The sequence below is a fragment of the Cyprinus carpio genome, chromosome B3 (assembly GCF_018340385.1).
Source record: "Cyprinus carpio isolate SPL01 chromosome B3, ASM1834038v1, whole genome shotgun sequence".
NCBI lineage: Eukaryota > Metazoa > Chordata > Actinopteri > Cypriniformes > Cyprinidae > Cyprinus > Cyprinus carpio.
This window is the reverse complement of record NC_056599.1, coordinates 18,847,772-18,919,860: the sequence shown is the minus strand read 5'-3', so window position 1 is coordinate 18,919,860 and position 72,089 is coordinate 18,847,772. Positions and strand designations below refer to the sequence as shown.

Here is a 72,089-nt window from a genome sequence, read left to right as displayed (position 1 = left end):
GCATGATAACTAAAGATATTGTCTCTCAAAAGAGAGAATCGGTTCTGAATCGCCCTTACCGAGTCATTATATTTTCGAATCTTTTGCCTGTTACGGGTATACGTCACTGGGTAACACATTTGCATAATCACCGCCTGCCTGCGAAATACGAACAGAGTCTGACCTGCCCACAAACACTTCCACTTGTTAGTGTGTCTACATCATGTTTAAGAAGACGCTGTGTTCAAGGATACCACAGAAATACAATTCTAACCTTTTGTTGTGTGCATGTCATTTTACCAAGGACTGCTTCTCTAATCTTGACTTTTATCTTCGTTGGCTTCTAATCTTCTTAATTTGGACTAACGAGCACTCTGAACCACAACCTGTAAGTACGATTGATACGTTGTGTACATTTACAATTGAGCGCTCAAAAAAAAAAGTTTTTGTGCTAATATGTGATGCATACCTAGTGTAGCTTAAGATTTCCAGGTAAAGCAAAATATAATTGTCTTACTGAAGTATTTCTGATATTTCGCTGTGAACCCACTATTTCCTAAGAATGTGTCGATTATTGTATAGTGATGTTGTTCTAATAACTTTATTTAGTAATTAAAGAATCTAGTGTAGCACACATATATTAAAATCATTGTGAAACTGCTTGGTTTGCTTTGCTTGCTTGGAACAAATCATTTCAAAATCATTGGCAAATGACTCTAAGGCCCCATATACACTAGTGTTATTTCGTTTTAAAATGGAGTTTAGAATGAAAATGATCCTTGTCTACACTGGTGTTTCCGCTGCGTTTCAGAAAAGATCTCTGTCTACACTACACAACCTAAAATGTATGTCATGTGAACATTCATGCAGGTACAGCCATAGATATGAATAGGTAGATTCCCTAACAATGTGCATGATGTTATTGTTTACACGGTCATCAAGGATAGGCAGAGAGAATGTGGGTAGCCACGCCATCATTTTAAAAAGTCTTCGTTTTGGTCCGTTTACACTGAAACGCAACCCCGGAGTTTTCAAACTAAAACGGGGTCTGCAGCGTTTTCAAAAGTCTCCATTTTCGAGGGTTGAAAACGCCGGAGTATTGTAAACAATAGGCATAACCGTAGCAAAAGTTATGTGTTTTAAAATGAAAACACACTAGTGTAAACAGGGCCTAATATTAAATGTATATTTTGAGAAAATTACAGTGTTTAGATGCATTTAAACCTGTTGTACGGGATTCCAACACAATCTTAGGACACTTTAAAATACTATATGACCTGCTCTTTAAAAAAAAATTATAATAAAAAAATAAAATAGACACAATAAAAATCAATTTGTTTGAAATGGAAAAGTTGAACCTTTCGACTAATATTATTTAAAAACAAAAATCTAATTTAATTAAATGAAATTAATCTAATATAATATTAACAAAATCTAAATAAAGAAACAATCCATATATGCCATGAGGGTCAATACTGCTGTGCATTTTATCACGTTACAGCCGGTTTAGATGGCCTACTCATCATATTATAAAGTACTAGGTGTTAGCACAATGAAGCTATGTCACCAACATTTTTAAAACCATCAGAGCGGGGCAAAAATGAACACAGTGAACAGATCTCCTCAAGCTCACATAATAAATGGACACCAATAGAAAAGATAATGGCAGTTATTTTGTGTCTTATCACTTCATGCTACACACAGGTGAAGCACTGATTTTCTGCTCATTTTAATAACACGTTGCTTCAGCTTTTCACGAAGTGAACGGTGATGTTGACAACTTAATGTGCTTCCCATAATTCTCCTAAATTGTTCTTTTGGATTACAGCCCAAGAAACCCGCCGAGGCTCATTAATGTACGTATTACATTAAAACTGGGCTTTAACCCTTTGGCACTGTTAAAGGTTACGCAGCAGCTAATCATTCTAAGTGCTGTGGGGTGGAGGTTATGTTGGGTGTTTTCTCTCCTGAAATAACCAAAGAACAAAGAACTGTCCACTAAGGGTCATGAGGCAATGTAGAGGTCTAAGATGTTTCTTCTGGTGCTTTTAAAGGAAAAGGTCAGCCAAATATGAACATTTGCTGAAAGTAGTCACCCTCAGGCCTTCTATTATGAATTTGTTTCTTCATAGGAATGGGTGCCATCAGAATGAGAGTCCAAACAGACGATAGAAACATCACAATAGTGAACAGCTGTGTGTTTGTAAGAAACCAACCCCTCATTAAGATGTTTTTAACTTCAAACTGTTGCTTCTGGCTAAAATACAAGTCCTCTAACCATTATATTGCTTTCTCCAGTGAAAAAAAAAAATAAATAAAATCATCTCATCTGAATCCGGTGAGTAATATGCACAGAACTAGCATTGTTTACAACGAAAACAGTCCAAAATAGTTCAAAACAAATATATCTGTGGATTTTGATGAGAGAGGACAACAGGGGATGGACTTTTTTTCACTGGAGGAAGTGTTATTTTGGAATATAGACAGTTATTTTGTCAGCTGTTTGGACTCTCATTCTGACGGCACCCATTCACTGAGGATCTATTAGTGTGCACACGATGTAATGATAAATTTCTTCAAATCTGTTATGATGAACAAACAAACTCCTCTACATCTTGGATGGCCTGAGGGTGAGTACATTTTCAGCAAATTTACACTTTAGGCAAACTGTTCCTTAATTAGACTCACCATGTGTGAACATATGTCACTCATCGACGGCCCATGGTTACTCTTGTTATCTGAAATACAAATGTCACTGAGCAAGACTGCAAAAGCATCTTAACAACATCCACAGACAATAACAATCCCATTCAATCTGTCAAACCCGGCACCCAGAAACTGACACCTCCTGTCAAAACGCACATTGATTAATGTTGCATTCAGATTATAGCCTTGAATAATGCATGTTGTCTTTAGATATGTTACAAGTGCCATAGAGAGTGTTAAACAGCAGGCCTCCATTTGTGTGGGCTGATAAATCTCTGTACATATCAGAAAACTCCCTCTCCCTGTGTCGCATAATCTTCTGTTTTCGACACCATCCACATGGTTTGTGAATAAATATGCGGTTATTATAAAAATAATAATAATAAAGCACAGAATAAATCATAAAGAGATGCTTTAACAGATGTCTGAAACAACAAAAACCCACCCTGCATGAGTCAGCTGTTGAGCAAAACTCTATATAACATGCTTTTCCAACACTGTATGAAATTTATTCATGAAATGGTATCTGGCAAACGCTTCCATGGTCATAATTATCGTCTTTTTGACATACAAATGAATCAAATGATTAATAAAGCATCCTAATGCATGATTCCAATAAAGAATTGTAAATAATGCAATAAATATTTCAGACGTTTGATATCAGTTTTGGTTGAGCTGCATGACTGAAGTCTTTTTAAATAGAGCTTCAGATGATTATTGCATAACCAAAGCTTATCAGGGGAATAATTCATTCAGAAATATTCTAGTTGAAGGTGAAACGTCTGGTTTAATCCTGACTCTAAGACAGGTACCATGTTCATTTGTGCAGAGAAACCATCTTTGTTTGATTAGTAAATGGAGCTTGAGGTGCTTCCATACAGCACAATGATCATATCATGAGAGGAATTGCAATCCCTGAAAGATGTTCACATGCTTAGGCTTTTAGTGCTGTAGCACTAAGCAATTGGCTAATGGAAATGTGTTAAGTCAATCTTGACAAGTTATAAATGCAACTATTAATTTGCCTTGCTTGGCATTACATTTTGCATCTCATCTGATTTTGATTTACAGGATTTTGACTGTAACATGAAATCATCTCCACAAACGAATGAAAACATTGATTTATATGATGCTTTCGGATTTGTACCCCCATGTCGCAGCATTTGGAAATCTGGCATTCAGAATACAAACAGAAAAACTGAAAGATTATGGCATGCCATGATTTCTAAAAAGGAAGGGAGGGAGAGAGATGCTTCAATGCACAGGCTCCAACTTGTCTCCCTTATTTGTAGTGACAAGTTACCTCATGCTAACACATCAGTCTCCTGAGCCCTCAGAAAGAAAGAAGGAAAAAAATATCCATTACCAGTGGGCTGGTTTTATTAGAAGCTGGAGAGCAGTAGGTGATGTGCAGACGTTGCGAAATATAATAAACATTACTGATGGTTTCCTCTCGGCTATGTTGTCTTTTCAGTTACAGATGAGGACTGCAGCTGAAGAATTATTCATGACGATAGCATGCTTGCTCACTAGCATTAAAAGTTACTATAGAAAAAGTTCACATAGTGATCACAATATCATTTTTTTATTTTTTTTATTTTTTTATTTTGCAGAATGTTTACAGACCATTTCACTCATGTCTCATAACCGGTCATGATGCTCCTAGTTATGGGTTTGGAAAAACATAATGACAGAATTTTCTATGTGGAGTTAATGATCCCTTTAATTACCCACTCAAAAAAAAATTAATAAATAAACAAAATTGTTATTTAAAATAAATTAACTTGGGAATTACAAAAAAAACAGACAACTACGAGCTAGAAATAGCAGATAGCATGCAATAATAATAAATTTATTATATTTATTTATTTATTATTAGTATTATTATATCACTATTATACAACTGTTCGAATATCACGGCTGTTACCATATTAACGTTTTGGATTTTACAAACTGTCATGATATTTGAATGCATTAAAAAATGGATAAATACTGTAAATGAAATCTGAAAGCATTTGCTCTGAGCAGTGGCGGATCCTGGCATAGGCTGTATGTGTGCTGCCTCCGCACACATCAGAAACAAGCTCCATAATCGGGACAGTTTCATTGGATTGCGCCCGCTCTCTGTTTCACTCGGCCCTCTCATAGAAAATGAATTGTGACCTATCAAGCAACTTTCTCTGAGCAGCTCCCTGTGCTTTACTTTTCCGCCCCCTCTCACTTCGGCTGCTATCTGTCTGCACCATAGAAATAGGATAAACGGTCTGCTCATGAAAAACAGTCTCTTTACCTGCTAGAAGCCAAAAATGTGGGAGGGATGATATTAGTGCTGTACAGATCAGATCAAATTTTTCAAATCCCAAAATAAAATGTGCCTCCACTTCTAATATACATCCACTAACATGCAGTGTTATGGTATTTTGCAAGACTTCAAGTTTCTTTGAGAACTTCAAGATGCTCACATCACTTTGACATCCACACTGATGTTATTAACCTTTTGTTTTATTTTATTATAGGACATTATAAAAATATATGAAATAACCAAGTTAGTATAAGTAAGTGTCTTACAATGTAGGATTTTCAGGTTTCATAATGAGAATTTTTTTCCTAGATATTTCAATAAGAACAAACACACATTTCCTATCTATTATATATGTCTGTACATAAAATCTTGCATGAATAGTCAGGTTGTTTATGGGCACAGTGATGATAATGGCAGAACTTGGAGATGTTACATCTGTGGGTCAAATGCAATTGACTATGTATTCTTGCCATATGAGTGAAATGGAATTCCATAATTATGACAAAACAGTTACTGGCTCTGAGCTTGAGGATTCATAAGAACAATGATGAACAAAACATGAGAGATGCAGGTCTGCACTATGTCATCCTATAATTTACCACACACACATACATCACACACACACAAAATGAACATCAGGGATTTGCAGTTGAGGTTTACTAGATAAATGCAGAGTTAGTCATACAACAGTATGTGGGGGTTTCTTCAACTGCAGGCACTTTAATGTCCCAGGGGTTGATTTTTATTCAAACTAACAGATTTCTCTCTCTCTCTCTCTCTCTCTCTCTCTCTCTCTCTCTCTCTCTCTCTCTCTTCTCTCTCTCTCTCTCTCTCTCTCTCTCTCTCTCTCTCTCTCTCTCTCTCTCTCTCTGTTATATGAATGTCACATTAAAATAATCTTGGAAAGTTTAAAACCTAACTTTATTAACTTTTTTTTTCTTAATTTTTTTTAGTTGAATAGATGTGATAAATGTGCCACAAACTTAGACTGTAGTAGTTACTGTATATACATGCATATATATATATATATATATATATATATATATATATATATATATATATATATATATATATATATATATATATATATATATATATATAATTATTTTTTAATTAATAAAAAAGAAAGAAATAAACATCAATAAATATTTATAATATAATATATTATAAATATAATATATTATATATAATATAAATATAATATAATATATTATATATTATATAACATCAATAAATATTTATAAAAATTTATTTATATATGTTTATATGTTTTAACACAAATTCTGACTACCCTGTAGTGCAACAACATCACTAATGGTCAACAATTTTTTCAAACTTCTACCAAAAGTTTATGTGCTTCCATATAAGATGCGTGAATAAAGTAACAAGTTTTTTTATTTATTTATTTAATCAACATGAATATGAACAGACTATTTGTGTATTTTCCAGTTAAGCTTTAATTTTGTCAAATTATGCAAAAAGCATGTAAAATGTGTTTACAACACAAAATACTAGCAGTGAATTTATCACAAAATGCTATTAAACACAATGTGGTGAAAATGTAACTTGAGTAATTCTTGACTTCTAGGACAAAAAAAAAAAAACAGTTCTTAAGTCATGCATATACCTCCACTTTGGGACATTATTTATTTTTTAAAAATCCACAAAAGTGCCGCTTAGTTAGAGAATCATCCATGTACATCTGCACACTGCGGGAATTATAAAGCATATTATTCTTCTCTGAAAAGAAAAAGATAAATGCTGCTAATTATTGATAAAGATAAGGACATACTTGTCCACAGGCAAAAAAAAAAAAAGAGAGAGAGATTGAGACAGCAAGTCATACAACAGCAACGCACTGACAGAATTTCAAGCCTTGCCTTCAGTGGGTGTTGTCTGGAGCCAAACTAGAATCTTTAGCCAGAGGCCACAAGGGTTCCCAGCAGGGAGAGAATCCAGTAAACAGAAATAATGGAAGACTGATAGTGGAGGTGGAACATTTATAGTGAAACCTCTGTGGCCCACTGAAAGGATTTATTGCATTTTAAAAAATGGCACAAAGGACGCACTCGAAATTCATTCACTTTGTACATGTCTGTCTAAAGTGGCACATAACGATAAACTGCCGTTTGTGGTTTTCTTCGTTCGAGCAACAAGCAACATTCGACCCACCTTTGAGAGGAAGTAAATTAGAGCCTGAAAAATCGTGATGGCTCTGTGGGGCAGATAAGAACAGGTGAAGTCAAACATAATGTTCCTGCTCAGTGGGCACATTAAATTGACAGATTTATCCTCCTTCTGTCAGACATGCCTTGGACACTAAGTACACTTGAGAAAACCACAGTTCGCTGTGTTCAGCTTAGCAGAGAATCTTTCCAAAACAGACCCCTGACTAAAGCAAACACGGCACCGGTCTGCCACACGGACCTCGGCGGCCCATCAAACACGCTCAACGTACAGATGTCCTGATCCTTTTGAGCTCCACGACAAGCCTTTTCACTCCCGCTCTGAACTGATGTTGTGTTGTTAATTTACTCCAGCTGCCGGATGGAGAGAGGTTGATTTGCTGAGTAACACAAATTTACACCGTCCCAATGGAAAGATTGTGCTCTTTCAATGAGTTCATATATGGAAATGATGCACGGCTACATCTGGAATATGGGATTTCAGGGCACTCGGCTGTAAATAATTTACCGTTAGATAAACATGGGCCAAGCAAATCCAAAACACTGTTCAACATCCAAAAACCCGTCTCTTACATCTTCATAGATGTCGTCTGAACATGTGTGATTAGACTGTGGCGTTCAACCAGGCTTTTGGTAGAGCATGACATCTGTGAAACGTCTTTATGGAGGATGATAAATAGCGAGCCTTTATTTCGACACTCGCTCTTAAGATTTCACGGATATATGGAAGTTACTGAATCAGCAGTTGACTGAGTCAATTTGGATGAAGGAATAAATGAGAATGGAGTTGAGGCGTTCCATTAGCAGGTTCATCAATGGAGTGCGGCGTGGTTGGTGAAATTAATTTCTGTCAAATCATTAAGGCTCACACAGAGTCGGATTAAAAGTTAGTCACAGTCTTTGTGGCAGACAGTGCCCGAGGTGAAATCCCACAGTTTCCGACATCTCCAGTGTTTCTGAATATTTCTCTGTAAGGGTCACTAAGAACTTAGATGCACTATGGATCTTGATCTCAGGGAGCAAATGAGGACGGGACATTCATCTCTGAAATTACATGTCCTGGGAAAACATTCCCTGCACTTTATTTCAATCAGGACCCAAGGATTGTAAACAATGGACATAAAAGCCAGCGGTGATAAATCACTCTGTTCGGTTACATATGACTCCAGGCCCTTTTAGGGACTTACTCTATCAAATTTTCAATTGATTCTGTCATCTCTCTCCATTCTGTTGTGTGAGAGTATTTCAGGTTATGTAATTTGGGAATGTATCCAGATGGCTTTTAATTAGGGCTGTTAATTGATACAAAATGATAATCAAATGATATGCAGATTCATTACCAGAATTAATTACGTATATCAATCTTTACTAAAAAAGCCACAAAATTAATATGACATAAATTTGATAAAAGACATTATATTGTTTTATATTAAATACAACAATAAAATGAATACAAATATATTTAATAAATAAAATAATCAACATAATTCACTTTAGGTGTTCCCTTAATGAACATTAAGAGAATTGCATTTATTTATATTAAAAAAAGAACCTAATTAACATGACATCACATTATTTTATAAACCAAACTATAAAAATCAATAAAAAATATTTTATGAACAAATTGCATAAATAGTAATATACTGAATTTCAAAGAGAGTCTTTAATTTGAATGAATCAATAGACTTCTATATTAATATTTGCTTAGAGAACAAAATTAAGGATAAAGGACATGATAAATAAAATAATATAGACTTTAAAGACATTCTTTAATGTTTATCAATGAATAGAATTGCACATATCAATATCTGTGAAGCAAAGCCATGCCAAAAAAAAAGATAATTTAAGACGTTACATTATTGTAATAGATGAGCATTAAAAAGACTAGACATTAGATTAATGACTAGACATTTATATATAGACATTGTCTATAAAAAGGCAAATATTGATAGATGAGATTAATTCATTTAAGATTAATTCAAATTAAAAGGTGGATTTAGAAGACTTTATTCATTTCATAATGAACAACACAAGCCCTAGTTTTAAAGAAAGAAACACAGCAACTAGAGAAATACTAGAGCAAATAATCTCAGATAAATCGGCTTCCATGAAGTCTCATCTCTTGCTATAAGGCTTTTGGATTTCACGTATCAGACATTCAGGCTAATGTTACTAGTGTACAGAATAACCAGTCAGGTCAGGGCCCTTCGTGTGCCAGCATGACTGACTTGGCAATATGAAAGCCCAATAATGTGATGGAGAGGCAATTTACCGCGGCTCTCCATCTTTCTCTATGACCTTTCCTCAGATGTCTGTAATGTATGTGTGTGTGTCTCCCACCACGGTAAATAATGCCGTGCTGGAATCTGGGACCTTTCAGCTAACCTGTGCTCAGCATCCGCCTCGCACCTCCCATCATCAGCAGGGAGAGGGAAAGATTGATGCCCAAATTCAGCTCAGCCTGCCCACAAAAACATCACTGTTGCTGCAAAATGCAGAACCCATTATTTTTTCCCAAAATAAACAGATATTGCAACAAATTCATCAGGTGGTATGATGAATGAGAGGAACGTTAATGCAAAATGCGTTACACCACAAGCATATGGATCCACAGCCACAGGATGGTTTAGGAAAGAAACTTTACAAGCAAATGAGCCACATTTCAAGATATGCATAAATCAATTATCATTTTAAAGGGTTTGACCCATGTCTCACTCTGAGACTTGATCTTTTTTCTGAGCGCCATGAATTCTCCAAGAAGATGAATTTGCTTATAGAACAAATCCATCTTTTGACTCATCCCTTGGTGAAGACCAAAGAAATCTGATGAATATTTGATGCGACCTCTGCGTGGGAACTCAAAACTCAGGAATCATCAGATGCGCTCTCAGGTGTTGAAATGATCAAATGGAATGCACTATATTTCTGCGTTTGGACGTTTCCTCGAATTCCTCACAAATTTCTCTATCTTTGTCTCCAGTCACCCACTTACTCACAATGCGCAAAAAAAAAAAAAAAAAATCAAAAAAAGATTCACGCCACTTAACGTGCAGAAAGGTCCATTATCTGAGGACATTTCAAAACTGTTCATTTCTTTTTTGCTCGTTCGGCAAGTGTCCATCCGGCCTGCTCTTTATCTTCTAAGAATAGCCGGCACAGGAGATGAGGAGCTGCAGCTGTTCTTCCTGAATCTCATTTACCTGCTGTCATGTCCCTGCTCTGAGACCACATCAGTAATTAATAGGGGCCTTTTTTCCACCGGCATCATCAGGAGAAGCTCCTCCAGCCACTTTCTCGATGGGCGGCAGGACGAGCGAGACAACAGCAGCGGTTCTCTGGAGACACGCTGGCGAGGCTGCAACTTTGAGGGATCGCTGAAAAATTGAAAAGAGCACGGAGGCTGGTTTGGGCTAGAAATTAAAAGCAGCCAGCCATCGAGAAGCCAGCAGTGTTGTTTTAATCATTAATTGACTTAGAGCTTCACTTTTGTTGGCTGAGCTTACCCTGCCATTAAAATCTCCTGTACGAACTGTAGCTTCCATAATGGTATCCTGAAGAAATGCATTTTTCACAGGATGCAATCCAAAAGCTCATCTCCTCTTAATAGCAGCAGATTTGAGAAAGATACGCCCTATGAAGTATGCATGATGCGGTCCATACGTGTTTTGATCTCTGGTCTCGCATGAGCTGGTTGATGTGCCGCATTTGCATTAGAGAGGAAGTCTCTGCAAGTCAGTAACAACTTCTGTGGAATTAGAGAACCCATCCTAATTATCGTGAGAGGGGGAATGAAGGCATTTGCATAGCGCTACGTATTCACGCTCACCTCGACCGTGGATTCTCCTGGGCCTTGTGAATGTCTCGGCGTGTTCAATTAAAAATCAGAAGTCATTCAAAGTGTAGTCACCTTGAGACAGTGAGTTACATTGGATTCCTCCAGCGTTTTGGATTGGTTTTGGAGACAGAGATAAAGCTTTAATTATCTCCTTTCAAAATTATCAGTCAAAAAAATGTGCCTATGGTGACATTTCTGCAAAATGATATTGCAATGCTTCTTGACCACATGAGTGGTGCTAAAACCACATTTCGCTGTATTGGAAACAGATGAACATGAATCTGGCATGTGTTGGTTATTATATTATTATATTACATAGCTATTACGTTGGTTATTGTACATATCACAGCAGTTTGGATAAAACGTTCATGAGTAGTGCTAAAATGTTAATGCTCTTGAAATTAACATGCTTCCACACTTAAACCTACCTTAAACCCAACCAAAAGTTTTAACAAAGCAAATTTGAGGTAAAAGCACATTTGCTGCAGCAACCACACCATTTTAGCTTTCTTTTACAAGTCTTTGATCTTCACAGGACTTGTATCTAAGCACTTTACAGGTAAGTTATGAGCAAGTTTATTATGTCAGAAAAACCATACATACCATTATGTGTTGTAAGCATCACAGTGTAGTCATTAAAGGCCACTAAAGAGGTAGGGCATTTTCACATTTGGCTCCTAAACTCAGGAATAGCCTTCTCTCTGTTTAAATAGATCTCTTCAGCCAAGCATTCAAATGATGCATCTCATAACCTTTAGTTACACCTGATCAAATGCACATGATTGTTCTTGGTTTGAATTGTTATGAACAGCTGCTATGCTAACTATTCTCTACCCAGCACCTGTGAAGAGATGATGCCAACCCCTGCAAAGCCCTCAGATGATGCCAACTCTGAATAAATATACAAAACTGCCAAATTGTCCACACATTGTAATCATTATGATCATAACATATAATCAGTACCTTAATCATTTGCATCGTTTCTGTTTGAATACATGTCATTAACTAACAGAGCTGGTTAGTAACTGTAATCTGGATTACATAATCAGATTTCCGAAAAAATTAGTACCTGAAATTAGATTAAATTCAATTTTAAAATTTGTAAGTAATCACCTCAGCACTGTTAACTACCTGCATGATTTATATTGGAACTGTACATTTCTGTAATATGGCCTTTACTTTGTCATCTTTGATAACAAATTACTCTAAATTGTAATGTAGAAGCATACATCTCCTATAAAGCTGCTTTGGAGAGACACATAAGAGAGGAATTGTTGAATAAAGTAGTTATTTTTGTTTTCTTTGTGTACAAAAGTATTCTCGTCGCTTCATAACATTATGGTTGAATCACTGATGGCAGATGGACTATTCTTACTATGACTTTCATACTTTCCTGCACCTTGATACTGTTATTTACTTGGCAGTCTATGGGACAGTCACAAGCCTCCCGGTTTTCATCCAAAAAATCTTAAATTGTGTTCCGAAGACGAACAAATCTTTTATGGGTTTGGAACGACATGGGGGTAAGTGATTAATGACAAAATTTTCATTTTGCGGTGGAGTAACCCTTTAAGCTGAAAAAAGTAGTTGCACACTCTACACAGTGGAGGAACAAATGTAGCGGGTTAAATACTTCATGAGGTTGCTTTCTCACAACAACTGAGCACGAATAAAACAAGAAGCCCTTATTAAATAGACATAGGCATGGCTAAACAAGCTGTCCCACAATTTACTCATCATCCCACTGTCATTGTTGGAAGGCATAGCTCCAAACATTATAGCCAAATCTGCGCTGATGTTCTCACATTCCCCTAATCTCATCAGCACAACTCGTTTCATTTATAGCTGCTCATTTATACATGGCTAACACATAGGAGTCAGATGGCAACAGGGGTTTGATGGAGGTATGATAGACTGCATATGAAGGTTTTGTTTGAAAGTGGGGTTCACCCCACGGCTCCTGATATTTTCTCTTACACTTGATCAATTTTAATGATGTCATTTTCTGTATGAATACACTGCGTGACACCCCGTCAGCTTATAGTGTGCAAAATGCCATCATGCTTTAGTTCCCTCGCAGCAAATATGCTCATAAAGTCCCCTAACGGTGCAGGTAATAATAATGAAAGTAAATTTAAAAGTCTCATGTTTCTATTTTAAATTAGAGCAAAGCACTGGTCATAATGGATATGAAACGGTTCCATTAAATCATGCCACTTTCTCAGCATCTTACAAAGGATCCGGATAAATCTTCCTATTATAAACATAAATAAATAAACGTCCTGATTAAATTACTGTCTAATTGATCAATAATAGAACAAAGCCATGGCAGGTTACTTCGGGGTCTATATGAATCGCATCAAATGTTTAATAATATTTCAATTGAATAGTGAAAAACAAAAGCATTGAAGGGATCAGTGGAATTTAACGAGATGGGTAAACTGACAGCGGCTGTCACAAGTTGATCAAACTAGCTCCATTCTGAATGGTGGAGAAATTATGTGACCAAATGGGAGCTTTATTTTCATAGAGTAAGATCACTTTCAGTTCTCCAAACCTGTCAAAATATTATTTAACAGCTTCATCTCTGAAGTTACATCTTTGTTCATAATGGAGAGTGTGTGCAAGAGTGCAAATCACTTCCTCTATAAATAAGTCATTTTGATTCGAGTCACTATGATCTCATAATGACTCACTGATTCCGTCCAATCGTAGAATTCTATTGATTCTGAAATCCATTACGCTTCTGAGCTATGATAGTATCTCCAAGTTATTTTCAGTCTTGCATAAGTAGTGATTGTACAAATGTGCTTGATTGCGTACTCGCCTGGAAACCAAGGCTACCTAAAACACACACGCACACAAAGACGACATTAAGTAAACAAAGAGGATGTCTAATAATAGCTTAGTGTAACCATGTAATTAGTGCTACTAGTGAAAGAGACCAGGAAAGAACATTGCAGGACAGTACACAGAATATGCCAGCAAACTCATACATGTGAAAGGGATGGAAGAAACAAGCTGTTGTTGTTATACAAAGCAAGTCCCTCTATCATACAAGTGTTTTGCGATGCCATCCCCACCATGATACTCAGAGGATCCGGCCTCGGAGGACTAGGAAATAGTGTCACCATTGGTGTAGCTGATTGTCAACATCCCAGTAATGAGGGGGTCTATTGGCAGACAGCACACAGGGACGCAGGCTTTGATTATTCAGACCTCCACTGGTTTCCTCTCCTACTCTGACCAACAAACTAATCAGCCAAGTTGTTGTGTCTGCTGTTACCATCCACACTAACACACCCCCGTGCAAAAATCAATATATCTATTTATATTCACCCTGAACATTCATGCTGTGAGGAAAGACTTTCCAAAAACTTATTCTGAAGCAAAAATATATATTTTCTTTGGTCTAAAAGGAATAATGTATTCAAAAAATGAAAATTCTGGCACGGAATACAATGAGCTGCATCTCGGGAACTGGATCAGTCTGATTTTTGAATAGTTTTGAATTTGATGCATGCTAACATTTCAATTTGGATTTACAATTAATGAACAATAACATATATAAGTATTAACACTAACATGGATTAATAAATGCTGTAAAAGTTGTTTTCTAGCTCATTATAGCTAATGCATTAAATAATGTTAAATGATTTAAACCTTAATTAACACTTTAAAAAAATTGGCTCATTTGTTAATATTAGATAACGCATTAGCTCACATACTAAGAATGTGAAAAACAGTGTTAGATTATTAAATTGCAATTATTCATTATTAATTTGTGTTGGTTCAACAGTGCATTAAAGCAGCTGCATGTAAGTTTTCCCTTTTTATCTTGAAAAATCAGTTTTTAAAATAATTCTGATGGTTCATTCAAGGCGAAAGGTTTTCGTTTCTTTCTCATGCTCTCCTCGTCTGATTTGAGATTCGGTAAGTTTTGTGAATGAGTACGAAATTTTGCAAAAAGGGCTAATTGCTTTACGGTAGCAACAAATCCACTGTAATTATGACAGTAAAAACACACAACACTTCATATTGGTTTAACTAATCTTAATAGATACAACTGTATACACAACAGTATTTTTTAATCTGAGTTAATCTTGACTAATGTAGTTGATGTTAATAAATGAATCCTGTTAAAGTGTTTCCAAATCCAAGTCTTAAAGAGCAAAAATGTTGTTCACAAATTCAAATTGATCAAGAGTAGTTCTGGATATTATCTGTGAATAACAACTTAAATGTGGGCCTCTAAGCTATGGGAAATAATTGCATGAAGACTTTTTAAAAATAGATCTTTTAAAGATCTTCTAAAAAAAAAAAAAATAACAGCATATGGGTTTGTAGCAACATGAAGGTTAAATAAATCATGACAGAATTTTATTTTTCCTTGAGGCTATAGAATCCAAACAAAAATCCGGCAACAATGATGTCAGATATGTTCTCCCTATGGCTCAGAGCATTTATGGGCTCGTGCATTAAATGCTGTGTGTGCATTTTCGTAGGTGGGGGCACTTTGTATGACAGGAAGGAAAACATTGTTTTTAGGCATGACCCATATGGTCAGCAAGCTTTTCTTGCAGAGCGATGGCTGTGACTTGGCTTCATGGAGCTGAATTGTGCAAGGTCAGCCAGTAGCATGGGAGTAGGCTGCCCTGCTCTCTCACTGCGGAGGTTCTTAATCAGCCTCTCTCCTCAGTGTGTCTACATCCTCCACCTCCACTAGTCCCAGCCTGCGCACCCCTGAACCAGAGTTACACTCACCTCACACCACTGAACACACTCACTGCATTAGATTGGAGGGTTAAAGAAGGAGCAGTGATGCAGTGTTTCACCCAAACTGCATTTACTGCCAATACAATAAAGAAATATAAAAAGTGATATAAAAACATATTTACATATACTGCATTCATTTTTTATATATACAGTTTTTGAAGTTGCACATTCTCACCAAACCTGCATTTATCTTATTTAAAATAAGAATATAGATGGATGGATGGATGGATGGATGGGTGGATGGGTGGGTGGATGGATGGATGGGTGGGTGGGTGGGTGGATGGAATGGATGGGTGGTTGGTTGGATGGGTGGGTAGGTGGATGGATGGATGGATGGATGGAAGATAGAAAGACAAAAGCAGATAGAAAGACAAATGATGGATGGATGGATGGGTATTTTTGTTCTTTTGGAGTGCCACCATATATTCTTTTGTGATGGTCTTTGGTCTTTTCCGTGGAATTTTTTTGTTTTTTTTCTGTTTCTGTATTTGTATCATTTACAGATTATTTCTAAGAGTATTATTTCAAAGCTGAACTGGCATACTTTTAGGCAAATCTTAATAGGCTACCCTTTGTTTAAATATGTGCATTAACACCATAGGCTATGCTATGACTTGCATTTTAAAAGATGGTCTGGCAGCAGTTCTTCTGAACTGGTTCTCTCCAACTGTCTTTAATTATTTATTAAGCTATGTAGCTTATATAACAAATACAACTTTCCTGCTTTTATGTTGATATGAATCTTAATTAGTTAATGTTTCTAGGACTGTTGGTTTGCCTATGGCATTATTTCTATAAAGAGACTGTGAGTCCTTTAAATGTTTTCAAAAATTGATTCTAAACTGACTCTTTTTAAAAAACTGATAAAAAAAAAAGATTTCTGGAACAGTTATTCAAAGCATGTTCATGTTTCTTTTCATTATTATGTATCATAAAATATCACGGGAAAATCTGCTGAAAAAAAAAACTCTTCTTTAAATATCAGGCATTAATTTAAGATTGATTTATTACTTACAGGACACTATAAGCATTATGGGAAATCCATAATGTGAAGCCTGCTTTTAAAAGGTCACATTAGTAATATAGTGTGTTTAAGTCTGCGAATGTTATGGGAATGCTATCTGTAATGCTGCACAGCACTCTAGTGGTCACTTGAGGAATGTATGCATTTCTTTCTAGAATGCTGTATGTGTGTGTGCCTTTGTTGGTACACTTATTTCATGAATGAGCCCCTGACATAAGGCTCCAGATGGTAGAAGAGCAATTTTCATTACATGTATTGTTGACTTCCACTCACATCATGAATCTAGCCTTACAGATCAACATGAATCAGATGCTAAGCGACGGAGACGCCGATGCCGTGGATGAACTGATGCATTCAGCCTCTCTCAAAGAGTGCTGATGATGTATTTCATGTGACGTTGATGCCCTTGAATACGCATAAGACCATTTACGATAACACTGAAAGGAAGAGGAAGGAAGTAACTCTGATAATTGTTGGATATTTAAAGTCAACACGACGTCAAAATCAACCCTATTTACTCAATTAATGCACATTCCTAGTCTCATTGTGCAAAATTTTGTGCATGTTATTCCAAAGAATATCATCATTTGTCTTTGCAATCAAAAAAAAAAAAACATTCATTCTTCTGGTTAACGTCACTAACGTCAGGAATGGGAATCGTATGGAATAAGAAGTGTGGTTTCAAGTCTTTTCAACTAAATGTTTCCAGTTCCTTAACAATTCTATTAACAATTTGCTTCGTACTTTTATGGAAGCAAATACCATGCGTGGGAGACACAGAGTATTTTATGGCATTCCACGTTCAATCTACAATGGTGGATGAATTCAGATGTTCATGAAAAATCATGGAACCATTTGGTTTGAGTATTTTGTAGAAACTGAAGTTGTTCAGAATAAGATTCCCGATCACTAGTCATCATCCAACCCCGTTTCACAATCCACTCTATTCCCAGTTTATACAATCAAGTCCAACCTACATGTTTCTTATTGTATATGCTCTCTTTAACTTAAAACAACAACAAATAACAGAAAGTAAAACTGACTATAAATGTGTTAGTTTCAACCTCAGCCTATATATTCGCCGTTACTGCATGTTCAGTGTGTGTCTGTGGGTGTGTAGGACAGACAGAGCTGACTGTTGCCAGGGGTGGGCTGTCATATCAATGGAGCAGAAAGTATTCTGTGAGGTAACCGACCCATGGCAGCTCTCATTAACCCCTGGTGAGTGCACTCTTTCAGGGCTATGTGGGTCTGCACTGTGCCCCGAGCCCTAACCCAGACCCTTTGAATCTGACAACACCATTCCGACATGAAACTGTAGTCCACACATATGAAAAACATATCAAGATGTCCAGAAAAATACAGATGTTCCTTCTTCATCCACATCAGTTTTCTATGATAAAACTAAAAGAACAGTTAATTAAAATTCTGTTGAGGACACTGAAAATGTCCTCATAAATTGCCTTGTCGTTGTAATACTTATGCCATACCCATGTCATTATACACATTTGTGTCCTCATAAACACACACACACACACAAACACACACACACACACACATCCTTGCTTATACAACTTTGTGGGGTCTTAATGTTAAAACATTCTTAAAGGGGTGGTATTACGCTTTATCACTTTTTCAACTTTAGTTAGTCTGTAATGTTGCTGTTTGAGCATAAAAAAGATCTGCAAAGCTACAAAGCTCAAAGTACAATTCAAAAGGAGATATTTTATTTAACAGAAATCATTTTTTCAAAAACTACAACGAACGACTCGTTTGGACTACAGCGCATATTTTCCGGGATTTGTGATATCACAAAGTTCGACGAATGGGAGAAGACCTGGTTGAGCTGCACTAGAGAAGGCAACAAGTGTTATTACTGTGTCAGAGAAACGCTAGCTTTCCCAAGACAGACGAGCTTAGAGTGATTACAATCATCCGGGTTTAAATCGAATTTAAATCAAGCTCACAGCAGGCTGCTATGGTAAGGAGCATGACATTTCCCGACCAGGCGTTGAGTGCTGTCAATCACAACATACACTGGCCCAGCTAACTAATCACATTTTCAGAAGGCGGGCCTTCATTTGATACAGGAACTATTCGAGCTGTTCATGCCAGACTGGGGAGAGAGGTGTTGTAATAATGTAAAATATGTGAAAAATAATGTGTTTTTCGAACAACCTAGTGTGAGAGCCTGTTCTACACCCCCAAAACAAAATCAAGACTTTGTAAAAGAGCACAATAGGACCCCTTTAAATTAATATAATAATTATATTACATATGACAGGTACCTCTAGGGGGATAGGATATGTTTCTGTGAGGGGTAGGTTTGGTGTAGGTTTGGATGATAGTATATTTAGCCATTTTATAGTCTTAAATAAAAGATCACGTCTTTGTGGGGTACGATTTAAAGACCCCACAAAGTCAAACTTTCCTTATTTTACTATTTTTGTGCGGTCTTTTGGTCCACACAAATTAGTAAAAACAAGACAAAACACACACTTTTATGTAGGTTTTATGTACACTTTTTAGTAGGTTTAGTAGGTTTACATACACAAATATACTTCTACATGAAAAGAAAATTAATAATTAAACAAAAGGAAATATTTAAAATGATATGCATATTTGTATGTACGTGTGTGTGTGTGTGTGTGTGTGTGTGTGTGTATATATATATATATATATATATATATACACACTCATGGTCAAAAGTTTTGGCAGTAACATAAATTTTGTGCTTTGCAAAGTTTGCTGCTTCAGTATTTGTAGATTATTTTCCCACATTTCTATTGTATACTGAAAAACAATGATAAGCATACCATAAGTTTTAATGGCTTTTATTGGCAAATATATAATATATATATATATATATATATATATATATATATATATATATATATATATATATATATATATATATATATATATATATATATATATTTAAAAATGAGTCAATGGAGTTCTTCATAACCTCTGCAATTGCTCTGGCATGCTGAATATTAGCTTCTGGGCCAAACCCTGACTGATGGCAATCCATTCTTGCCTTATTAGTTCTCGGAGTTGATCAGAGTTTGTGTGCTTCTGCTTGTCCACTCACCTTTTGAGGACTGTCCACAGGTTCTCTCTGGGACTGAGATCCGGGGAGTTGCTGGCCACGGATCCAAAATTTCAATGTAATGATCTTCGAGCCACTTCTTTATCAGTCTTGACTTGTGACATGGTGCTCCATCGTGCTGGAAAAACGCATGGATCATCAACAAATTGCTCATGGATCGTTGGAAGAAGTTGCTCTTGCAGGACGTTTTGATACCATTCTTTATTTATGGCAGTGTTTTTGGGCAGAATTATGAGAAAGCCCACTGTTTTGGTTAAAAAGCAACCCCACACATGGATGGTCTCGGGATGCTTCACTGTTGGCTCAACACAGGACTCATGATAGCGTTCACCTTTTCTTCTCCAAACAATCGATTTTCCAGATGTCCCAAACAGTCGGAAGGGAGCTTCAGAGAAAATAACTTTGCACCAGTCTTCTGCTGGACAATCCTTGTACTTCCTGCAGAATTTCAGTCTGTCCTTGACGTTTTTCTTGGAGAGAAGTGGCTTTTTTGCTGCTCTTCTTGACACCAGGCTGTTGTCCAAAAGTCTTGGCCTCACTGTGATGCAGATGCTCTCACACTGACCTGCTGCCGTTCCTCGAGACTCGATTCTGTAGCTGACTCCTCAGGAGGAGACAGTCCTGGCGCTTGCTGGACACTCTGGGACGTCCTGAAGACTTCTTCACTGAAGGCGAACCTTTCTCCTTGAAGTTCTTGATGATCCGGTAAATGGTTCTTTCAGGTGCAATATTTTTTTCATTGAAATTTCTTTGTATGTGAGGCCATTTTGATGCAAAGCGATGATGGCTGCACGTGTTTCTTTGGAGGTAACCATTGCTAATAAGAACACAACGATTGGAAGCGCATCTCTCCCTTTATAGAAATCAGTCTGCTCTTATGATCTAATTAGTATGATAGTGATTAACCTGACTAGTACTCATTTACACTTACTTATGTGCTGCTAATATGATTAGTCAATTAATGTTAGCTGGTCATTTTGTGTCAGAATCAAAAAACAGTGAAATTTGTTTTTTTTGTAAAGAGTTTTTTTTTTTTTTTTTGGTCAATGAAGCTTTTAGCAATTATTTAAAATGCATCTGATCACTCCACACAATAATCTGTGTTTCATCTGACAATGTGAATGAACACCACAAAAGCTTAAGCAGCAAACTTTGCAAAACACAAAATTTATGTCACTGCCAAAATGTTTGGCCAAAAATTATATATAAATGTACTGTATATATATACTGTATTTTTATATATACATACACACATACACTGTATATATACATATATGGGTGAGTGACAGAATTCTTTTATATATATATATATATATATATATATATATATATATATATATATATATATATATATATATATATATATATATTCAGTTAAACCATTCTTTACACTTTATAACTGTAGGGAGTACATATTTGTGCTTTATATTTCCAGTGTTCTCATTTGTGTCAAATCAACATGAATAATTACTCACGACATGAATGAAAAAAAATTTAATTATCTGTTTTTAAGTTACGTCTCCCAACCTGAATAATGGATGTCCATCACGTCTGTATAATCCTGTCCTCATTAGAAACCAGAACTAAAATGAAAGGGAGTCTGAACAAAAGAGTGTAGGTATGTGGCAAACTGTGGGACTTACACCAAGGATAAAATGTACCACTAATTAAATCCTGCCAGCCAATCAGACTTATCTTCCTGCTGCGGGAACAGAAAGAACCCAAACGACATGCATATTTCCAGCAGAACATTAAAGAGATATTAAAATGATAGTCCTCTTCTTTGGGAGGTGTTCATGAACAATGAATGTGCTTGTTCCTTCCTTTTATTGGCCATGATAGGCATTTCGCTTGCTCCTTCCTCATTTCTCCCTCTGCCTCCGGAGAACACACAAAACCCATAAAGCTTCTGATTGGCGCCTCTTTATAGCACTTTGAAGAGCAAATCACTTCACAGCATGTTTATAGCATGCGTGCCCATTTTACCTAATGCTAACAGCTGAGAATGATTACTTAATGGTGCTTTAGGGAGAGAAAAATGCCACATTTGAGATTTGTTTTGGAAAATGAGTTTCACTTTACATGATAGCAAAATATCACAGAACCATCATCGCTTAAGACCTTTTGTGTTATGACAGAACAATTGATGATCTACTACTTATATCCATTAGGTACAAGACCATGCTGAGAAAGTCAAGTACTATTTTGAAGGTTGTTAAATGCCTTTTTACAGGTTTTTTTTTTTTTATTTTTTTTTTGTAAGACATGTTCAGTGATGGCTTATTAACTGCCTTCACATGGTACTGGCCTAAGATGACGTTTGTATTGCAATCGTGAAACACGTTGTAAATGGGATGATAGAGATCAAAGTCTAGGCTACAATGTGCATTGTAGATTCTAACATAAAAGAACATTAATATCACACAGTCTGGCTTTTACCCAAGATCTTACCGGAATTTTATTGTACAATCTGACAAGCAACAATTGCAAATGATCATAAAATCTGTACTGTCTTACGGCCCATTCACACCATGATTGATAACTATAACGCTGTAAGTGTCCACACCAGAGTGCAATAACATTCTATTTATTATCATATTATCATGACAGTTATTGTCCTTGGTGTAAACGGGCCTTTACTCTTAGTTCTGGTTTCAATAACAGACCTAAAACTACAATAAAAACAACTGAAAAGGAAACATACCACCCACATAGCAAATGTCTTCTGGCCCAGATCCGGGCCACACAATCACTTTTCCCTCGGCCCAAGTGCCGCAAAGAATGACGGCCCTGAAGTGGCCCAGAACTGGATTACAGACAAGGGCCACACATGGGCCATAACCGGGCCGAATCTCAGCCAGTTAATCACCCTGAACTGTCCCTGAACTGGGCCAAAACAGGTTTTATTATTGGTGCCAATTCTCAGCCTTAAGTAAACCAGAATCTCCAAATCTGAGCCACACCTGAGCCTTATATAGCCCAGACCCAACCCAGACAGCAAGCAGTTTGTTGGATTTCATGCGGGCCAGATGTGGGCCGGATCTGGACCAACACTATATTGCTGTCTGGGAATACAGAATCTTAATATTTCAGATTATTGCCTTGTATATTACTATAATCACAATTATTCATTTTGTGACATGCTTTGGTAAACCAGACAGCAACATAGTGTTGGCCCAGATCCGGCCCACATCTGTACATTAATGTACACACAAACTATGCCAATAAAGTACATTAAACTGAATAGAAAATCAGACTTAAAACTCACACATCATGTAACTGTGCAATTAAAAAAAAAAAAAAAAAAAAAACCTTTTGCATGGATTTTTCTATTTATTTTTATAAAGAACAAATCAACCAATAAAGAGTGAGTATATAAAGAATGCATTCTATAAGAGAAAACGTAACAGATAGACACATGCAACTTAATCATAATAATTAATTACAGGTGTGTCAAAGAGCAGTACCACAGTAGTCCAAATGACGATACATTGCAGTTGCAGTCCTCTCTGGCAGAATATAATAGTAGTGCGAGGAGCAGGGAATAATCTAAATTGTTAAACGCTGAAAATACTATCCCGATCCACTCTGTTAAGGCGCGCGTTTCTCATTCAAAACATGCAGCACCGGAAACACGGCATGTCGCAATCTATGACGAAACCTGCGAGAGCCAATGAGCATTTGAAATCGCTGCCGTAAAACTTGTTGTAAAACTTAATGACACATTTTTAAATTGTTACTATAGTTACAGAGGAAGGAGATACAAATCGCAGATGAATGCGGTTTGAATTTGGATCTGTTCTGTTCCTCACACCAAGCATCACATGGATACAGAGGATTTAAATAAAAAATAAAATACTTTCATGATAATTTTATTTAATGCTTGTGCATGACAGCATACTAATAATAATGATGTGCCTCATGGTAAACCAAATAATTATTACATGATGGTTAAATGATCTCTCTCTCACTCTCTCTCTCTCTCTCTCTCTCTCTCTCTCTAAGATTCTAAGGATTCTAAGATTATTTGTACCAAGAATAATAATATAAAATTTAATAAAATTTTAATTAAGTGCAGTTTAATGCACTTGACTAATTTGCTTAATTTTGAAATAACAATGTTTCATTCTGTTTTGACTTGCCATTTCAAAGACTACATATTAACAATACTACACTTCGTTAAAAATGTATGTGATCATTTAACCATTATCATGCATCTTGTTTATCATGGGTCACATAATATGCTGCCAGATCATAGCCTGATTTGGGCCACATATCACCTGACTGATCTGGGCCACACTCCTCCCACCAACAATCGGCCCTCATATTGTTTGCCGGATCCCCGCCCTGCCGTCATTGCCACACATGGCCCAGCTCTGGCTGAAAGGGTACATGCCATTGCCGACAGGAGGCCAGCAGTGCCAGCTTGAGGCCACATTTGGGCCAAGTCCGTTTGCTATGTGGGCAGACATTGCAATGTACATACGATACTAAAACAAGCAAGTGTGTTGACGTGGATTAGTGACGTTTTAAATGACATTTCACATAACTAATCCTCCATTCACCTGCGAGAGAGAGAGAGAGAGAGAGAGAGAGAGAGAGAGAGAGAGACTTGGCACTTCTAGTCAACCTTGTGACGAAAGTGCAAAGATGGCAACTTCTTTGAGGCAGATGTAAAGCTCAAAGGCTTCAGGATAAGTCTGCCAGAGCAGCTACAGTCTGGAACACAAAGAGCAGCCTGGGTGAACATGGCACACACTGTCAAATGGACTAGACTCAGCAAAAGTATGACACATCCACACTAGATCCTCTGACAGGGGCGAGGCAGCCAGAAGATAAAGTTATCCAGACAAAACACACACAATCAGGTTGCTCCATGAGGATAGAGAGGATTAAACATTTTGAAATAGATTTGCTTGTCTGTTTGTTTGTCCGATAAAATTCCCAGGCACCCTTTCTTAAAATATTCAGACTTGCCACAAGCCTGACTCCTTTGCGTATTGTTTTAGTGTATACAGATACAGCAACTCAGACACACTTAAAAAATACATTGTTGTTCATTCTGACATGATAATGGAACATTACACGAACAAAACAGGCTTTTTGTTTAGTTTTGTTTAGTTCGTGAAAAGTATCTTATGCGCACCATGATTGAATTTTATTAGAATGCAATACATTAAAAACAGTAACATGTGAAATATTAAAATAACTAAAAAAAACTTTTATATTTGAATATATTTTAAAATGTAATTTATTCCCGTCATGGATGTTAAAGCTGAATTTTCAGCATCATTACTCCAGACTTCGGTATGACATGACAAAAGAAAAGAAGAAAAAAGAACAGCATTTATCTGAAATATAAATCTTTTTTAACATTATAAATGTTTTTACTGACACTTCTAAACAACTTATATCTATTGTTAAAAGTATTAATTTTTATTTATTTTTTTAAATAAAAGAAAAGAAGTGTACATTGTCATATTTATAATGCCCTGACAATAATAAAAGTATAAATTATGTCATATAGCTACTATTTAATGTTTTTATCTTAATTATATACAACCTTAAAATAAAAGTTAATTAAAATGTTATCCAGATCACTGTAAACAGACGTCTCGGCTACAGTTCGCATCTTTTTGCTTGTCATTGCGTAACTGTTTGATGAAACGCATCCCCTTTTTCTTCTCCGCTGAGGGATGTTTGCAAACGGATTCACATTCGACATAAGAGGATAATTTACGACTTTTAAACTAGCGGTGAGAAATGCTTATTACTTCTATGTTATTTGTTTCAACCGTTTATTTTTGCATAGCATAAGTCTGCTGCGGTTTTTTTTTATCTACTGCTCCGCGTGAGTCTCTGAAGCCTCGGTGTTTCCTGCGTCATGTGTCCGCTTTTGACCAGCTAGTCGTCGGCGATCTCAAGCGGCCTACTGTCGCTGTAGCTTCCTGCTTCTGCTAAACAACACCGAGCTGAATGAACGAGCTTCCTTTGCCTTGTACTTAAAGTAATTCATTTAATACTCCGTTTTTTCCCTTTTACCTGTTTCAGTTGTGAGAAATTTATCACTGGCTATTATTATGCTGCATGTTTATTACTTTTATTTATTTTCAGGTGGAAGTAAATAATGGCTCCTCAACCCCTCATCCGCTCTAAACAGACGGAAAAAACAATAAACGGAAACCCAACTCAGGTTGTCTGCACTGAGTTCAGCAACTACATTTTTATAGTTTTGACACAGTATGGTAAAATTGGGACACTTGTATCCATAACACCTGACACGAGGTCTGGTGAGATCAGCCTGCCCATGTTCAGCACCAGAGTACTGCTGGGAAAGGATGAGGTAATCAAGTTCGTTTTTCTTGGATAATCCATACTGCAGATAAAATCACGTTTGTATTTCACCTTGTCCTTTTTGTCTCCTTTGCAGACTCTTACACATGTCTACGCCAAGAATGTTGCAACGTTTGTCTCCCAAGAATCAGGCAACCGACCGGTCCTGCTGGGCCTTTCACTTAAAGACAACAGCGCTGAAACTATGAAAAACATTAAAGATATGATCAAAGCCTGCCAGGTTTGGTAAACAGGAGTTCAAACAGCACTATTTCTGGATGAAGACAAATGACGTATCTGCAAAGTTTTAACAACGTGAATCTTGACTTGTCAGAATGATCTCAAGTGCAGTTGCTATTACACACAGTTTGAAAAAGCTTGAATTTTAATGTTAAAAATAAGAGTACTGTTCAAGATCACTTCTGTTTGCCTCTGTATAATAGATGTCTTTCAGATGCCCTGAGATTAAAATTATATTTTCTTACCTTTAATTTTTGGAGCTTATTTAAAAGTCTCACACCAATCCCAAAGTCTTTGAAGACGCACCAGGTTAAGCACATGCACTGTCTGCCAAACCACTGCAACAGCGTCTGCCCGCTATTTCAGCAGCCATGGTTTTGGAATTATTTTTCTGAATATTTTTCCCATTGGGAATTTAAAAAAGTCTTAGCCATGATTCAAACCCATACAGCTACGAGGTGAATCACAACTCTACAAACTTTGAATTGAAAGTCTGATTGAGAGCTGTACAGCTTCTGTATACATTGTTGTATATTTTGGTGGGGGGAAATCTTTATTTATACTTAAAGTGATAGTTCACCCAAAAATGGAAATACTGTCATTAATTTCTCACTCTCATGTCGTTCCAAACCTGTAAGGCCTTTGTTCATCTTCTGAACACAAATTAAGATATTTTTATGAAATCCAAGAGCTTTCTGACCCTTCATAGACAACAACACAACTGAAACAACCAAGGCCCAGAAAGGTAGTAAGGGCGCTGTTAAAATAGTCAGTGTGAAATCAGTGGTTCAATAGTAATGTTATGAAGCTTTGAGAATACTTTTTGTGGGCAAAGAAAGCAAAAATAACAACTTTAACAATTTCTTCTTTTCCGTGTCAGTCTTCGCTGTGTGTTCAGGAGAGTACCACAACGCATGTCTGAAAATCAGACAAAACCCTGGTTTAAAAAAAAAAAATTGTACTTAAAGGGTTACTCCACCCAAAGAGGAACATTTTGTCATTAATCACTTACCCCCATGTCGTTCCAAACCCGTAAAAGCTCCGTTCGTCCTGGGAACACGATTTAAGATATTTTGGATGAAAAGGCTTGAGACTGTCCCATAGACTGCCAAATAAATAACAGTGTCAAGGTCCAGAAAAGGTATGAAAGTTGTCGTCAGAATACTCCATCTGCCATCAGACGTGAAATCTGGGTTATATGAAGTGATGGGAACACTTTTTGTAAGCAAAGTAAACAAAAATAACGACTTTATTCAATTTTCTCAACGGTCTCCTCTGTGTCTCTCCATATCACAGTATGCTGCATATGCTCTTCTGTGTCCTCCACGCCACAAGGATGCCACAAGGAGGACACAGAAGAGCATATGCAGCATATGATGATATGGAGAGAGACAGAGGAGACCGTTGACAAAGGAATTATTAAATAAAGTCATTATTTTTGTTTTCTTCAGTTACAAAAATATCACTTAAATATTTGGAACGACAGGGGGATAAGTGAATAATGACAAAATTTTCATTTTAGGGTGGAGTATCCCTTTAACTTTAATGATGGGAAAGAACAACAATCACATGAAGAAGTGTGATTTGTTTTAAAACAATGGATAAAAAACATTTTAAAGATATAGGAAAAATGTAATTAATGTTTATTGCACTATTCAAAGAGCATATGGAGGCTGACAGTGCATCATTGGAATGGTTGGGCGCTAAGGCGAACTTTGTTGTGATTTTCTGATTGGTGGAGATTTCTTTGCAGAATTCTGGGCAATGTAATATTTTACAAAAAAATATTTTAAACATAATTATTAAAAAAAAAAAAAAACAGTTTAAATAATGCAGTTTTATGGCTTTAACATAGGCATATTCCATGGATTAAAAAGCATATACCATGGACCTCATAGCTCACAGTCTGTAAAGGTTTATAAGTTATCCTTAAAATCAATTCCTCTAGGTCTAGGACAAAATGAATGGTGTTATTTACTCTCTAAACCTAACTGCTTGACCATATTACTGTTGGAGAAGAAACGATTTTTATAATTAATCCTATAAATAAATATATAAATACAAATATAATAATAAAAAAAACCTAATGTATATAGTGTGAATTAAGGTAATCTCTTCATTGCTCCCTTATGTCTCAGAGAGACCTGAATTAATCCTATATTATTTATGTCAGTACGCACAATTCTGTTAAAGATTTATTTTCTGAGATCTAAGATCAATTTAAGTGTATTAATTAAGACTGCACGTGTCAAGCAAGAACACTGCAGCCGCTTTGATCAACAGGTGCTCGTTCCTGATCATGTCACGTGACCAAAGACTGAGTCGCAAGGTCACATGACCTGGGTGTGCTGTTGTATTGCGAAGTACATACACCTGCCCTAATTTGAGACGGAACGACGAGATAGTTGGTCTGGAATTGGGAAAAGCCCCTAGGAAGATAATCGTGGATAGTTTTCTTCGCTTCAGGATTTTTTTTATAACGATTAATTAGTTTCTGGGCAGTTTCCACCGAGCTGACTGGCGTCCATCAGACCTGTCAATAGTTAAACGAGGAAGTGCGCTTGACTCATCGCTCGGGCCATATCCACCTATGGCTACAAGTCGTATATTGATCTTTTTTTAATCACTCATATATGCAACGCATTTATTATTTTAGTCCCAGTGCGATGTTCAGAGTCAAGCGACGTTTATGGTAAAGTAATTCGAGTTTGATCGCACTAAACTCTCACAGGTGTTGACACTGTAGCAGGGTAAGTGTTTCATAAAATATCTATCAACAGGTCTTACCTTCTGTTTCAATCATAGGTTTGATTGAAATTATTCCTACGTAGTTATTTTTAGCCTTTAAATGTAAAAAAGGGCATATTTTATTAAAAAATACTACACTAGCATATGCTGTGTATAAATGATGTATTCTGACGCTGCGTTTACAAAAATTCATTGTCAACCATGGTTTCCAGTACAATATTATAGTAATCTTTGTTTTGATAACTACAAAACTATAAATAATAAAGTATTGATAACTATAAAGTCGCATGTCAATTTATAATAAATTGACATGAGATCTCCTTCAAACAACATAAAGACGATGGATTGTACTTACAAAGGAAACACCGTTTTATTGTAATAAATTATGGTAATTTTTGTTGTATGTGTGTGTGTATATATACACATATATGTATGTGTATGTATATGTGTATGTGTGTGTATCTTTGCTCTGTTCATTGGAACAGAAATAGTACAATTGATAGATAAACATGGGTAAACAGATTAAGGTTTTAATTTTCTTTTTTTCTTTAAAAAAATCAAATTAATTTATTGCATTAAATTGATTAAAAGTGACAGTCATGTGATATTACAAACTATTTATATTTCAAATAAATGTTGTTCTTCTGAAATCTGAAGTGAAAATGTCTCCTGTTCGTTTCCACAAAAAATATTAAGCAGCAACTGTTTTCAACATATCTATATATATATATATATATATATAGATAGATAGATAGATAGATAGATAGATATATAGATAGATAGATAGATAGATAGATAGATATAAATATAGATATAGATATAGATGTATAGATAGATATAGATATATAGATATAGATAGATATAGATATAGAGATAGATAGATATATAGAGATAGATAGATAGATATATAGAGATAGATATATAGATAGATATATAGATAGATAGATAGATAGATAGATAGATAGATAGATAGATAGATAGATAGATATATATATATATAGATATATATAATAGATAGATAGATAGATATATATATATAGATAGATAGATAGATATATATATATAGATAGATATATATATATATATATATATATATATATAGATATATATATATATAGATAGATAGATAGATATATATATATATAGATAGATATATATATATATATAGATAGATATATATATATATATATATATATATATATATATATATATAGATAGATAGATATATAGATAGATAGATATATATAGATATATATATATATATATATATATATATATATATATATATATATATATATATATATATATATATATATAAATAAAAGCACCATATCAGCATAGTGGACTAATTTTTGAAGGATCATTAATTCTGAATGATTTGAACGATAGTGTATAAACAAAGGAGTAAATGAAAGATATAATAAATATTTAGGCTTTGACTTGTATGATATCATTTGGTTTTAATCTGATTTTGAAAAATATTCTATTTTATTATTATTATTATTATTTTTATTTGTTTCCCACAGATGAATGAGTCCGGGTCCTCTACGACAAATTTCAGCACTCTGTCAGTGGATTCAGATAAAAACATGGATAATTCAGTCCCTTTGTCATCATTCTCAATGCTGTCAAACATAACCAACATGTCTAACATGACCGTGATCAGATCAAGTAATGGGACAGAAGTAGTGGAGGACGACAAGCTCTTCCTCAACACCCCCACGGCCCAAGCCTTGTCAGGGATTTTCGTTTGGTCTGCGCTCCTCATCACCTGTCATCAGGTAGGCTCATTTAGAGGAACTAACTATCACTCACTAATGTGTTTGAGGACAACTAATTCATAGTAATCCTTTTACAGCCAGCACAATTTCTAGACCACCGAGCTTCTTATTTAGCAACAGAAAGCATTCACTGCTGCTTAATAACCAGTACGGAGTATATCAAGTATAGGCCATAAGGTGAGAAACAAATCTCAGCATTAAATGGACTGGTATTGTGGCCTGGGGAAAGCTGGAAGCTCTAATAGCTGCGGTTCATTCAGAGCACAGGCAAATAAAAGCAAATAACCCAGGCAGAGAAAACAAAAGCTGTACCATGCTGTCTCCTCCTTCATACCTGTCCACAGGCTCATTATCATCTGCAGATCTTGATAATACTATGTCATTTTAGAAGGTTAATCTATGCCACAAAGTCATTAAAGACTCACTGCAGTAATAACTAACCCTGCACTGGTTATCGATCATCAGAGATCAGTAAATACCTGCATGTTTGTTCTGGACCGTCATCCATGTTTCCTTTGCTCAAGTCTAAATGATTCATTTAGAGCACTGTTACCGTCCTTGACCAATCAAAATTAGCTACAGAGCAGAGTGGTACCTGTTCCCAGAGCTGATAAGAGTTCTGTGTAAACACACAATATGGCTTTAGTGTACTCTGGTGAGCTAATGAGAGGATATGTAACCAATAATATATGTGCTCCTATGTGCCATCTGCCATGTGCACCACGGGAACACTTTTTAAGGAAATGATTGTCTCTGTGACAAAGCTTGTGTTTCTTTCTTTTTTTTTTTTCTTTGTGTGTGTAGTGTTTGGGAGTATTTGAAGTAGTTGTTGGTGTGTTAATGTTTGGCATTGTAGTTTAAATACATCGGTAGGCAGTGTCTCATACACTAACAGTAACAGTTAAAGATTTGGATGCAACTGAAAAAAAACAATGTTTTTCTTGAAATCAGTGTTAAATAAATTGGCCCAATCTACACTACCATTCAAAAGTTTGGGGTTGGTTAAATATTTTATATTTTATGGGGCTCTTATGCTCACTAAAGCCACCTTCTTCAAAAAATTTAAATATACAGTTAAAAATGGTAATACTGTGAAACATTACAATTTAAAAAATATGTTTCTACAATATATGGTCATCTATTTTAATATACTGTTATCAATGATGCTGCTTAATATTTTTGTGAAAAATATTACTGTGATGTCGCCTTAACATAAATATCTTTGCTGTGACTTTCACTGACTCAACTTTTGAACTTTTATTTATTTATTGTACAATTTGTGAGGTTCAAAACGGTTTAAAAAGCATCCAAATTGGGTATCATGAAGTTGATTGAGCGAAAAAAATAAATAATAATTTGAAATTAAAATGTATGTTTTCATTCAACCTTTTGCTAACTACTAATTCCCATACTCCCATTTGTGTTTAATATTAAATTTTTTTTTTAAAATAGTCATAGTTTTTATGACTTTACTATTCTAATATGTGTTGATGCTCACAGGTCTGAAGCAGAAAGTACAGCGTGAGCCCAGCCTTTTGTTTATAGAGGAAGTTCTTTTGTACTTAATGAAAGACCATCAGTCACTAACCTTTACACCAGCTGTATCAATAAAAGAGAGAGATAAGGGCAGCTTCTTAGACGCCAGACTGTTCAATAAGTCTTCTTGCAAAGGATTGGCCATTTCTTTATAGATATATACATGCTGAGCAGTTCTAATTCGCTGGGGTATTTCCCTGTCCTTTATATTTTGCTGTTCATTACAGCTAAAAGCGCACATCATACCTGAATATCCATTTCTGTGGCATATGAATGAGTTCACTGTGTTGCCTACAGCAAGATGAAACCGTCTGGTGGTGGATGAGTTTTGTGTAAAAGTAATTGTCAGGTGAAGTGCCGGCACAGTATGAATATGCCCATCTTGTGTGTCGAATTACCAATTATATTTGCCCACATTGTTCGGTTTCAGAAAAGGCCGAAATCTAATTTCCCTGCTCTTGCTGGTATATTTTGAAAACCCTTTTCATTGCAGCCTAGTTGACCCATGAAGAAATTTAATATAGAATATGTTTCTCAAGCATCTGTTATGTAATTGAACTACTGGGATCATACTGATGGAGAGCAGAGGTCAGGAAAGGTATTTCTTCAGCTCTGAATTGCAGCACCCACAGTGTGCCCGGAGGACTATGATTTGATTGCCTCCAAAGCGTCTTGTGTGCCATACAAAAGCCAATACCTCTGAGAAGCTGACAGTTTTGAAGCGGCCAAACAACGTCGGGATGCTGTATGAAGTCTGGAAATGAGTCCCTGTGTAGTGGTTTTCCTCTTCAAGCCATAATCAAGTCAAAACAGTCTGGTTTTTGTCCCTCAGAGTAGCAGCAGAGCGACTCATCTACCGCCACCTCATCCGCAGCTTCACAAACAGCCGCCTGCGGAGGGTTGCGCGAGGCAACATATGTAAATCCTGAGGAGATTAAAGGAGCCCTCAGGATTGTTTTAGTATTTCACTGCCTTTCTCGGTTTCGCTACAAAAGATTCTCCCGGCGGAGCTTTTCTCGCACGCTGCATACTAAAGGCAGAAATTGAGATTGCTCTCCTAAAACACCCTGTTCTGAAGTTACTGATTTGCCTGCAAAACTTTCCCATCAGTGCCAAATATATCAAAGGAGTCTTTGAAGACCAGCTATTTAGAACATAAGCACCTTCTGGGCCAAACCTTCTTAAGTGAATTGTTATATATTGCAATGACAAGGCGCCAACAGCGCTCTTGTCTCGGGCTTTTCTCAGCTCTCTAGTTTTTAAAAGCTTTATGGTCTTAAAACTGGTGCTACACCTTGTGATTCACCGGGCCTTGTTTTTGGGCGCCTCGCAGCTCCACCGGCAGTTCCTCTCTGCTTCAGACAGGTTGTAATTAGCTTTGACTGCATCTATGCGACAGCCAGCAGACAGTCAATGGCCAGAGCCATTATTGTGAGCAAGGCTCTCTCTCACTGTCAGCTCCGCATTATGGAGTCTGGGAGACTATGAACTTATTTCCCCTGCAGGCTAGGTGAAATGGAGGACATCAGTTCAGAGAGCAACTCCCCTTGCTTTTTTGAGAGCCCACAAATACATCAAGCCTCCACCCGTGGAATGAAGGACTCAAATAATCTGATTTCAAATGATTGAGTGTCCAAGAGTTTAAAGAACCCAGCAAATATTGAGCCCCCTCAGTAATATTGTGAAGTTCAAAGGGACTGTAAGGACATGCCCTCCAAAGTATTTTTCAAAGATATATTATAATACCGATAGTGCCAAACTTTAAAATTATAGAGCCAGTATATATGCACATGTGAATTGTGAAAACACATTGGTTGCATTCTGTGCCTGGTTACTGTATAGTTTAAAAAGCCTAAATTTAGGCTAATAAACTTTATTACTTGGTGGTACACTCTCAGATTTTTTTTTTTTTTAACCTTTATATACATTTAAATGAGAAGTTCAGTCAGGTGTTTCCTTCAGACCCATTGCCACCGGTAAATAAAATCAAGCACCTATCCATGCAGTCTGCATTTACAAACATTTGTGGCGGGGGTACCTGAGAATTCAAGCATGGTACTCTTATAGGATGCCACCTTTGCAAGTCAGTTTATGAAATTTCATCCCTGCTAGATATTCCACAATCAATTGTAAGTGTTATTATTGGAATATCAGCACAAAACCTGAGAGCTTCATGGAGTGGGTTTCTTTGGCCTGGCAGCTGCATGCAAGCTTTGCATTACCAAGTACAATCCCAAGAGTCGGATGGAGTGGTGTAAGGCTGCCACCACTGCCACCGTGAGCAGCCCATATATATATATATATTGATTGATTGATTGATTGATTGATTGATTGATTGATTGGCGTGCATGTTAACAAATAAGTGCATTCACACCAGGAGGAGCAGCTTTGATGCAATGGTTTCACCGCCTAGTCTATTTTTGCTGTGCTGTTCGTGCACAATTAAAGTGACAGCACAATTTTTATGCGCAAAATAAATTTCACGCTGAAAAATTATAAAAAATGCACAGAATAAGCATGTCTAGTGTGTTTTAACAAGAATTGGAGTATGTCAGAGAAGAAAATGAAGAATCAAAAATATGTATAGAATATTTACCCATTTAAACTTGTTTTTAATTGTTCAGTTTGGGTGAAAGTATGGTGTATTATATTAAAAAACAAACAGCACGTTGTATATCGAAGTATGACTGAAACAACATGATCAGAGCTGTTTTGGTTGGGTACCACTTGCGTGTGAATCCCCATCTTAACATGCGAATCCCCATAATAAACTATCAAGACTGTAAAACTTTCAAGTTTATAAATGACCAACTTCTAAATACAAATGTGTAGTTGTCTTTGTAATGAAATATGTAGCTTTGGTGCTGCTGTGACGATGTAGTTGTGTTGACGTAAAGCTGATATGAAGCTCAAGCTTGTGGCATGAAACCAGCATAAAGCATGCTGCTACTGGACTCTGGAGCAGTGGAAACCTGTTCTGTGGAGTTATGAATCTGTTTGGCAGTCTGATGGGTGAGTCTGGGTTTGGCCAATGCCAGGAGAATGTTACTTGCTTGACTGCATTGTGCCGACTGTATGGGGCTGCTTAGTTCCAGTGAAGGGGAATCAATGCTTCAGCAAACCAAGACATTTTGGACAATGCATTGCTTCCAACTTTGTGGGAACAATTTGACGAAGGCCCTTTTCTATTCTAGCATGACTGTGTCCCAGTGGACAAAGCAAGGTCCAAAAAGACATGGTTAGATGAGTTTGGTGTGGAAAAACCTGACTGGCCCTGACCACAACTATATCAAACACCAGGGATGAACTGGAACTGAGTTTACAAGCCAGGCCTTCTTGTCCAACATCACAGCCTGACCTCACAAATGCTGTGGATAAATGGGCAAAAATTCCTACTTAAGCACTTCAGAATCACATTAGGTGGTGGTATTGAACCTTAAAAAAGACGACGACGCTGTAGCTAATACACTGCTAAGAAAATGCATGTATTGTGTGTTAACAGCTAGTGATGTTAAAAGTTCTTTTGAAGTATATAGCTGTTAATATCCTGTCAACGTCAGTTTGGTGAAACACAGATTTGTTCTGTTAGCTGTCCATAAAGTGTTATAGACTTCTACAGTTACCTGTTTACTGTTATTCAACATCACTGGTACTACTGCCTACAAGTTCCCGTTTGTCCAACTCATTTTCCCTCATTACTAGTGTCTGATAATAACAAATGATACTCATTCTTGTCATCTTTTGGTCTGCTCTGCAGTGTGTTGCTCCACTGCACACTCTAATCATTTGCATTTTACTGTTTTTACTATGTATGTCTGACTTGATTTATTTTGTAGTCAAGCTTCTTGCTAAACAAAATCTTTGTCTTTATAGATATACCTGCACCTAAGGTCGTACACGGTGCCAAATGAGCAGCGCTACATCATCCGCATCCTTTTCATCGTCCCCATCTATGCTTTCGACTCCTGGCTCAGCCTGCTGTTCATCAGTAATGACCAGTATTATGTGTATTTCGACTCCGTTCGTGACTGTTATGAAGGTACAGTAAATCTGAGCTGCTCTCTGCCCTTACATTCTCTCCTATCCCCCGAGGCATGGTATTATTCACTCCAAATAGCACACTGGTGGAATGACGTGTTTGTTTGGAAGTCTGGCCTGCGGTGAGGGAGGAGAGCCTGCTTTACAGGCGTGGGGTGGCAGGTTTCATAGAGGGGAAACAGATACATGCTCATTGTAACTGAACAAACCAGTTTGTCATGTTGCAGCCAGAAAGGAGGATGGCCAAATGTCTCTGTTATCATCTTTTCAGGCCTATCCCACTACTCCTGGAAAGTGAAGATCTTCCGGTGTTATTCAAGTTACATGGGAAAATTCCAGTTTGGGGATTTTTGTTTTACATAATCCATCTTTGTACTGTATGGAATAATAATTTTATATAAATGATTGTGTTATGAAGTTTAGAGGGATTATGTTGTAGTCTGTAAAAAACTACCATTTAAAAATTTGGGGTTGGCAAGATTTTTTTATGTTTTTGAAAGAAATCACTTATGCTCACCAAGGCTGCCTTTATTTGATGATTAAAAAAAAAATACAGTAATGTTGTGAAATTTTCACAGTTTAAAATATCTGCTTTTTATTTGAATATATTTAAACGTTTATTTTTTACATTTATTACATTTTATTTATTTTTTAGCATCATTATAAAAGTCTTACTTTAACTTTAGATCAATTTAATACATCCTTACTGAATAAAAACCTTTATTTGCCCTAATAAAATATTAGGTAATGTAATCTAATTATGATTTCAAAGTTGTCAAGTCTTAGTCATAGAGACCATCAGTAATAGGTGTACACACTGAGAGCGATGAGACCTAACCATCTAATCTGTCTTTAAATAGACCTCTCATGTTAAGATTATTTCTGAGACACAAACAACTCCTCAATCTTGAGCTGTTTTTTGCACAGAGTGACAGAATATTTTGTTTGTTTGTTTGTTCTGTCTGCTTATTTAAAACTCTCTGTGCAAATTCAGCTAAATGTTTGCATAAAGCTCTCATATATGATTGACTTGGCTGTTTTTCTTTCTTTTATCATTCTAGCATTTGTCATATACAACTTCCTGAGTCTGTCTTTTGAGTACCTTGGAGGCGAAAGTGCCATCATGTCGGAAATAAGAGGAAAGCCTATTGAGTGAGTGTCTTTACATTACATTTTGTTTTTATTTTATTTTTATTTTTTTCAACAACTGCGAGGTTAATAAACCTCATGAGCAGAATCTTCAGGCATAAGTGTGTGTTCTTTTGTAAAGGTTGCCTCAAATTGTAGACAATTAAATGATGCTACCAATTTAACCATTTCATGTATGTTGCCACTCTGTAAATCATTTAGACAAAGTTCTGAGACAGCATCGCATATATCCAGCATGGAGAAGGAAGTCCTACAAAATGCATAGTGAAGCGCTTTAGGGGAATATAAATACAGCATGTTGGACCGTGCTTGCAAAATGTTCATTAACATGCACAGGTCATAATTAAACTTGATTCTCATGAAGCTCCTCTGGAAGAATGATGGTCGTCATCTTTTGAATTTTGTTGTCATCACTCACATGACCACCATGATTCAATGTGTTCAGGAGTGCATGCTAACCTCTAGGCTAAGAAACAAAATGTTCCATGTGCAAAATAACTTTTTTTTTTTTTTTTTTTTTTTAAGAGATCATTTCCTCTACCCTCAAGAATAGCATCACCTTTCAAATGTTCTTTTTCATTTTCCTTAAAAGTCTAGTTGCCTGTATGGGACGTGCTGTTTGGTAGGAATGAGTTACTCCATTGGCTTCCTGAGATTCTGCAAGCAGGTTTGCTCCCATTTTTCTTTGAAATCAAAATTACTTTTCCTTCACAGCAACATATTTCATAACATTTCTTTGTTTAAACATTTAAAAAACCCTTAAAACATTCAGCTTATTTCCAGTGGAGTCCAAAAGTGTGAGACCAAATTAAAAATCTGAAATGTAAATCAGCCGAACATTTTAGGATTTTATGATGTCTCATATCCCATTCTTTTTTGAGTACAAATGGCTATATGTAAATGACATGAATATATTAATAAGAGGGTCTGAATTTCTGTGACTTTCTGTCTCCTCGACCTTTATCTACTCTTTCTACCTGAATTGTCATGAAGTGGCAGCTGTTATCTGTGTACCATTGTCTTTCCTGAGGAGCTCCAGTGGTTAAAGCAGGATTAAAAACACTAGGAAGCAGGTGCAAGTCACTCGATAATAAACGCAGAAAATAACTATTGCCGCCAGCCTGATGCTGTCTGCGCGGCAGCTGAGGAACCCGCCCGCACTTACTGATGGAAATTGGATTTGAGAGCCCCGTCCCCAAAAAGAATGTGAATTGAACTTTTTTAATAGCAAGTAGAATTTCAAAACACATAAATCTGTCCGACCAGACACCTACATGTAGGACTCTTCAAAGCATCATCTTGCGATATACCAGACTGTAGCGGAGACGGAGCATGCTTTGATTATTCTGCGACAGCTTTTCTCACAGACAGCTTCGATTTAAAACTTGAATTCCACATTGATGTTTCAAACAGTCGATTCCGACTTGCATGTAGTGAGATGGGGGGGAAACTCTCCTTTGTGTCATTCTCAATGAGTGGATTTGTCAGTCATGTCAAACTTTGTGTTGATTATGTAAGAAATAAGCACTCCCTGTCAAAAATAAGCATGCAACATTACCATGCCTTTGAAAATGATGAGGACTGGAAGTTCTCTATCACTCAAACTATATGACAGGCCCATGTTGACTAAATGGATCCAGCGTAAAAACGAAACCATCACCGTTACTCATCTGCTTCTGTTACCTCATCTAGGCCACACTTCAGTTCTGTGTCGTGAAGCCCATCATGGCTGTCATCACCATCCTTCTGCAGGCTTTTGGCAAATATCACGATGGAGATTTTAAGTGAGCCATCCTGCGATTCATTCCGTTTCATCTCATATCAACATTCCATAATAACATCTGACTTTTTACATGAACTGTTTTACTCTGTGTCTTTTCATATAGTGTAACGGGAGGTTACCTTTACATCACCATCATCTACAACATCTCTGTCAGTTTGGCTCTCTATGCGCTCTTCCTCTTCTACTTCGCCACCAGTGACCTTCTGAGACCTTTTGAGCCTGTGCTCAAATTCCTCACCATCAAATCCGTCATCTTCCTCTCCTTCTGGCAAGGTTGGTTGCATTGTGTTATATGTTCAGTATTCATCCCAAGCTGTTCATTGACACATGAAACACATTCTTTGAATATTGTTGTAGACAAGCCAGGAACTTGAAGTCAAGTTTCTCACTGCAAATGTTTTGGTTTGTCTTTATTTAGGTATGTTATTGGCCATTCTGGAGCGATGTGGTGTGATCCCAAAAGCTCTGGTCATCGATGGTCATGAAGTGGGGGCTGGTTCAGTGGCAGCTGGTTGGCAGAACTTCATCATCTGCATCGAAATGTTCTTCGCCTCCATCGCCCTCCGCTACGCCTTCACCTCCAGTGCGTACCGCGAGAAGAAGAGTGAAGCACCAGGTTAGACGCTCATAAATGTGACACTTCGGAAAAACAAAGCAGAACTTTTTAACTTGTTGTTTAGTGCAAAAGTTTAGAGGATCTTAGAAACATGCCACAGCAAGCTTTTATGAGGCAACTGGAAGTTTTCTTCCTCGGGAGGGTTATGATTCACAGTTCAGAGGACTGCTGGAAAGCTCCACTCATAGACACAGATCATCAAAATAACTCCTGTGTGCTGAGAAACTCAGACCTGTGGCAGGTCGAATGATGCCATTTCACTTGAAAAATTCGGAAATTAAATCTTCAGCAGGTGTTTTCTGGGCGCAGAACTTTCTTTGGGGAATTTCAGTTGCAATATAATGAGCTCAAATTGACGACAATTTCAAGGAATAGTTCACATAAAAATGACAATTCTTTGTTTGTTCGCAGAAGAGGAGTCATGATATCAGATTTTCACTACACAATTATTGTGGCTTAAAGAATTCATATAACCACAATATCTTTAGAAATTTTGGAGGAAAAAAATAATGCTATCAGTCAAATTCATTTTATGTTTTATTTCTTTTTTTTCCACTTAATATCACTCAAAAGACTTGATTTTGAGAGAATCGCACTCACAAGAGTTTGTGACCTCCTCTGACATGATTTTGTGCAGCAGTTATAACACTGTTGTTGTTAATCACTACTTTTTGGACATTTAATGTTAGGTGGCAACCAGTGTTAAGGTGCAATAATAAACGTCTATTGCACTATATTCTAAGTCTTCCCAAACCATACAACTCCTTTGTGCAACAAAACGAATAAATTTAAGTTGTCATTTGCTAGAAATTCTCCAAATGATGGTTAGGACTTGTAAATGATGTGACTTGTAAAAGCCCTTCTTTAATGAAGTCATACAAGTTGAGAACAAACACGAGTCATTGCCTGTTTACACCTGGTCACTTCATGATTGGATACCTATCCCATAACCAAAAAAAAAAGCCCAAATAAACTCAAAAAAAAAAAAAAAAAAAAAAAAAAAACACACATTAAGTGACCAGGTGTAAACCGGCCTTATGACTGAATTCTCTTTAACAATACAGATTGATACATTTAATGTTGCATATCATACACGTTTACATAGTTTTTTTGTTTTAACTTTAACAGTATGTGCGGTGCAGAAAGCAGTATGCTTGTATATTATTCTGATCATATCCTCAGGCCTACAAAAGCCTCTTCACGCTTTTAGATTAGTCATATTCTGCCGCTTGTGCTTTTCAAGGTGGTGAAGAATAGTTCTTTCAATTTCCACCAATTTAAGCTGTAATGTCAGTTCAGCTGCTGAATGTTAAAAGCTGCATTAGATTTGAGTTCTGACTTCAAGAGGCCTCCATGAAATATAACTCGACTGTCAGTCAGATATGCATGTTTCAAGCCTCGTGTCAGTTCGAATGTTAATATTCTAAGCATGAAGTCTTTTTTCACAGAAAGCGCATTGAAGCACACTGCTTAACAGTTGTCGGCGTGGATATGTGAGAAAACCTACAAATGTGTTAAGAACCCTTCACCTTACTGGCATATGAAGGCATGGTGGTATTTCCCATAGTTTAACACAGAGCTCAAAGGGTGAAGTCACTGCTGGTTTCATAACCTTTCACTGGTGAAAAAAGGTCACGACTGTCGTGAAGCCTGTTAGGCAGAGCAACCTTCTAGGGTGGCCTTTTCTTCCAAGCGGCCCAGCTGTGAAGAAGTTGAGGACCGTTTACTCAACCTGAGTTTTCACCCTCCACCCATGAGGGCAGAAACGTCCCAAAACGTCCATCTGTTCACACACAGTACAGTTCTCAGACCGGCAGCTGGAGACCTACAAGCACGGTTCAAGCATTTCTCGAACTGGAGGTCAGAAACTTGCACCCGTCTTGTGGCAGCCTGCCGTCACCTTTATCCAAGCTCTCATCCATCAGCCACAAGGCAAGATGCAGTTAGCTGGAGCTTATCATTTTGCAGTGTATCAGGCTGTACTCTGTAACCTCATTTAATGCATCCACAGCTGAGACAAATCTGGGAACTGTGGGATTATGAATTTCTTTGCTGGCCTCTCCAGCCTGTAGTAGATAAATGAAGCGGAAGAGTGATTTGGCAAACACATCAGTGGAGCAGAGCACCGCATTGCTAGTGTTTTCATCCTGGTTTCTATTTTGCGAACAGCTGGGTTGGACCTTGGCAGTGCCTGTGGTGATGTGATCACAAGAGTGACGATAATGGCAAGTTGTTTAATTACAGTAGGTATTTTGCTCTGGAATTATTACAGAGGTTGTGTGAGGGAAAAAACAGACTTCGCAGATTCGGTCGGGATTTAAGGTATAATTCACCCAATGATGAAAATTTTGTAATTAATAATACCCCTTTCCTATTGTTCCAAAACCAGACCATTGTTCGGCTTCAATCACAGATATTTTTGATGAAATCCAACAGCTTTCTGATCCTCCATAGACAGCAACACAATGGACACATTCAAGGCTCAGAAAGGTAGCAAGGACATTGTTAAAATGGTCTAAGTGACATCAGTGGTTCAACCTTGATTTTATGAAGCTATGAGAATACTTTTTGTGCGCAGTGAAAACAACATCAATGACTTTGTTCAACAGTTCTTCTCTTCCGTGTCCGAATTCGTTGCACTTTCATGACGGTACCACAACGTATGCGTGTGCGTTCCTCTCTTTTCAAACAAGCCACAGTGCATCTGGGTTCTACGTCAGAACTCCGGCTCCTAAGTCAGCAGCACCACACGCATGCATCGTGGTACTCTTGTGAAAGACTGACACAGCAGAGAAGAATTGTTGAATAAAGTTATTTTGTTTTCTTTGAGCGATAAAAGTATTCTTGTAGCTTTATAACATGACAGTTGAACTGTTGCTGTCACAAGGACTATTTTAATGATGTCCTTGCTGCCTTTCTGGGCCTTGAATGTGTCAGTTGTATTGTTGTCTATGCAGGGTCAGAAAGCGCTTGGATTTCATCAAAAATGTCTTAATTTGTGTTACAAAAAAGAACGAAGGTCTTATGTGTTTGGAACGACATGAGGGTGAGTAATTAATGACTGAATTCTGATTTTTAGGTGAACTAACCCTTTAAAATCGCAAAGTATGTATACATTTTATCTAACTGACACCCTGAAAAACTAGTCCTGTATGATTAGGGCTTAAGTTGTCATATGTATTTTGTGGGAGTCCCACAAGTGATTTCGTTCTCATGCTTTCTGCTCACAGATGAATATTTTTTCCTTCTGATTCAAAACTTGACCCGCACTGGCCAGGTCCCACAGGAGTACAGACCTTTACATTAGACAATGGCTCAAATGTTGTCCTCTTTATGTAGTTATGATGTCATGGGTTTTAATAATGAGGCTGTGTGTGAAACTACCTCTTATTTCCTTTGTGTTTTGGTTGCATCAATCTCAAGTTTCTTGCCTTTCCAGGTTCTGGTGGTACAAAAACATTCGTATTTGCTCATTTAAAGTCTCCGATGTCATCGGAAATATGTCATGTGATATTTGACGCTTTAATCTGTTGTTTCATTTTGTTTTTGTAGAGAATGTAGCACCTATGCACAGCATATCCAGTGGCCTGAAGGAGACCATTAACCCCGGAGACATGGTTCAGGATGCAATCCACAACTTCTCTCCAGCTTACCAACAGTATACCCAGCAGTCCACCCAGGAAGTGGTGCAACCCAACATGAATGGCAAACCAGGGACCAGCACCTCCAAGAGTTCAAAGAAATCTGATAAAGTGATGCTGATCGACACAGATGATGAGTTCTAGTGCCCTGTCTGTCCTGATCTATCTATTTATTTAATCCGAAATGAATTTGACTCTTTAGAACTTTAATAAGGACCCTTAATCATGTAAATCCGCTCATGATTTTTATTTTAATTTTTTTAAAGAGAGCTTAATAAAGGGATCTGAACAGTTTCCTAACAAGTAGACAACATCAAGCAGGGGTGAGGCATGCCCGTTAAACATGAGGCACAGGGAGCTGTTCAGATGGAATGAATCAGAGACCGACGCTTTAGGGAGCCATTCTTGCATCTGGTCTTTTGAAGTATTTGCTCAGCTGCCCTCTGCTGGGTCTCAGGATGAATTGAACTGGCTCTCAGAGATGCCCTGGCTTTGGAGATCGCACTTCAAACTGTTGTCTGCTGCTCTTTGAAACCTTTGTATCAATCATGCCACTCTGAGCAGTGCCCCCACTTGATTTGGAGGTTCATTAATTTTCACACCAGACCTTCAAAGAGTGTGAGATCTGATGCAAAAATGCAAGTCTCAGCCATCATGGTGTATTTTAATTGCAAATCGTTTGTATTCAACAATTATTTGGTTGGTTAAAGCATTAACCTGTGACAAGTGTATAATGGCACAGGTGTTAATTTGTTAATGTTAAATTATGTTGTTTAGTTCTCCACTGTTTGCCGTTCAAAGGCGGTTTGCCTAAATTGTTTGTAAGCAGTCCACCATGAAAGGTGATTTAGTTAATTATCAGACAAAGCTATTGAAATGTTTATTTATTACAGCTTACCACAAAGTAAGTCCTGGTCAGTACTTTCTAAACAGAGTTTAAAGTCCTGTCTTTTAAAGTTTCTGACCGCACCCTGTTTTGTCTTGATAGAGAATTGTTTTCAAAATGTTTGTTGATGTATTTGTTAATCTACTCCTGTAGTTCATTTGATCACGTTTTGCAAATACTATCATCAAAGATATGGGCTTCAAAATGAAATGACCTATGTTTTGTGATTCAAAGTTGCTGTCTTCACTTTACAGACAAAATAAGTTGACTTGTTTTGTCTAAATGTATGCATGTTTGTCATCTTTGTTAAATGAATGTTAAGAAGCAGCATTATGAGAGTATGACTTGTGCCAATGATTGCTGCCTTACAGCTGTGGATGATGAAGTGATGTGTGTATAGTATATGGTGTGAATCTGATATGATATATAAACAGATACGGAATACTGATATTTTAGCTACCTTTATGGTCGGTTTTGACGACAACATCTGTTCTCATAGGAAATAAATGATGAAAGGGATTGCATTCTTTTTTCTTTTTTTTCTCACAACAAGGCTTGTGAATCAAACACGGTTACATGAGAAAAGCTTTATTTAAAAGTACAAAACAAACACTGCAGACTTTGTACAGGAATAATTTACCACCTCAAATTTAGCCAGAATGGAAAAAAAAAGAAAAAAATGATTGATTTCATTTGTACACGAGGGTAGTTCATACAAAAAGAAAACAGAAGAATGTAAATAAAATAATTTAGATGTTGAAAATAAAAAAACAAAAACAAAATAAATATCAAAGATCAATGTGAAACAAGCAGATTAATGATTAATCTAAGCCTATTTTTGCTGCCTTTCATGGTGTCCGTATTTACAACCGCTATTTTATATATAACACAATTACGCATACTAGACCTATCAAACAGGCAAATCTGTGGTTGCACATGGAAATAAGATTTTACAAACAACCACACCCATTCATACAGTACTTAAATGATGACAAGCTCAATGTTAAAGGCACTATTTGAACTACAAATAACATGACTACTTCCCCCCCAATACCTTACAGTTTCATCTTAACGTTGACAAATATAAAGTAATAATTTGGAGCAGCATACTTTATATGTCATGGAGTTTCTCTAAGATTTTTATAGGCAAGTGTGTTTTAAAGAGCATTGGTTAAAATTCCTATGTGCATTCATGGTATGGCGTAAATAGCTTTTAAGGACTGACTGAGCACATAGTATATACTTTAAAAAATAGATATATTCATATGTAAAATATAGAATAATTTATCCTATTCAGCCCAAAAGGCCACATACAGCATACATAGAATAATAAAAAAAAAAGACAGAAAAAAGTACCCACTTAGTTTAAAGATCATTTTCACCATCTAACTGTGTCAGGAGGAACGTTTACTGCACAAAACTGCTTCAAAATAGGGAAATGTCTTCAGGCCTCAGTCACAAGATGACCTGTAATGCCTCTGTCAGTACTGATTTTGTTTTCGATCTAATTAAATCTACACAAATAACTACAAACGAACTGGCCAAAAGCACTGGCATCCCTGTAAAATTACAGAATAGTTCTGTGATGGCATGTTCAGTTCTTATTAGTCTGAATTAGGGCATTACATCTAGTTACTAGAGGGTGCGGTTTTATTAAACTCGCAATAAAAATATTAATAAAAGAACAGAAATTAAGTGAACTTTAAAGAAAGCGCACAGATGGGTTATGGCTTTGGTGGCAGCTGAAATGAACACAAAGCAAAACAGCAATACCTCAATAATCCATGAAATGATAGCTCTTGGTGTCATCAGCATTCGATCACAGCATTTTGAAAAATAGAAAAGAACAAATCACCACCAGATGTCAGTGTAAAGCACAGAAAGAGCCATTTTGTCAATTTCTCTCAAAAAAAAAAAAAAAAAGTGACACATTGCACTTCCTACCAAGAGAAGTCAATTCTGATAAATTCTAATATTGTGTAATGTATTGAGTCTTAGAGGAACAACAAAAATTGGCCACAACATGACAAATGGAAAATTCCAGAGTTGTTTCACTCTAAAAAGCTTTTGTGGCCTAAAGGGAAAATATAGACAGCAATTTAAAAACCCATGAGTCCAGAAAAGAGGATCTGCCAACCAGAGCTGTGGTCACATTTAAAAAAAACTTCTTTCACAAACAGAGGTTTGAAATGCTGACTGTAGGACCAAAAACAATGGCAAATAAATGATGAATACTGAAATTACGTGTTCTTAAAATCTGCACTCTTAAAATAAATATCCACAATATCATCTGAACACTACCATTCACCATAAAACTAACAGTGTGTTGAGTTTATGTACTGACACATAGGAATTGAGAGTGGGGCTTTCTTCTATTGGACATCTGAACTTAAATCAGTTAAATAAACCACTTAATTAAAAAAAGAAGTACAAACACCACACCACTCTGAAGGTATTTCATGTCCTGGATACATATAAACTATAGAAACAATGGGGAACATCAGATCTAGATTATGTTTGGGGATAAAGAAACATATAAAACAATTTTTGAGATATAAAAATGCTAAGAGCACAACCGGACTGTACCCCAGAGATGTGGGGCAAACAGTGGGCATCCCAGCAGCACAACACCCCTCTAATGCTTCCTGCAGTGGTGGAAGGACTCACACGAACAGTCATAGCCACTTAGGTAAGAGACAATCCTGATTTCAGCCACCTTCAGTTTAATGACAGATTAGTTTAACCAAATACAGACGGCGTGTTAATGTTTTAGGGATGAATGTTTGAACTGGTTTCAGGACCCCAGGATTCTCCTTACCCAAAGTGTCTGTGTCGAAATATCAAATATTTGCATTTTATGTACATTTTAATCAGGGTCACCAACACCGGCAGTGCCACCTTAGCGGTAGGAATGCTTTCTGAGCGGACGGAATTTTCTATACGAAGTTGGGAGCTCAACTTTGACATTATTTTTCTTAAGCTTAAGGCTGTTAACTCAGTTCTGTAATATACATATATAACTGAACTGCATTTTTTTTCTCTTTTTGTTTTGCCAAGACAGCTCCTGTTATCACAATATCCAATATGGATTACCTACCATTTTATGGTGTCGTATAGAGACAGGTCAGGAAAAACGCTATATCTTTGAGATAACTGACAACACAGATGTGCCGCTTGGATGTTATCATCAACGCGTTACACTTTGAGGATAATTAACTTTATACTAACTAACCTCTCATAAAACAAATACAACAATAAAAAAAAACCTCCATGAAGTGCCCTTTTCTAGAAATTCAGTTACTCTGTAATTTCAGTCTTGAATATTCACATACGTCAGTCTGCTTTGCAAGTGCTTCATAGTATTATACTGTAATTCAACAGTTAAAATAAGTGCCGTTTTCCCATTTGGGATTCTTGTGTTTAAACTGCTGACTAAGAGAGGATTGGCTCATTTCCCATCGGATAATTTGCATTGTTTATCAGTAATGTAACGCTTCAGGATAAGGATTTGCCCTTGATGTCGATAACATCATTCTCAACTTTGGACTGTGCTGGTCACAGCTGATTTTTGACCAGGATCTGAATCACTGGTCTTTCGCAATGATTGGTAATGTATTATGAGTTTATGCCAATGTATTTCATGATGCAAGATGACATCATCACATTAACCATGTCAAAAAAAACTGTTCCTGTTCAAAAGTTTGGGGTTGGTAATAGTTTTTTGCTTTTGCTCACCAAGGCTACATCTATTTGATCAAAAATACAGTAAAACATTCACATAGTGGAATATCAATACAATTGAAAATAATTTTTATTTTAATATACTTTATGATTTCTGTGACACAAAGCTGATTTTTCAGTCTCACATGATCCTTCAGAAATCATTCTAATTTGCTGTTCAAGAAACTACTACTTTCTTACAATTATCAATGTTGAAAACAGTTGTGCTGATTAATATTTTTGTGAAAACCAGGAATTTCAGGATTCAGTCTTTACTGTTATCTATGATCAATTGTGACCCTGGAGCACCAAAGCAGTCAGAAGTGGCACAGGTGTATTTGTAGCAATAGCCAACAATACATTGTATGGATCAAAATTATAGATTTTTCTTTTATGACAAAAAGCATTAGGATATTAAGTAAAGATCATGTTCCATTAAGATATTTTGTAAAGTTCCTACCATAAATATATCAAAACTTATTTTTTTAATTAGTAATATGCATTGCCAAGAACTTCATTTAGACAACTTTAAAGGTGATTTTCTCAATATTTTGATTTTTTGCACCCTCAGATTTTCAAATAGTTGTATCTCAGACAAATATTGTCCTAAACAAACCATACACCAATGGAAAGCTTATCTATTCAACTTTCAGATTATCTATAAATCTAAGTTTTTTTTTTTTGTTGTTGTTTTTTTTTAAATGGACCCTTATGACTGCTTTTGTGGTCCAGGGTCACAATTTAATTGTGTCCTTGATGAATAAAAGTATACATTTTTTTAAAGAAAAATGTACTGTCCCCAAACTTTTGAACAGTAGTGTATGTTTACAATATTAATATGAATAATAATTACGTCCTATAGTGATACATTATTCGTTTTCCTTTCTGGTGCATATGCAATAAGTCACGGGCATCCTAGCTGTCGAACCAGTGCTGCCATGGCAGGTTAAGTCAAGTACTATCTCACACTTTAACAAGTGCTCATCTCTGCTAAGTCTCAGTCTGTGGTGAAGCTGAAAGAGCGGTCGATGTGCCCTGCCGGTGCCGGAGGTTATAGCACAGTGCACAGACAATATAGATGTGTTTTTGTGAGTGTGTAAAAGAGAGAGAAGTGAAAAAAATAGATGCAGCCTGTTGTAGTCACGCAGATTAAGGCCCCCACCCTCCCCTCAGTCTGACCACTGAGCTTCCTTTCAGTGTGGGTCGAGCGGCGGCCCGCGGGCCAGTATAGGTTCAGAGCCGAATTGGACCAGAAGAGGCTGGGCAGGAGCTGGGCTGTCAATCAGCACTACGAGGGCGCCGAAAATGGGACGGAGCTGGCGCTGTGATTGGCAGACTTGACAATGGTGATGACGCTGGTGGTGGCCACCTTACCGGGAGGCCCGCGGGTGACAGTCCGGGCAAAGCACTGCAGGGCCTCGTACTTAGCACGAAGCGCGTCCAGCTCCAGCCGCATGCTGGCGTTTTCACGAGCCAGTTTGTCCACTTCTTGTTGCAGCTCTGTTTTTTGCCGTTCAAGCTCTTCTTTCTGCGTGACGCGCTTGATGCGGCAGCTGGCAGCGTAACCGCGGTTCTTTAGCGTGCGCCGCCGCTGCTTCAGCCGGACCACGTCTTCCTTTGTCAACCCGCGCAGGTGCTGGTTGAGCTCCCGCACCGACATGGCCACCAGCTCATCATCACTGAGCGCCGGGGCATTCTCACCCGCCTCCTTCTTGACCTGAACCACACAACACAGAGTTTAGGCAAATTACCATCATTTTTCACCTTGCAATTCAACAGAGAAACAAAAAGAAGGTTTTTAATTAGATAATAAAAATACTACAGTTCTATAATACTTATTAATATTCATGAAGGACGCATTAAATTCATCAAAAGTGACAGTAAAGGTCACTATAATGTTACAAAAGATTTCTATTTCAAAAATATTCTGTTCTTTCGAGCTTACTATTTAATCAAGGAATCCCTAAAAAAAAAAGTTAACACAACAATATTAAGGAGCACAACTGATTTTAACACTGGTAATAATAAAAAAAATGTTTCTCACGCAGCAAATCAGGACATTAGAATGATATCTGAAGGATCATGTGACACTGAAGACTGGAGTAGTAATGATGCTGAGAATTCAGCTTTGCGTCACCGGAATGAATTACGCTTTAAAACATATTACAATAGAAAACACTACAATACTGTTTTTACGGTATTTAAAATAAATAAATAAAAATCCATAAAATGGTGAGCATAAGAGACTTTTTCAGATACATTAAAAATCTTACAAACCCCAAACTTTTGAACAGTAGAACAGCATGATCATTTTCAAAATCTCCCACACAGTTACAATTAACAATATACACAGACAATTAAAAGTAAATAAATAAATATTATATATGTTAATTAAACAGACTACTCAAAAAATATGGAGATAATGAACATTCCAGATAATAATAGTTCAGATAATAGTTACTAATTATATCACATCTATGAATCACAGGGAAAAGTTCTTACCTTTAAAGCTTTGCCCGCTTTAAAATGAGTCGTCATGCCCTGCATACAAGCAGCTAGTCAGAACTCCTCAAAAATCTGTCTAAAGAAAATAAAAGAAAGGAATTAACATATATTATATAAATGTGTATAAAAGATCTTACTATTAAGGAACTTTTTTGTGGTTGCACGTGTCAGTCTCAGTCAGGTACACTGCATTAAAACTGCTGAGTTAAATGCAGTTACTTAGAACAACCAGCAGAGGACATTACGACTCTGCACAATATCTGCGAGACAAGGGTTACCCTGTTTACTTGCTGATCTCGCGTTCTCACGATGTAGCTCACTAGACCGTTACAAGAGTGCAATAATAGAAGCAGGTCAGCTCTCGGCATGAGGCTTTGTCTGATCTCTCTGCTTAGCCGTTCATGCAAGGCTATTTTGGCCACTGAGCTATTTTTAAAAAGGCCACTCTGTGAGTTCGGACTCACGGCCTCGAGACACCCGCCACCACTAGAAAGAAGAAGAAGAAAACCATGTCGGGAGCGTCAGAATGTGTAAACCCTGTTCAAGATAGACATGGAGACACGCTGCTAATGGGTGTGGGAGTGCATGCCACGTGACCAGAAAAAATGGTAAACAAGCTTCATTCATAAGCTCGCCACACAGGAGGACCACTCTCAGAACTACCAAAAACTCGAGGAGACCCTCTGAACGATGTAGGGAGTGAATAAACCAAAATAACATGTAGGGATGATATACATTGTACTAAAGTGTTAAGAAAGTGAATCCCTATAGGCATTGATATGCAAAACATTGTCTATCGACAGACAGACAGACAGACAGACAGACAGACAGATAGATAGACAGATAGATAGATAGATAGATAGATAGATAGATAGACAGATCGATCTCTGTTCAGTAAATGGAACATTCCAGGAGGCTGTCAGTCACATGAGAATAGTTCCTCTTATACAGTCACTGGTATATTTGTGCTTTTAGACAATGTACTTTATCAGGTTTAGAACTGTGGCTGGAAGACTGGATCCTGTTACACTAGGGTTTCCTGGCTCGTTTCATGTCCTTATTTAACTGTGCTTGTTATATTTAGCACAACATGCTGACACGAAACTCTAGTTGCCAGTGACACAATTTTGAGTGGAAATATTACAAAAAACTTATTAAAACTCATTGTGGAATCACTTCACTTTCACCTGCAACTATTTTGCAAGTATGATTATTCCTTTGGGCTATTACTCTTTTATTCCAGTATCAAACATAAATTCCATTCTGAACGCTTTTTTTTTATTTTTATTTTTTTGGAGCACAGAAAGCCCATGTTCCAGCTTCCGCAGTTTATTTCTCCGCTCCAGTCATCTGGCCTTCAACCCTCTGCATACCTCAACCATTTTAAGTGATTGCTTGGTTTGAATTCTTTAGTAATGGTTACATTAAGAATCTTTGACCAGTGAGCAGATTCACTGCCTTTGGCATGTTTGGTAAATTCTGAGTCATTCTTTTGATTCGGTCTTAGTAAACCACACCGGATGTGCATCAGTTGCTGGTTTAAATGTTTCAGTTATGACGGGACAAAAGAGTATAGATTGGGTATGAACTGAGCAGCTGAAACCAAATACCACCATGAAAGAAAGAAAAAATAACTTAAGGCTTGATTCGTACCATCTGGCCCTTGCTGTGAGGGCTACATTACGGGCCCCTCAACTCATTTGGCTACCATCAAACTGGCAACCAGAAAACTATGCAATATCGCTTTATATTTGAAAACTGAAAGCATAAGTGAAACCGCAATGGCACTCATTGAAATAATTAAATGAATCACAATTAATTGAATATCAAATCTGCACTGTGCCATGCATGTTCATCTAAAGCTGTGCAACAAACAACTTAAGTCAAGCGCTGACAAGAGGAGTTTTTCTAGACAGTTGGCTCAGCATGGCTGATTTTAAAACTGGCTGTGATGGGGAGACCCTGCCTTTCTTTCCAACTAGGACCATGGAATCACATTAAAAAAAAAATGCTTCCCTCTCCATTCATAGGGCCTCCAGGCTTTCAGGTCTTTCTCACACACACACACACACACACACTTCCTTGGAATTCCTTCAGCACATGGTCCCCTTTCCATTTGTGCTGAGAACTGGGGTGAACTGACAGGGGGCCCCTCTTTCCTGCTCAGCCCTCACAAAAAAAGGAAAAGCCCAAATGTCCCAAGGCCAGAGCCAGGGTTTCATAGTTTCCTGGACATAAATTATAGGACTGAACGCCGCCTTTGATGCTAAACATTTGATAGTCCACATGAACACTATTCTTCTTATCATGGATTCTAAGGCCAGGAAAAAAAAAAAGAAAAAAGAAAAGAATTCATGCTACAACACAAGGCCCTGTGAAGGAAACCACAAAGAGTGTGTAAAGTGAGGATAACAGAGACATTCCACACACACTCACATTGAGAAGGGGCCCCACTTTCATTCAGAGAACTGCATACTTAATACTATGCATAATCATTTTACTACATGACTGCAATCATCTAAATATATCTAGATGCACTCCATGTTATATTTAGTGTCACTTGTTGCAGTGTGCTAACAGCAACAACACTTAAATAATAAATGGAAATGGCATATAAATGCATGCGATTAGTTTACAGTCACTGAGTTGTGTACATTTTCCAAATCGCTAAAATTTAATATTGTTCATAACAAAATAATTTATGATTTCATTTAATAATGTACATAATATCATATTTAATGTGTAATGTACATTATAAATATTTTTACTTTAAATTAGTACCTAATGTGTACCCTTAACCACGAGCTTTAACAATATTAAATAGTGGTACTGTGCAACATACTATTAAAAATAAAATAAAATAAAATAAAACCAACAAACTTTAAATTAGTACACAAAACCTAAACCCAAAAAAAAAATCTTTACTTTAAATTAGTACCTAATGTGTACCCTTAAGCAATATTACTATGAATCTTTTAGGGGTAAATAATGCAGAAAGATCATTTTTTGTGGGTACGGACCCAACCGGAAGCCAAAATTTTTGCACGTGTGCACTAAAATTGTATAAAACAATAGTATAAAACAAGTCAATTTCACTACTTAATACTTACTAGATCAAGTTGCTGCAAGCACCGCATTTTGGTTGAGAAGACCATATTTTTAGAGTTGCTTGTTTATGCCTCACTGTGGTGACGTTACAATTACATCATCTGACGAACATAAGGGACAACAATAACAAAACTGCAGACCTCTCTGACAGAGACAGATTACTGTGGTAGGGTTGCCATATTATTTCACATCAACCATATACTGGTTTGTCCGATTAATGCAGCTGTGCTTACACAACAGCATGCCTTATTTGCATTGCTGTAATATGTGGGCACATGCAGAACTGAAAGTATTCAGTAATCACAAAGTGAAGCTGTTCAAACATGTCACTGGCATCACATGGATGTTGGTCATGGTATTAAGTCCAATCAACAACCTTCAAGGGTCAGTTATTATTGTACAATAGTTATTGTACTCATGATTTGGCAGTTGTAGGTTACAATGGAAATGACTGTCTGCATCAAGGTGCTCCGCCAAACATCGCAATCATTTTCCACGAACTACACACCATGATTTAAACTACTTTGGCGTCACATAACTTACGTTTCAAGTAATTACTTACATGAGATCTGATCCCAATAAACCCAACGAGGCGGATTATTACTGACTAAACCTCTGGCCCGCATGGATAACGTCTGCTAAAGTAGGCCTACTGCATGCTTTGGCTGATACAGGGATGACGTTCTTTCTAGGCTCCCTGAGCAATATGGCTGGGTAACTGCATATTTGGTTCTTGAGATTGTGAACTTTCTCAGAAACAGCCCTCAAAGGACCTCCCCTCTTATGGAATTTGACACCAGCGTTGCCATGTTAACACATGTGAGAATGTGAGATTCTCTTGTTTTGACCACTTATGAAAGGTAAAGAATTGAGACAAGGCCTAGGGCAAAGCCAAACACCACTTCAAAGCCATGTGTGCTTGTGTTCCCATGATAAATGGAGGCTTTGCTGGTCTTTGCTGTTTGTTTTTCCTCATTTGCTCCACTTGTTAAGCAGCGAACAGATAGGCCACTCCGCTTGGCGGCCGGCAGCAACGTTCCGGCGCGAGCGAGCTGCTCTCGGTTTTTCACAGGGAGGTGGAGAGCTCCGTCTCCTTTGGTCCTGGCCCACTCTTTTCCACAGCGACGCATTCACAGGGATATTATGTAAAGGAAATGGAGAGCATAGCAGAGCCTTTAGTCATGCTGTTTACTGGTAAGAGCGAGGACGATCGGCAGGGAATCACACCCTCCCGAACTGACGTTTCCTGGAAAATCCTGTTGTTTCACAGGGGTGAAAGGAAAAGTACGTGGAACCTTGGGAACGGTTGGCAGGGCCGCCGGAACTTTCTGCGGATTGGGAGGAGAGGTAGCAAGAGCAAAGCTCCTTTCCAACTGGGAATGCATGGATTCAAAGGAATGTTAAGTATGCGCTAACCAAAGACAAACCCGCCCAGTATGTACGACAGAGAAGCCAGTGCAACGTGGTTAATAAATGAAGAACAACAAGCACAGTTCTTCACTGGAAAATCATGACTTGACCAACTTGGTTTTAACCAACAACACTCACTCTTCTTAAATCGTATCTGACGTAACATCGGTTCTCCACCCTCATGCCATTAAACGTCTACACTTAACTAATGGTCTACAGCAAACAGGACAAGCTGGAGGATTGCGCAATGCGGCATCAACACATCATAGGCATATAAACATCCAGTTACTCAAGCTCTTGAGAAATAAGTACCAGACAGCTCTTCCACAGACCTGACCACAGTGTGGTGAAGTCAGTCCTGTCCGATCCAGAAACTGGAAAAGGGCAACAAGAAAAGGGCAGGGTGTTGCTTTGTGGTCTAGACACCCAATAGGCCACTAAAGTCTTACTGTAATACACGGATCAATAACGTGACCCTATTTTTTTCTTTTGTCTGGATCTGTTCATTTATTCAAAGATGCATTAAAAATGTTGTAGCCTTGTGGGCAGCCACTGTTTCCTGTTTCTCTTCTTACTGTCTTATGCATACAACTTTATAAAAACATTAAAAGGCAATTTATACATACCGTGACTTTATAATAATAATAACCTGTTCTATAGTAAACTTTTTTTTTTAATTTCTGGATTAAAATTCTATTAGATATTTTGGGTGGGAAAAGTAAAAAAAAAAAAAAATAAATCAGCATGACCTTATTAAATAGATTAAATAATTGAAAAGTAGTTTAGCATGATCTTTTATTATTATCTATTAGAAAATAAAATATAATGAAACATTTATATAAATGATAAATGAAATTATATAAAATATTTCAAATTGTTAGAATATTCCTAATTAAATTTCTGTTAAAACATACAAGAAAGAAAACAGGAAGTGATATCACAGAGAGGACCCCTCATGACTGTGTCACGAACTCAACAAGTCTCTTAAAATGTCAGATAATTTGACCTTTTTATGACATTTAAACACTAGTTTGTTAAAAAAAAAAAAAAAAAAAAAGTCATGGTACAAACACCCCCAAAACCTAATGATGTTTATGAATTAATTTTATGACTTTTAACATTTAAACATCTTTTTATACACACACATACCCACACACACACATATATACACACACACACACACATACATATATATATATATATATTATATAAATGATAAATATATATATATATATATATATATTTATATAAATGATAAAATCATTCAGTTTAAACGTTTGGTAAAAATAGTCTAAGAGCCAAACCCTATGAAACCAACATTTTTAAAAACTTGGCACACATCACATATTTCCCGATTCTGGCAATGGCCAGATCAGACACACTCTGGCTCATAATTTACCTGCAATATTTCAAGTGACCTTGCATTTCTCATAGAAACCCATTCAAATCAATAAGACTTTGATTCATGATGGTTGGTGATAATGTCGCAGACTAGGTCAAGACGTGGCGCTCAGAGAGAAAGCAATGGGTGTGCGCTCGACGTGAGAATTGGGTTTGGAGTTCCCCTGTGTTTCATTTTGAGTCATTAAGTCACCAGCTACCGCTGTCTCATTCACTTTCAAAACCCACGGTCCTAACCACAAAGAGTACTGTAAGAGTTCCTGTTCTCCAAATGCACCATCTAAACCACAGGATTTATTTCTCCAGTGATTCTAGACTCAGCTATCTTTAGAGGCGTGAGATACTCGATGCTACAACAATAATCGTAAACTAAAATTGACATCATGTGATTAACATAATACTGATGGTAAACTGTTTACTCATAGAGCATCGCTTAGTGACAAGACACAAGTGCCTGCCCCCTGCTAGTGGTCCCACGTGTGTGTCTCATGACAGTGCAGTGTGTGCAGTTCACTTCCCCTGGGTTTCTAAATGCAGCAAGTAGACAACATGCAAGTTGTGGGAGGCCACCACCACAGATACCTCAGCAACTCTGAGTCAGACTACCCCTCAGACGAGGTCACACAACCCCGCATACAGTATGAATAAGGAGACATGACAAGGTTGCCCTCCTCCATGATTTTCCATGGAGATCAAAAAGGGACAAAGGTCACGACAGAACCCAATATTTGCTCTATTCTCTGTGCCATCTTCCACAACACACTCTTAAACCAAATGTAATCTGACCCCAGCAACTGTTTGGGTGTAATGACAGGCACTCAATGCAGTTTCCACAGAACTCTTCCTGGGCAATGACTGGTGCTGATCTAGCAGCCTCAACAACTGATCTTCTGCTGACTCTGGAAAAACTAAGCCAAATGATCAGATTGGAACACAGCAGTCCCTCACAAGTGGATGGTGCCCTTTTTATATTCTCCAGGGTGTGAAATCAACACCCGTCACCAGCCAAATTCAGATCCTGTTTTACACAGTGGTGGATATTTTTGCTCATCTACCAGTCACTGGGGCGGAGGATGTCTAGAATGTCTCCAAATGCTGTTACATACAAAAAAGCGATGCACACATTCAATTTTATCTTGAGGAACAGATGAAAGACATGCTTTCAGTGTGCATGCCTGGTTTGCTGTCCGTCATGCATGCTGTGCGAGGGCTTTCCATGTACCACACACAAATTTCCATACCTTACACCTGAAAGATTTTGCCTTACATGTAAACACTGTAAATTAATAATCTTAAGATGTGCTTCAGGTACAATTCACTTTAAATATTTGGTGTGGTTGTTACACATTGAGAAAAAAAAAACTCACATATTCACATAATCCTTTCATAACAAATCATTAGCTTTATCTTACAACTACTATATCCAGTTTGATATGCACAGTACACTATCATGGCCACAATATATAAACTATATAACACATCTCAACTGCTTGATTGTTTATATCATCATCATCACATGTAAACTATACTGTCATCTAGCTCTAAACTCCTAAAAATGGACAATTAGGTATTAACATTATGAAACTCTGTAAAGCTGTTTTGAAACAATGTGCATTATTAAAAGCACTGTTAATAAGTTTACTGGACTTGATTCACTTCTATCAATGTACACTCAAAGCTCTCGAAATTGCCATGAAACATTTCGTAATTCCAAATATTTGTGGCTGTACAAAGTTCTACACAACATAACACCTTTTGGGGTTAAAGGTGAATTACAAAAAGTGGAATAACGTGACAAATGTACATTTTTGGTCCATTTAAAAGGTCCTTGGGTATTTGTTTAATATCAAATATATAGTTATTTTACTTATTCAATGATCCACTGTGAGTAATAGGCAAAAAGGGAATTTCACACCCTGAATGTCCTTAAATTGTCACATCAACATGTAGGCTACTCTGTTTGACCACAGGACATGCATTCTTCTAGTTACAACGAACGGACTTCACTTTGATGTGGTTTTATGACATTATAATTTGATTCAGAACTGCTATTTTATCATCCATTGTGGAAATGAATCACATTATCCAGTTATGACTCATTTTTCCTGTGAGGGCGTTGCTCTAATGTTAACCTGCCAGAATACAGTGGACACAATCATTCTCAAACAATATGTTCATAGATATTTCCAATCACCTACACATCACAAACTCCTATACATTCCATTCCATACGTGCCCTTCATACAAAATTGTGAGAATATTCAATCGCTAGCTTGTTATTAAGTCATATAAATTGTCCTAGGTTTTAGTAGACACGTTGAAGGTGACACATGCTCCTTTATTATGATAGTTTATATTTTAAAATATTACTTGTTTTTGAACTGCGCAACGAAAAATCGCCTGTAACAAAGACATAAGGGCAAGTAAGCCTTTTATAGAAGATAATTACAGTGCATTCTTTAAGTGATAGGCTATTCATCACGCGGTGCGCGTGCACTGAGAATCTGACATAACGTCACCCTATTCTTGAACCCTCGTGTTTGATTAAAGAGCGCGAGAAAACCATACAGTCTATGGAGAAAACCGAATCTTTCCGCGCGGCTCGGATGACTCGGGATCGTTGTTACAAACGTTCCATCGCTTTAAAACTTCCAATAGTGCTCCAGCCACAAATATGCCCTTTGTCCCAGAATTCCTAGATGCCCACCACGTGTTATCTCCTTGTGTCGTAATATTAATTCTTTTGAAACATATGTAAAGCGACAAAAGTTGGGATCGTATCGCCAAGTTGCTTCAAAAGTTACAAGACGCAGTTGTTTACTTGGTTAAAGATGCGATACACTTACGTATTCCGTTTAAAACGTAGCCAACTTCCAATTTACGCAACATTAAAGAGTGTCAGTGAGAGTAGTATTTTTATAAAAGTGATCGTTTATATTTGTATTTGTAGTATTTGTAGGCTGAATTCCGAGTTGCAACCTTTAACACGTGTCCAGACCAGACCGATACATTTTTGTTTTTATAATCAAATATTCCCACTATTACATAACTACATATGTTTCATCTTTAAAATGAATGTGATTCCTTATTGAACTTTATCATTTTAGAGAGGAATATTTTAAGCTACGCATCGATCGACTACTACACAGATATTACGGACAGGCTGAATTCGTATCCGTCATCGCGAGAACACCAGCAATTTCGAGAGGAATTTCAAAACATCTCCCAGAAAAGCTCGCGCACTGTACCTTGTGAACGGGGACTCTGTGTCTGGGATGCGCAGAGTGTCTGAGAAGTGTCCTGGAATCAACAGGTCGAGCCTTGCCTCGCGTCCTGCAACCGAAGCGAAACGTTTCCCTGTGAACTAAATTAACTACAAAACAACAACAATGTATCAACATTCCACTCTGTGCTTCCGCAAGCACTGACGTCACCGCCCCCTCCATTCATGAAAATAACTTTATGCTGACGTCAGTCAGGCGGGAAACCAGGGGAGGCCAGAAATAGAAGCAACTGAATACTTTGGGAAGGTTTGTTGTATGTATCGCTAAAATTGAGCATTTGTGGGTCAAATTATGTGTACAAGGAACGAAAAGTTATTTTAGCACTTGGTGGAATGATCTCGACCTAGACACTGAAAAAGGCAAAAGGTCACATTATTGCGGGTCAGTGCCCTAAAATATAGCTGTGGTATGACATGACTGCTATGAGAACTCGTACACCCATTTATATCTTTTTCTGGTCTTTCTGTAACGTCAAGCATATCAAAACATTCTGTAAAATGCACGTCAGTGAAGGAATCCAAAGCGCCCTCTGTCTGTCATAAAAGACTCTGCTTTACAGCTGCTGAAAATAAGCATTATACAAAACACCTTCTGTCACTGCGCTCTTGCTTCCACATGGAAGGGAACCGCTGGGTTAACGTTACAGTGAGATTCTAGATGATTTGAATAATTTTATGCATATATCTACATAGCCAATGGTTTTTGAAGAAAATAACAATGTAGATCCTATATGCACAACATTATGTTTTCTGTGGGGCAGTTTTAGCATCATTGATTTTTATTTTTTAATTAGTTTTTATTTAATTTTGTTCATTGTAATGTTAAAGTTTAAGTATTTTTTGTGTGTGTTTGTTTATTTTTATTAGTTTTTTTGTATATATGTTTAAAATTTACATTGATTTTATTTCAGTTTTAATTATTTTAATCCAATAAAATTAATGAAAACAAGGAATGTTGCATTTAATTTTTTATACTTTATTTTATTTTAATTAAATTTTACAGTATTTTGTGTCACAAAAATCTTTTACGGTTTTAGTTTGAGTTTCACTTAACTATAATCTATAATAACGCTGCTTATTTATTTTTGTATAAATTATGTGGACCTAACTGTTTACAGCATTCTCTCACTTTCTCTACCAGAGAGTGACTCAACACAAACACATTCACTCTTCGAGAAAGCATATGGGTTTGATATCAGTGTGGGCTTCTGACGTCTTTATTTTTTCATGCCCGGAATTTTGGGTGGCATTTAATTTATTCTATGATCTGTATCATCAGTATTGAATTTTAACGTAAGACAACTGAAAACATGTTTTTTGTTTGCATTAAATCTTGAGTGTGTGTGTGTGTCTGTGTGTGTGTGTGTGTGTGTGCATTTATTCTCACAACATAGTGCACAACATAATTTCTAAAGATTGTTACGAAATCTTTTAAGAAAACTAATACAAAGTAAAATATCTTCAAGTAATTAAAAAATGAATAATTAAAGTTTAATGAAAATCATTCTCCATTATAAATACCCACGGACAGGTGAAAAATATCACTTTACCAAAACCCCCACACCTGATCTTTGGAGCATTCTTATGGCAGCAAAGCATCTATATACACCCTTAAAAGAGAAAAAGACAAATGTGGCTCAAATAACATAAAAGAAGTGATGGACTGCCATTCTGCTTCCCGTAGGACTTGCGGGAAACCACAATGGAAATGGAAACCACCATGTGGATGTAAAAAAAAAAAAAAAGGAGAAATCTTTAAGTGGAAACACATCCTCAAGTTCTTAAGATCATGCCGGCTTCAGCCAAACATTAGACAGACCTGCGTTAATCTTCCATGACTAAAAATATGTTTAGTCTTTATGGCACTTTACCTATATTGTATATCATTTCTGATACTATAAAGAATCCTGATGATTTCTTCAATTAAAAGTGCCTGAAATTCTTTTTTTGTATGAATACAGAAAAATGTCAGTATTTTTGCAGGTTTTAAATTTCCCCTGTGACACTGGATTTATATTTGGAATAGTGACTAGGGTGCCAATGACATCATAAAAATATGGTTAATATGAAAAACACTTTATATAACAAGTGGGCAGTTTGGTGTGGCAAATGGGTAAGTAATAAGTCTTGTATAGTGACTTAGCCAAAACATTACTAATTAGGGAATATTCTTTTACAAGTCCATCACAACTGAAATGCTCAGCAAATCTGCCTTGTAGTTTAGGGAAACACGTGGGATATTTTGTTCCACTCACAACATTTTAGAAGTAGCATGCATATTTCATATCTGGAGGGCTTTCAGAAATAGCCATTCATTGTTCCTGCCAGAGAAGAATGTTTTCGACAATACTTACAGCAACTGTAACCGGGCACATATGGGAATTTTTTCTCCGTAGAGGTCGGATTACAAACACATGTTGTTTTTGCTGAGTACCTTACAGTGTGTGTTCTCTGCGGTGTTCTTTTCTGGGTGAAAGTTCTGTTTTCTTTTGTCTGGCAGGCACAGTAATGTCTGTTTCCATGTCTGACATCATTTTCAAAGTGAAGATTCTTGGAAACATTATTTCTTGTAGTCCCCAAACGCCTCATAGCAACAGTGCCACCCATAGACGTCCAGTCACCCTGAGTATAAGTGGTTTAAGCGAAAGATCATATGATTCTGTGGTTGTTACATAGTCAGGGATGAAAAATCTATGACATTGCCCTAAAATGAAATAAAGAAATGAATATGTAAGCTACATGTTTTTAGACTATGAGATTCAAGATAATCATCTATTGATGTTTAATGATGTTATAAAAAACAAAAATCCTGATCTATGTATCATGGTTTACTGTAATTAATATTACTCTTATATTTTTTTTTCTGTTATCCCGTTTGGCCGCTGAGTCAGTCTCCAGTGCTGTAGATGGCGCTGTCGCACTCTCAGGAAACTCTCCCACTGCAGCAGAAGTAGACACAGTACACACTGCAAATCATGTAGCAGCGGCTTTGATAAACTAAGGTAGTTTATAAATATTCTCTTCATATTATATACTTACTATGTCAGTAAAATAAATATATTTTACTGTTAGCACTAGGTGGTATTTTTTAAAAAGTACATCTCGGCTAATGTTTTTTTTATTTTGCTAATACAGTACCTGCCAAAATGTTTATAGACTGAAAGACCAGATACAGCTTGTAAACAGTACAGAAGACACTGAAATAAGGCAATAAATATCGCTTTATTAACACTGCACAGCATGATGAATTAGTCAGTTTTCTTAGTGTAACAATCAGTGCTATCAGCAATAAACGGCGCAGCTTGTGTAGTTTACTAGTTGTTTGAAGGATATGATTGTAATTCGTCTAATATAAATAAAAGCTTGTGGCGTTTATGTCTTATACAGTTACAGTAAGCTGGAACTTTTGGAAACTGTCAAAATGAATCGACCAAAGCCAACAAGGCGACCTAGTCACACCAAACCATCAGGTAACATTATAGCTGCGATTATGGCAAAGAAATAGATGAATTAACCCTGTATACCCCTCAAATCCGTCTTTATCATCCTGCGACATCCATCAGGTCACCCACCTCCAGGTGATTTCATTGCTCTTGGAGCGAAGGGTCAGAGCAGTGAGCCCAAAGCAAACCCAGCTCTCCTGAAGCCAGCGTCCACCGGTTTGCCCCCAGACCGCAAGAGAGAGGCGTCTTCATCTCTCCCCTCTACCTCCAGCCTGTCCAGTCTTTCCAAACGGCCCAAGCATTCTTCTACTCCATCCAGTGCCCTCTCACGCCTCGCTGAGGTGGCTGCCGTTGACAAAAGATCAATATCCCCCTCCATCAAAGAGCCATCTGTAGTTCCTGTTGAAGGTGAGATTAGCAAGCATTATTAATCACAGAAAACTTTCATCCAATTTAGAGATATCTGTATTTTAATAGTTGATACCAATGGCAGTGAAATCCATAATTACTGATACCAACTTTGAATCCACAGCAAAAACTAAATATAGAAAGTAACAAACATTTTTTTTTTTTTTTATAAAAAAGTAAAGTGTAAATATGAACAAATAAAAACAGTGACATGAAGCCTTCAATTATTTTTCAGCTAAATAAATATAGCTTTTTCATTATTGTTTATAATTTTTTTTTTCCAGATCGTGTTTATTTAAAGAACAAGAAATTATTCAAAATTTTACATTTAGCATCTAAAACAGCAGTATCATGTATTCTCTTTTGAAAAAAAGTGTGCTTAATTGTATTTTTAGTCTGCATCGAATGAAAACTCACCCCTAAACCTGCCCCTGCCCCTGCAAGCACACGTTCCCAATCCAATCCACAATCCAGTGCACAGAACAAAGTCCCAACCTACATTTTAGTTTTCCAACAATCTGTTATGCTAGGATGTATGTCCCAATATGGAAGAAATGATCTGTCGTTACTTCTGTTTAGGTCAAAAAAGCTCTCTAAGTTCAACAAATTGCATTTAATATGCAGTAAATACAATTAAACTATTATACATTTTAATTTAGTTGCAAATAACATGCAATTAAATTTCATTTAACTATATTCTAGATACACTTCAGACAATTTAACTGTATTTACATGAATATGTTTCCATGATTGGCATTTTGACTGATTAACAGCAAATATTTTAGTATTTACGTGTTACTTTAGACATTCGTAGTCCAATCCAGTGTTCATATTTTCATAGACCTTGTTTTAACACACTGTGTTCATTCATACAACATGTGATTGACTTTTTTTCAGTGTCACCTGCTGTGCTTCTGGATGAGATCGAGGCAGCGGAGGCAGAGGGTAATGATGACCACATTGAGGGTGTGCTCTGCGGGGCTGTCAAACAACTGAAGATGAACCGAGCCAAGCCTGACATGACGCTCTACCTCAGCCTCATGTTTCTCGCCAAAATCAAGCCCAACGTCTTTGCCACAGAGGGTGTGATAGAGGTAGACAGAAACACCTGTGCTGTCATACTGGAATTTACTGTTGCTGCAGGGGACAGCTTATTAGGTGAAATGTCTTTGTTCAGGCTCTCTGCAGTTTGCTCCGCCGTGATGCCTCAATCAACTTTAAGGCCAAGGGGAACAACCTGGTGTCTGTGCTGGCCTGTAATTTACTGATGGCTGCCTATGAGGAGGATGAGAACTGGCCTGAGATATTTGTCAAAGTAAGTGATCGAGCTGTCCAGCTTTCTGATCTCACAGTAATCGTGAGTGAGTGAGTGACGTGACATACTCAGAATTGGTGCTCTGCATTTAACTCATCCAAAGTGCACACACACACACACACACCTTGAACACACACCCGGCAGCCATTTATGCTGTGGCGCTTGGGGAGCAGTTGGGGGTTCGGTGCCTTTCTCAAGGGCACCTCAGTCGTGGTATTACCGGCCCGAGACTCGAACCCACAACCTTAGGGTTAGGAGTCAAACTCAGTTTTAATCATGATACTGATACACAGTCATTGTGGGTTTCCCAGGTCTACATTGAGGACTCTCTCGGTGAGCGTATTTGGGTGGACAGCTCGCACTGTAAAACTTTTGTTGATAACATCCAGACTGCCTTCACAACCAAGATGCCTCCCAAGAGTATGCTGCTCCAGACGGAAACAGGGCGATCAGGGGGAGACCTCAGTGCAGGTTGGTGGTCCAAGACTATTCTCAGTCATGGACAGAAATGTGTTTGTTAGTAAAATCTAGAAGAATTGACACAGAATACTGTATTTAAGGGAACAGCCCTCATCCTTCCACTCCAGATGAGGATGAAGGTCAGACTGAGCTTTTAATCGCTGAGGAGAAATTGAGTCCAGAGGATGATGGACAGGTCATGCCCAGGTAGGGAAGAACATATATTCAAGAAGATGCCTCAATCTTTAATTATATCCAATAAAACAATGAATTACATGCAGTTAATATTTGCAATAGTAATATTTCTGAAAATGAGAAATGCTTGCATGCTTCATAACATATTTACACCATTCAAATGTCTGAAATTTTTTTTTTTTTTAATTACTTTAATTCAGGAGTGATGCCTTAAATGTTTAAAACCCGAGAGTAAAGACTTATACATTGCTTTGCAAAAGCTTTCTATTTCAAATCAGTGCTGTTCTTTTAAACTTTCTATTCATCAAAGAATGCTGAAAAACAAGATATTTAAAAAGATCCAAAACATTTAAACAGTAGTGTATATGTAACAATAATGTATAATATTTAGATATTTTATGTATATATATGAATAAATGTCTTAAGTAGTCTATTAGATTTTGCTGTGGCATTGGAACTGATGTTTTGGCTTCAGGTACGAAGAGCTGGCTGAAAGTGTGGAAGAGTATGTCTTGGACGTTTTGAGGGACCAGCTGAACCGTCGCCAGCCCATGGATAACGTGTCCAGGAACCTTCTGCGCCTTCTCACGGCCACCTGTGGTTATAAAGAGGTCCGACTGATGGCCGTGCAGAGACTCGAGATGTGGTTACAGAATCCTAAGGTACAAAAATGTTGACAAAAGAGAGGAATTATTGTCTGAGAGAAAGAAACCACATACCTAAAGGTTTGTTTTTGTTTGGTGATTTTCCAGCTGACTCGGCCAGCACAGGATCTTTTGATGTCTTTGTTCATGAACTGTAATACACACGGCTCAGACGACATGGAGTTCATCTCAAACCTCATCAAGATCCGCCTCAAACCTAAAGTTCTCCTCAGCCACTACATGCTGTGTGTCAGGTCGGCATTACACCTTCACACCTGAAGTCTCAGTTTATACTCTGCGTAATTGTAAGTCAGCACTGTAAAGCTGAAATGCTTTATGTATTTTTTTTTTTTTTCATGTTTCTCATGTTTTGCAGGGAGCTTTTGAATGCTCACCGAGATAATTTGGGCACTACGGTGAAGTTTGTGATTTTTAACGAACTGTCAAATGCCAGAAATCCCAATAATATGCAAGTGCTCCATACAGTTCTGCAACATAGCCCAGAGCAGGCACCCAAGGTGACTTTTCAACCAACCTTACTGGGTTCATGCACATGTACAAATCATTATTGCTAATACTTCTTTCCAAAAGCTTTAACCCTAAGTATCAAACTTTGCCGTAGACCATATGTATTATTTACATGAAGCAGAGACCCGAGAAGCTGAATAACATTTTCATTTGTTTTTCTTTCAGTTTCTGGCCATGGTGTTCCAGGACCTGCTGACCAATAAGGATGACTACCTCCGGGCCTCACGCGCCTTGCTCAGGGAAATCATTAAACAGACCAAACATGACACCAACTTCCAGTCTTTCTGTTTAGGCCTCATGCAGGAGAGGAAAGAGGCCACTTATGTGGACATGGAGTTTAAAGTAAGAGCTTTATAGCTCTATTTGATTCAATGCTTTGCCTGTACATAATTTTCATTGTGTCCATCTCAGGAGCGTTTTGTCATCCAAGTGACGGATCTCTTGACAGTGTCCATGATGCTGGGGATCACGGCTCAGGTCAAAGAGGCCGGCATCGCCTGGGACAAAGGAGAGAAGAAGAGTAAGAGTTTTTTTTCTCTCTCTCAGTGCATCATATATCCAAAATTTAAAACTCTGTCTATGCTAATGAGGATGCATATGTATTTCAGATCTGGAGGCGCTGAGGTCCTTTCAGAACCAGATTGCTGCCATCCAGAGAGATGCTGTGTGGTGGCTGCACTCCGTGGTTCCCACCATCAGTAAAGTGGCACCTAAAGACTATGTGCACTGGTATGAATCAGCTGGATGTAGGACTGGTGTTATTATTGTTAATGGTCAGTAAATATTCTAAAGCTTAAATAAAATAAAATACAAATGAAAAACATGTATATGAAACATATATACCAAAAAAGATGGAAAACATAAATTAATACTATAGTACTAATTTGAATAACACTATAGGATTAATTTAAAGAGGACATATGTATTGTAATTTATAATTGAAAGCGATATAGCCTCCAAAACATAATTTATTTGATATTTCCTGACCATTTAATTCTCTTGTTGGACCCTTAAAATGAATCTAGCATTTTCTGGCTGCTTGTAAGACTATGTAAACACCTTTACATATAGCAGATTGTTATTTTACTGATTGTTTCATTGTGTTTTAACAGTCTACACAAAGTGCTTTTTACAGAGCAGCCTGAGACGTATTACAAATGGGACAACTGGCCGCCTGAGAGTGACAGAAAGTAAGATATCAGTCTCTGCTTAAACATCTTACAGATACATTTTTTAGTACATTCATTTTTTTAATAGATGCTAAAGCATCTCTCTTGTTTGTTAGTTTCTTTCTTCGGCTGTGCTCAGAGGTTCCTCTGTTAGAGGACACGCTGATACGCATCTTGGTGATAGGTCTGTCTCGTGATCTGCCCCTGGGCCCAGCTGACGCCATGGAGCTGGCCGATCACCTGGTGAAGAGAGCTGCGTGAGTTCAGTCTGACGGTAAGACAGTGCTCCTGCTTAAACACAGAAAGTCACATATTTTCATTATTAAAAATAGCTCCGAATTTTTTAGAAGTGGTCTGTTTTTAAAAATGGTTGTATGTTGATGTTTGTCTTCTCACATCATGAACTGTAGACTTGGAAGTGTTGCGGGTCGAGAGGATCCAACTCATTGATGCTGTGCTGAACCTGTGCACTTACCATCACCCAGAGAACATCCAGCTGCCTGCAGGGTACGGCCTTTACCTTTCACCGAGTTTATTCCCTGCTGTTTCACTTCTGTTTTATTATGCAGTGATCCATCATGTTTATATCGCCAAGTAATTACTACGTGTCATGGACTCGTACAAGCTACATTGTGGCATCCGGTACTTTATCTGTGGGCCATTTATTCCTCAGAGAGGTGAAATACTTTATTAAATGTTCCATTTCAGCTATCAACCTCCAAATCTGGCCATATCAACTCTTTACTGGAAGGCCTGGCTGCTGCTGCTTGTGGTCGCAGCGTTCAACCCACAGAAAATTGGTGAGGCCAGATATGATTCAGTACTTGCATTTCATCATAACATCTCATTAGAATGCCATTATATAGCTGTCGCTGATGGTTTCAGGTTTGGCAGCGTGGGATGGTTACCCCACTCTGAAAATGCTCATGGAGATGGTTATGACAAAGTAAGTGTTCTGTATATTGTGTTGAAATGTGGTTTTATGGATATATCAGCACCTGACTCTTTCTTTTGCTCTCTTCTCAGTAACTACTCCTATCCTCCCTGCACGGTGGCCGATGAGGAGACCAAAACTGAGATGATCAACAGAGAGCTGCAGATCTCTCAGAAGGAGAGGCAGGAGATCCTGGCCTTTGAGAGCCACCTGGCAGCCGCCTCCACCAAGCAGACCATAACAGAGAACAACAGCCTCCTGCTGTCCCAGCTCACCTGCCTGGACCCAAAGTATGACTTCCTGTTTGTGACTGTAGAGAAAATCCAGCATTTACATCTATACAATGTGGCTTGCAATAGAGGGGCACAGCAATTTGTCAAAGAACCAATAATATTTGTATTATTCAATGGCAGGTGTATTAGACAACTACACAACTGGGTTAGGACCCAGTCTTTATTGCTCAGGGGCCCCCCTCGTAGACCACCACCTCATGTCCTGGATCAACTAAAGAGTCTGAACCAGTCTCTGCGTCTGGGCCATCTTCTGTGCCGCAGCCGCAACCCTGACTTCCTGCTCAATATTATCCAGAGACAAGTACAAACTCTCATATACTAGCAGAGCTGTTCTTTATGAAAAGCCATGTTTAAGGGACTTTCCAAATGTCTTATTTCCCCCCATCCAGGCCTCTTCTCAGTCTATGCCGTGGCTGGCTGATCTCGTCCAGTCCAGTGAAGGGTCCTTGGATGTGCTGCCCGTTCAGTGCCTTTGTGAATTCCTCCTCCACGATGCTGCTGATGACCGCTCCTCCGCTGCTGATGAGGAGGAAGGAGAGAGTAAAAAGCAGCGAGCAAAGAAAAGACAGGTAAAGCTCAGCCATGACTGCACATTGCTGTTGTCTTTTTTATTTGTATTTTTTTCTCCTGAAGTCTTCTTGTAATGTTAGTCAAGGAATCTTAAACCAAAGTTGACGTACATTTTTTCAAATTCTTATTGTAGTAATTTACACATTGATAGGTTTAGGTTGGTCCAAAATGCAAAATATATACAAATAAATAAATATGATAAATAAAAATACATGTATTATGATAAAATAATATATCAGTAAGATAAATTAAAGATGCACTGCTGTTCAAAGGTTTGAGTTCAGTAAGATTAAAGATATAGTTTTATTGCAGCAAGGATGCATTAAATTGATCAAAATTGACAGTAAATACATATATAATATTGCAAAACTAATATTACAAACTTTCTGTTCATCAAAGAATCCTGAGAAAAACGTATTACAGTTTCTATAATAATAGGAAATATTTCTTGAGCTGCAAATCATCATATAAGAATGATTTCTGAAGGATAATGTTACACTGAAGACTGGAGTAATGATGTTGAAAATTCAACTTTGACATCAAAGGAATAAATTACATTTAAAAAAAAAAAAAAAAATATATATATATATATATATATATATATATATATATATATATATATATATATATATATATATATATAAAAATGAACAAATTTTAAATTGTAATAATATTTCACAAATTTACTGTTTTTACTGTATTTTTTTTGGTTTTCTCCTCATCTTTCCCTGTCAGAGGCAGCAGAAACAGAGGCAGCTTCTTGGACGGCTCCAGGACCTGCTGCTGGGTCCTAAGGCTGATGAACAGACCACATGTGAAGTTTTGGACTACTTCCTGCGCCGCCTCAGTTCTTCTCAGGTGGCCTCTAGGGTGCTGGCCATGAAGGTGTGGAGTTAATGAACCAATCACCAGTAATTGATTAATTTACGCGGTTTAATAAGATGGTTGTTGTGATTTGTGTATCAGGGTTTGTCTCTGGTGCTGACTGAGGGAGCATTAAAAGATGAAGAGGAGAGGGATCAGCTCATGGAGGAGGACTCCAGAGATGCAGAGTTACTGCCAGGCTACCAGTGGCTGCTTCAGGACCTCCCCAAACTACCTCTGTTTGATAGTGTAAGAAGCTTGACGTCCAACGCCTTACAGCAGGTCAGTCCACCTACACAAGTACAAGCTTATCAATATCTGTGACTTCCTCAGCTTATTGTGTTTGTGTGGTTTTCCATTTCAGGCCATTCACATGGAGACTGATCCTCAGACCATCAGCGCATACCTGATTTACCTTTCCCAGCATGCACCAGTGGAGGAGCAGTCACTCCACAATGACCTGGCCTTGGTTAGTCTACATCTACAGCTTGAAGTAAGCTCTAGTATAACCTTTCTCTTCTCTCACGCCTTGTGTTTCCTGTCTTCTCAGGATGTGGCTCGTCTGATAATGGAGCGCTCCACTATAATGAACTGCCTCTTTTCCAAGCACTCCTGCAGGCCCGAGTCTGATGCCGTTCTCTCTGCTCTTATCTTCATCTTCTCCACCTATATCTGTCATATGAGGAAGACAAAAGATGGAGAGGACCTCTATAGCTGGGTACTAATGAAGACATAACTGGAAAATCAACTACTGCTTGTGCACATGAATAAAGACCAAATTCGAAATCTCGCAGTCGGAGTCTCAGGATCAAGTGTTCCTGCGTGGGACCACAGGAGAAACGGCCACCATGCACATCCTAGTGGTCCATGCTGTGGTCATCCTGCTCACACTGGGACCTCCCAAAGGTGAGTATCTCTGTCTGTTTGGCGGTTGATTTTGCACTTGCCTGTAGTAACAGTTACTGTCCTTGTTACCTTTTTAGGGGAAAGTGAGTTTTACACACTGCTGGATATCTGGTTTCCTGATAAAAAGCCCCTTCCCACTGCATTCCTGGTTGACACATCTGAGGAAGCCCTTCTGTTGCCTGATTGGCTGAAGTTAAGAATGATCCGATCTGAAGTCTCCCGATTGGTCGATGCAGGTATTAATAACTTGTATTTAGAAATAAG

General features: G+C 37.4%; 4 protein-coding genes across 7 annotated transcripts in view; 3 read left to right on the top strand and 1 right to left on the bottom strand.

The window, feature by feature from the left end:
- The first annotated feature begins 25,519 nt into the window (after positions 1-25,519).
- Positions 25,520-26,744, top strand: psmg3 (proteasome (prosome, macropain) assembly chaperone 3). Of its 3 annotated transcripts, XM_042720095.1 has the most exons (4): positions 25,520-25,676; positions 25,825-25,927; positions 26,035-26,263; positions 26,351-26,744. In XM_042720095.1, exons 3-4 carry the CDS (start codon positions 26,048-26,050, stop codon positions 26,501-26,503), a joined length of 369 nt encoding a protein of 122 aa, XP_042576029.1. In that variant the 5' UTR covers positions 25,520-25,676; positions 25,825-25,927; positions 26,035-26,047; the 3' UTR covers positions 26,504-26,744. The 3 variants fall into 3 exon arrangements, with proteins under 3 accessions (XP_042576029.1, XP_018954517.1, XP_018954516.1); XM_019098972.2 differs by lacking the exon at positions 25,825-25,927; XM_019098971.2 differs by having other exon boundaries at positions 25,532-25,927.
- Positions 26,745-28,809: 2,065 nt separating this feature from the next.
- tmem184a (transmembrane protein 184a) lies at positions 28,810-45,190 on the top strand. Its single transcript, XM_042720093.1, has 9 exons — positions 28,810-29,243; positions 30,768-31,022; positions 36,432-36,597; positions 37,658-37,748; positions 38,337-38,412; positions 39,438-39,529; positions 39,632-39,801; positions 39,947-40,144; positions 43,697-45,190. The coding sequence occupies exons 2-9, from the start codon at positions 30,768-30,770 to the stop codon at positions 43,927-43,929; spliced, it is 1,281 nt and encodes a 426-aa protein (XP_042576027.1). The 5' UTR covers positions 28,810-29,243; the 3' UTR covers positions 43,930-45,190.
- Positions 45,191-49,182: 3,992 nt separating this feature from the next.
- Positions 49,183-60,237, bottom strand: mafk (v-maf avian musculoaponeurotic fibrosarcoma oncogene homolog K). 2 transcript variants are annotated; one of them, XM_019098969.2, is made up of 3 exons: positions 60,063-60,237; positions 50,894-50,968; positions 49,183-50,108 (listed from the first exon to the last, which is right to left on the bottom strand). In XM_019098969.2, the coding sequence occupies exons 2-3, from the start codon at positions 50,936-50,938 to the stop codon at positions 49,680-49,682; spliced, it is 474 nt and encodes a 157-aa protein (XP_018954514.1). In that variant the 5' UTR covers positions 50,939-50,968; positions 60,063-60,237; the 3' UTR covers positions 49,183-49,679. The 2 variants fall into 2 exon arrangements, with proteins under 2 accessions (XP_018954514.1, XP_018954513.1); XM_019098968.2 differs by having other exon boundaries at positions 50,894-50,972; positions 60,063-60,236.
- A 2,747-nt stretch (positions 60,238-62,984) lies between these two features.
- Positions 62,985-72,089, top strand: part of LOC109084240 (integrator complex subunit 1-like) — a 27,367-nt gene continuing 18,262 nt past the window's right edge. The window contains 27 exon segments of the mRNA XM_042720092.1: positions 62,985-63,099; positions 63,485-63,567; positions 63,661-63,948; positions 64,846-65,042; positions 65,126-65,263; positions 65,575-65,734; positions 65,824-65,929; positions 66,393-66,579; positions 66,670-66,815; positions 66,938-67,079; positions 67,255-67,431; positions 67,501-67,609; positions 67,698-67,818; positions 68,202-68,279; positions 68,375-68,532; positions 68,669-68,765; positions 68,967-69,058; positions 69,144-69,204; positions 69,285-69,482; positions 69,657-69,786; positions 69,875-70,054; positions 70,791-70,940; positions 71,022-71,201; positions 71,284-71,388; positions 71,470-71,637; positions 71,714-71,825; positions 71,903-72,061. Coding sequence (XP_042576026.1) covers positions 63,519-63,567; positions 63,661-63,948; positions 64,846-65,042; positions 65,126-65,263; positions 65,575-65,734; positions 65,824-65,929; positions 66,393-66,579; positions 66,670-66,815; positions 66,938-67,079; positions 67,255-67,431; positions 67,501-67,609; positions 67,698-67,818; positions 68,202-68,279; positions 68,375-68,532; positions 68,669-68,765; positions 68,967-69,058; positions 69,144-69,204; positions 69,285-69,482; positions 69,657-69,786; positions 69,875-70,054; positions 70,791-70,940; positions 71,022-71,201; positions 71,284-71,388; positions 71,470-71,637; positions 71,714-71,825; positions 71,903-72,061 — 3,688 coding nt within the window. The 5' untranslated portion in view covers positions 62,985-63,099; positions 63,485-63,518.

Coding starts and splice junctions, on each gene's coding strand:
- psmg3 (XM_019098972.2), top strand. CDS start 26,048: ATGGCTCCTCAACCCCTCATCCGCTCTAAACAGACGGAAAAAACAATA. Junction 26,264..26,350: donor TACTGCTGGGAAAGGATGAG/GTAATCAAGTTC, acceptor TCTCCTTTGCAG/ACTCTTACACATGTCTACGC.
- tmem184a (XM_042720093.1), top strand. CDS start 30,768: ATGAATGAGTCCGGGTCCTCTACGACAAATTTCAGCACTCTGTCAGTG. Junction 39,802..39,946: donor CTTCCTCTCCTTCTGGCAAG/GTTGGTTGCATT, acceptor GTCTTTATTTAG/GTATGTTATTGGCCATTCTG. Junction 40,145..43,696: donor GAAGAAGAGTGAAGCACCAG/GTTAGACGCTCA, acceptor TTGTTTTTGTAG/AGAATGTAGCACCTATGCAC.
- mafk (XM_019098969.2), bottom strand. CDS start 50,938: ATGCAGGGCATGACGACTCATTTTAAAGCGGGCAAAGCTTTAAAG. Junction 50,109..50,893: donor AAGCGGGCAAAGCTTTAAAG/GTAAGAACTTTT, acceptor TGTGTGGTTCAG/GTCAAGAAGGAGGCGGGTGA.